The 55,965-nt window shown below is 38.9% G+C and overlaps 3 protein-coding genes across 3 annotated transcripts; 1 reads left to right on the forward strand and 2 right to left on the reverse strand.

The window, feature by feature from the left end:
- Positions 1-22,616: 22,616 nt before the first annotated feature.
- Positions 22,617-25,140, reverse strand: LOC117304506 (NADH dehydrogenase [ubiquinone] iron-sulfur protein 5-like). Its single transcript, XM_033789010.1, has 3 exons — positions 25,055-25,140; positions 23,846-24,057; positions 22,617-23,532 (listed from the first exon to the last, which is right to left on the reverse strand). The coding sequence occupies exons 2-3, from the start codon at positions 24,047-24,049 to the stop codon at positions 23,449-23,451; spliced, it is 288 nt and encodes a 95-aa protein (XP_033644901.1). The 5' UTR covers positions 24,050-24,057; positions 25,055-25,140; the 3' UTR covers positions 22,617-23,448.
- A 221-nt stretch (positions 25,141-25,361) lies between these two features.
- On the forward strand, positions 25,362-39,961 carry LOC117304505 (reticulocyte-binding protein 2 homolog a-like). Its single transcript, XM_033789009.1, has 11 exons — positions 25,362-25,521; positions 29,377-29,546; positions 30,402-30,571; positions 31,279-31,460; positions 31,889-32,077; positions 32,479-32,699; positions 33,061-33,193; positions 33,775-33,942; positions 34,508-34,788; positions 37,904-38,089; positions 39,229-39,961. Exons 2-11 carry the CDS (start codon positions 29,397-29,399, stop codon positions 39,361-39,363), a joined length of 1,815 nt encoding a protein of 604 aa, XP_033644900.1. The 5' UTR covers positions 25,362-25,521; positions 29,377-29,396; the 3' UTR covers positions 39,364-39,961.
- Positions 39,962-42,252: 2,291 nt separating this feature from the next.
- Positions 42,253-54,409, reverse strand: LOC117304862 (serine/threonine-protein kinase RIO1-like). The gene is made up of 20 exons (XM_033789488.1): positions 54,305-54,409; positions 53,391-53,588; positions 51,722-51,795; positions 51,440-51,526; positions 51,174-51,217; positions 50,703-50,759; positions 50,154-50,281; positions 49,979-50,021; positions 48,579-48,722; positions 48,034-48,095; positions 47,824-47,904; positions 47,623-47,709; positions 47,239-47,376; positions 47,005-47,108; positions 45,966-46,072; positions 45,454-45,519; positions 44,901-44,993; positions 44,402-44,452; positions 43,533-43,670; positions 42,253-43,071 (listed from the first exon to the last, which is right to left on the reverse strand). Exons 2-20 carry the CDS (start codon positions 53,510-53,512, stop codon positions 42,955-42,957), a joined length of 1,743 nt encoding a protein of 580 aa, XP_033645379.1. The 5' UTR covers positions 53,513-53,588; positions 54,305-54,409; the 3' UTR covers positions 42,253-42,954.
- Positions 54,410-55,965: the final 1,556 nt, after the last annotated feature.

Below are 55,965 nucleotides of genomic sequence, written 5' to 3' on the forward strand. Positions count from 1 at the left end.
ATCATGCTCAATCTTCAAAATTTTACCACCACAGGATTGCCATGTTCAAGGGCTTTCCTCTCGTACAAAACTTAATGCTCTGACGATTTTTAAGGCGGGGCCAGATGCGACGGCGCGAGCAGGCACCCATTAGAAATTGACGTACACTGTGCGTGTATACAACGTATACAAAGACACGGCGCAGTCAGGATTCCAACCAACAATAGGGGGGGTCATTCCAAAAATAGGCCCGGACAATTAAAAACTTTCAGCAATGCTCTGGAATAACTCTGGACCAAAAAATGCTAGGGAGATGCAGTTTGTACCTTAGTCATCCTGGCATGTTCCTGCGTCCATTTTTGTAAGGTTTAGGGCGACTTGCACACTTCTTGATAGAAAAAAGCTCAAGTAGGCGGGGTTGCTCAGAAACGATTTCAACAACCTCCACTATGGGAGTTTTGTGCACAGAGCTGTCGGAGAGAAAAACAAAATGTACAACGGGTAATTTCGATCCCAGTATCATGCTCAATCTTCAAAATTTTACCACCACAGGATTGCCATGTTCAAGGGCTTTCCTCTCGTACAAAACTTAATGCTCTGACGATTTTTAAGGCGGGGCCAGATGCGACGGCGCGAGCAGGCACCCATTAGAAATTGACGTACACTGTGCGTGTATACAACGTATACAAAGACACGGCACAGTCAGGATTCCAACCAACAATAGGGGGGGGTCATTCCAAAAATAGGCCCGGACAATTAAAAACTTTCAGCAATGCTCTGGAATAACTCTGGACCAAAAAATGCTAGGGAGATGCAGTTTGTACCTTAGTCATCCTGGCATGTTCCTGCGTCCATTTTTGTAAGGTTTAGGGCGACTTGCACACTTCTTGATAGAAAAAAGCTCAAGTAGGCGGGGTTGCTCAGAAACGATTTCAACAACCTCCACTATGGGAGTTTTGTGCACAGAGCTGTCGGAGAGAAAAACAAAATGTACAACGGGTAATTTCGATCCCAGTATCATGCTCAATCTTCAAAATTTTACCACCACAGGATTGCCATGTTCAAGGGCTTTCCTCTCGTACAAAACTTAATGCTCTGACGATTTTTAAGGCGGGGCCAGATGCGACGGCGCGAGCAGGCACCCATTAGAAATTGACGTACACTGTGCGTGTATACAACGTATACAAAGACACGGCGCAGTCAGGATTCCAACCAACAATAGGGGGGGTCATTCCAAAAATAGGCCCGGACAATTAAAAACTTTCAGCAATGCTCTGGAATAACTCTGGACCAAAAAATGCTAGGGAGATGCAGTTTGTACCATAGTCATCCTGGCATGTTCCTGCGTCCATTTTTGTAAGGTTTAGGGCGACTTGCACACTTCTTGATAGAAAAAAGCTCAAGTAGGCGGGGTTGCTCAGAAACGATTTCAACAACCTCCACTATGGGAGTTTTGTGCACAGAGCTGTCGGAGAGAAAAACAATATGTACAACGGGTAATTTCGATCCCAGTATCATGCTCAATCTTCAAAATTTTACCACCACAGGATTGCCATGTTCAAGGGCTTTCCTCTCGTACAAAACTTAATGCTCTGACGATTTTTAAGGCGGGGCCAGATGCGACGGCGCGAGCAGGCACCCATTAGAAATTGACGTACACTGTGCGTGTATACAACGTATACAAAGACACGGCACAGTCAGGATTCCAACCAACAATAGGGGGGGGTCATTCCAAAAATAGGCCCGGACAATTAAAAACTTTCAGCAATGCTCTGGAATAACTCTGGACCAAAAAATGCTAGGGAGATGCAGTTTGTACCTTAGTCATCCTGGCATGTTCCTGCGTCCATTTTTGTAAGGTTTAGGGCGACTTGCACACTTCTTGATAGAAAAAAGCTCAAGTAGGCGGGGTTGCTCAGAAACGATTTCAACAACCTCCACTATGGGAGTTTTGTGCACAGAGCTGTCGGAGAGAAAAACAAAATGTACAACGGGTAATTTCGATCCCAGTATCATGCTCAATCTTCAAAATTTTACCACCACAGGATTGCCATGTTCAAGGGCTTTCCTCTCGTACAAAACTTAATGCTCTGACGATTTTTAAGGCGGGGCCAGATGCGACGGCGCGAGCAGGCACCCATTAGAAATTGACGTACACTGTGCGTGTATACAACGTATACAAAGACACGGCGCAGTCAGGATTCCAACCAACAATAGGGGGGGTCATTCCAAAAATAGGCCCGGACAATTAAAAACTTTCAGCAATGCTCTGGAATAACTCTGGACCAAAAAGTGCTAGGGAGATGCAGTTTGTTCCTTAGTCATCCTGGCATGTTCCTGCGTCCATTTTTGTAAGGTTTATGGCGACTTGCACACTTCTTGATAGAAAAAAGCTCAAGTAGGCGGGGTTGCTCAGAAACGATTTCAACAACCTCCACTATGGGAGTTTTGTGCACAGAGCTGTCGGAGAGAAAAACAAAATGTACAATGGGTAATTTCGATCCCAGTATCATGCTCAATCTTCAAAATTTTACCACCACAGAATTGCCATGTTCAAGGGCTTTCCCTAAAAACTTAATGCTCTGACGACTTTTAAGGCGGGGCCAGATGCGACGGCGCGAGCAGGCACCCATTAGAAATTGACGTACACTGTGCGTGTATACAACGTATACAAAGACACGGCGCAGTCAGGATTCCAACCAACAATAGGGGGGGTCATTCCAAAAATAGGCCCGGACAATTAAAAACTTTCAGCAATGCTCTGGAATAACTCTGGACCAAAAAATGCTAGGGAGATGCAGTTTGTACCATAGTCATCCTGGCATGTTCCTGCGTCCATTTTTGTAAGGTTTAGGGCGACTTGCACACTTCTTGATAGAAAAAAGCTCAAGTAGGCGGGGTTGCTCAGAAACGATTTCAACAACCTCCACTATGGGAGTTTTGTGCACAGAGCTGTCGGAGAGAAAAACAAAATGTACAACGGGTAATTTCGATCCCAGTATCATGCTCAATCTTCAAAATTTTACCACCACAGGATTGCCATGTTCAAGGGCTTTCCTCTCGTACAAAACTTAATGCTCTGACGATTTTTAAGGCGGGGCCAGATGCGACGGCGCGAGCAGGCACCCATTAGAAATTGACGTACACTGTGCGTGTATACAACGTATACAAAGACACGGCGCAGTCAGGATTCCAACCAACAATAGGGGGGGTCATTCCAAAAATAGGCCCGGACAATTAAAAACTTTCAGCAATGCTCTGGAATAACTCTGGACCAAAAAATGCTAGGGAGATGCAGTTTGTACCTTAGTCATCCTGGCATGTTCCTGCGTCCATTTTTGTAAGGTTTAGGGCGACTTGCACACTTCTTGATAGAAAAAAGCTCAAGTAGGCGGGGTTGCTCAGAAACGATTTCAACAACCTCCACTATGGGAGTTTTGTGCACAGAGCTGTCGGAGAGAAAAACAAAATGTACAACGGGTAATTTCGATCCCAGTATCATGCTCAATCTTCAAAATTTTACCACCACAGGATTGCCATGTTCAAGGGCTTTCCTCTCGTACAAAACTTAATGCTCTGACGATTTTTAAGGCGGGGCCAGATGCGACGGCGCGAGCAGGCACCCATTAGAAATTGACGTACACTGTGCGTGTATACAACGTATACAAAGACACGGCGCAGTCAGGATTCCAACCAACAATAGGGGGGGTCATTCCAAAAATAGGCCCGGACAATTAAAAACTTTCAGCAATGCTCTGGAATAACTCTGGACCAAAAAATGCTAGGGAGATGCAGTTTGTACCTTAGTCATCCTGGCATGTTCCTGCGTCCATTTTTGTAAGGTTTAGGGCGACTTGCACACTTCTTGATAGAAAAAAGCTCAAGTAGGCGGGGTTGCTCAGAAACGATTTCAACAACCTCCACTATGGGAGTTTTGTGCACAGAGCTGTCGGAGAGAAAAACAAAATGTACAACGGGTAATTTCGATCCCAGTATCATGCTCAATCTTCAAAATTTTACCACCACAGGATTGCCATGTTCAAGGGCTTTCCTCTCGTACAAAACTTAATGCTCTGACGATTTTTAAGGCGGGGCCAGATGCGACGGCGCGAGCAGGCACCCATTAGAAATTGACGTACACTGTGCGTGTATACAACGTATACAAAGACACGGCGCAGTCAGGATTCCAACCAACAATAGGGGGGGTCATTCCAAAAATAGGCCCGGACAATTAAAAACTTTCAGCAATGCTCTGGAATAACTCTGGACCAAAAAATGCTAGGGAGATGCAGTTTGTACCTTAGTCATCCTGGCATGTTCCTGCGTCCATTTTTGTAAGGTTTAGGGCGACTTGCACACTTCTTGATAGAAAAAAGCTCAAGTAGGCGGGGTTGCTCAGAAACGATTTCAACAACCTCCACTATGGGAGTTTTGTGCACAGAGCTGTCGGAGAGAAAAACAAAATGTACAACGGGTAATTTCGATCCCAGTATCATGCTCAATCTTCAAAATTTTACCACCACAGGATTGCCATGTTCAAGGGCTTTCCTCTCGTACAAAACTTAATACTCTGACGATTTTTAAGGCGGGGCCAGATGCGACGGCGCGAGCAGGCACCCATTAGAAATTGACGTACACTGTGCGTGTATACAACGTATACAAAGACACGGCGCAGTCAGGATTCCAACCAACAATAGGGGGGGGTCATTCCAAAAATAGGCCCGGACAATTAAAAACTTTCAGCAATGCTCTGGAATAACTCTGGACCAAAAAATGCTAGGGAGATGCAGTTTGTACCTTAGTCATCCTGGCATGTTCCTGCGTCCATTTTTGTAAGGTTTAGGGCGACTTGCACACTTCTTGATAGAAAAAACCTCAAGTAGGCGGGGTTGCTCAGAAACGATTTCAACAACCTCCACTATGGGAGTTTTGTGCACAGAGCTGTCGGAGAGAAAAACAAAATGTACAACGGGTAATTTCGATCCCAGTATCATGCTCAATCTTCAAAATTTTACCACCACAGGATTGCCATGTTCAAGGGCTTTCCTCTCGTACAAAACTTAATGCTCTGACGATTTTTAAGGCGGGGCCAGATGCGACGGCGCGAGCAGGCACCCATTAGAAATTGACGTACACTGTGCGTGTATACAACGTATACAAAGACACGGCGCAGTCAGGATTCCAACCAACAATAGGGGGGGTCATTCCAAAAATAGGCCCGGACAATTAAAAACTTTCAGCAATGCTCTGGAATAACTCTGGACCAAAAAATGCTAGGGAGATGCAGTTTGTACCATAGTCATCCTGGCATGTTCCTGCGTCCATTTTGTAAGGTTTATGGCGACTTGCACACTTCTTGATAGAAAAAAGCTCAAGTAGGCGGGGTTGCTCAGAAACGATTTCAACAACCTCCACTATGGGAGTTTTGTGCACAGAGCTGTCGGAGAGAAAAACAAAATGTACAACGGGTAATTTCGATCCCAGTATCATGCTCAATCTTCAAAATTTTACCACCACAGGATTGCCATGTTCAAGGGCTTTCCTCTCGTACAAAACTTAATGCTCTGACGATTTTTAAGGCGGGGCCAGATGCGACGGCGCGAGCAGGCACCCATTAGAAATTGACGTACACTGTGCGTGTATACAACGTATACAAAGACACGGCGCAGTCAGGATTCCAACCAACAATAGGGGGGGTCATTCCAAAAATAGGCCCGGACAATTAAAAACTTTCAGCAATGCTCTGGAATAACTCTGGACCAAAAAATGCTAGGGAGATGCAGTTTGTACCTTAGTCATCCTGGCATGTTCCTGCGTCCATTTTTGTAAGGTTTAGGGCGACTTGCACACTTCTTGATAGAAAAAACCTCAAGTAGGCGGGGTTGCTCAGAAACGATTTCAACAACCTCCACTATGGGAGTTTTGTGCACAGAGCTGTCGGAGAGAAAAACAAAATGTACAACGGGTAATTTCGATCCCAGTATCATGCTCAATCTTCAAAATTTTACCACCACAGGATTGCCATGTTCAAGGGCTTTCCTCTCGTACAAAACTTAATGCTCTGACGATTTTTAAGGCGGGGCCAGATGCTACGGCGCGAGCAGGCACCCATTAGAAATTGACGTACACTGTGCGTGTATACAACGTATACAAAGACACGGCGCAGTCAGGATTCCAACCAACAATAGGGGGGTCATTCCAAAAATAGGCCCGGACAATTAAAAACTTTCAGCAATGCTCTGGAATAACTCTGGAACAAAAAATGCTAGGGAGACGCAGTTTGTACCATAGTCATCCTGGCATGTTCCTGCGTCCATTTGTTAAAGGTTTAGGGCGACTTGCACACTTCTTGATAGAAAAAACCTCAAGTAGGCGGGGTTGCTCAGAAACGATTACAACAACCTCCACTATGGGAATTTTGTGCACAGAGCTGTCGGAGAGAAAAACAAAGTGCACAACGGGTAGGGTAATTTCGATCCCAGTATCATGCTCAATCTTCAAAATTTTACCACCACATGATTGCCATGTTCCAGGGCTTTCCTCTCGTACAAAACTTTTTTTTTTAAACCGGACTGATAAAAACCTTCAGCTATACTCTTGATTCATTTTGGAACTAAAAATGAAAGAGAGACGGAATTTGTACCTAAATCATCCTGGCATGTCTCTGCATACGAAGTTTAAGGGCGGCTTCCAGAGTTCTTGATACCGAAAATGACAAATAGGCAGCTGTGCTCCGAAACGAACTCAACAAGCCTCCCTACGGGATTTTTGTGCACAGCGAAAATCAAAAGTTCGACAGGTAAATTTTACCCCAAATCATTGCCCAGCTCAACACGATTAGCAACATTGGACGGACATTTTCAAGGGCTTTCCTCTCGTACTAAAGTTAGTGCTATGATGATTTTCAAAGCGAGTCTAGACGCCAGGGAGTAGAACCGAGACACACCCCAATTTTTTTAGGGCACTTAATGCATGATACACACGGCACGTATAGTGAACATTGGAGGGAAAAAACATATTCATTCAAAAAAAGCCCGGACTTGTAAAAACCTTCAGTTATACTCTTGATTCATTCTGGAACTGAAAATGCTAGCGAGACGGAATTTGTATCTGAATCATCCTGTTACGTCCCTGCATACGAATATCAAAGTTTTAGGTCAGCTTCCAGAGTTCTTAATACCGAAAATGACAAGTAGGCAGCTGTGCTCCGAAACGAACTCAACAAGCCTCCCTACGGGATTATTGTGCACAGAAAAAATTAAAATATTATTATGGTAATGACAAAAAACGACAACCATCACGACGATGGCAGCACTGACACGGCAACAATGACACGACAACAATGACACGACAACGATGAAGAGAATGATGATGTCAGTCTGTTTTGATTCTATAATATGGACAAAAAGGCGCTTGGGCTTTTGCATATTACAATAAAGCTTTTAACATTCGGGCTTGAAGAAAAAGAACAATTAAATAGAGTGGGACTCGAACTAACGACCTGCGGATTTATGTGCTTTATACCGACTTTGCTATCTAGCCCTACGCTGGCGGCGGTCTCTCTATTTGATCAAAACCAACCATTCCGTCCCTTCCACATTAAAATACCAAAAGAAATACCCATCTGTACGGGGAGATCGTGTGCTCTTTCATTGTTTGTATCAAACTTGGAGCAAAACCAATTGGTTAGAAATTACTTTTCTGAGCTTTTTAATCTGTATGAAAATAATAAAATGTCGATACAAATACCATGGACCTTGTGTTTAAAGCCTCAGTGAAACTCTTTAGAATACACAATAATCTTTTACTAAATCCATGTTTAGAATACATATTCTTCATAAATGCAAGTTAAATTGAATTTGTTTGGTACAAGTCTTTAGAGATTGAAAATGAATTTAACCTCATATAAACAAATTGGCTAGTTGAAAATGAATTTAACCTCATATAAATCAATTGGCTGGTTTACAAGTTTTAGTTGTATGTTAAAATATATACGATGCATTGGACAAAAGTTCAGGGCCAACGATTATTAAATTCATGGCCTTTGATTGTGTTTTTTTTCACACATTATACCAGATTTATAAGAATATAAAATACTTCCGTAAACTATCAAATCTAGATGAAATTGTTAAAGCCATTATACACTTTCGATTCAGAAAAAGTTCACAGATTTACAAATAATTTACAGGGTTTACAGAAGGAAATGTATGGTGAAAGACTTCTCTTGAAATATTGTTCCATGAAATGCTTTACTTTTTGAGAAAACATTAAAAAAATGTTAATTCTCGTTAGCGAGAATTACGGATTTATTTTAAACACAAGTCATGACACGGCGAAACGCGCGGAAACAAGAGTGGGTTTTCCCGTTATTTTCTCCCGACTCCGATGACCGATTGAGCCTAAATTTTCACAGGTTTGTTATATTATATATAATATGTGATACACGAAGTGTGGGCCTTGGACAATACTGTTTACCGAAAGTGTATAATGGCTTTAAACGAAAACATAGCAAGAGCCGATTTAAAACCATTAAATACAACTTCCGTTGTTGCATTCTCTCATCGTAAGCGTTTTGTCAGTAAATCACTGACCAAAAAAAAAACCGAATCAAATCACGAACGAAAACCCTCTTTTGCTATCACAATCGCACAATACATCAATCAGTCCCTTTCTGAAGATACAGTTGGATATAAATTACTGCTCACTAAAGTGTTTACGGTTTTATTATATTACTATCGGAAAATACAACTGTATATATTGCTCACGCGAAAGTAAATCAGCGTTGTATTTCAACTTCCTCTTCACAATCTGTCCCCAATCCAACGGTTTGACCTATTCTTGACATTTTCATTTACAGGATTGTCATTTTCACACAAACAATCAGGAACGCGGGTAAAAATCCAATCAGCCGGGGAAAATGTCATCTAAAAACTGGCTTTAAAATTCATGGTTGATGACAACTTGAAGACGAGTTCCCAATGGAATTGGACTAGTGTACCGTGAACCTGCGTCACTATGCCCAGTCAGCCCTTTTCGAAACCACGGTTTCGGCATTGGATTCGGCTTCAGGCTCAGTCCTCTCGTCTGAAGCCCTCAGCGCGTATACGCAAAGCACGCCGAATATTGTCAAGCTAAGCCGAGCCGAATCTGGAGCGAAGCCGTGGTTTCGAAAAGGGCCTATATCGTACGTGACTTTTATGTTCTACTCGCGTTCTCAAGTACGGTGTTACAAGCATTAAACATTCCTCGCACATCTCTGACAGACAGACCTAGAAAAGTGGCCGTTTGGTGGATTATACAAACGGAGGGTTTTTGAGTGGCAATTTCTACGATTCGACCTACTACAAGTTTCTATCTCTTCAGTTCGCAACAGATTAATGTGACAAATTCTGGAACATCGTACACTATGCGGTCTTCGTTCATTTTGAGTTTTTCTTTTTTGAAAATAGACTAGCTTTGACGAGACAAGACGTCGGGCCGTTAACTTTATTCTTTTCCCTTGTTTTACCCCCCCCCCCCAAGAAAAATAAATAAATAAATACATTAAACAAACAAACATCACGAGGCAAAGGTAAAAACAAAGCTTTCATAAGTCACCCAACTTATAACAAAATTAACAATAGTTATAATAGACTTCCAATGTTTGCACATTCAGTAACTCATGCTATCATCACTGCGGTACAACTTACAATTTGACTATTCGGGTTTTGGAAACCAACGTTTGATTTTTAATGAGGATATGAGTGGCTTCGAGTTTTCGTGCTTCGTTATAGTTTAAAGCCAGTGGACACTATTGGTAATTGTCAAAGACTAGGCTTAACAGTTGGTGTATCTCAACATATGCATAAAATAACAAACCTGAGAAAATTTGAGCTCAATCGGTAATCGAACTTGCGAGATAATAATGAAAGAACAAAACACCCTTGTCACACGTAGTTCTGTGCGTTTTTAGATGGTTGATTTCGAGACCTCAAATTCTAAACGTGAGGTCTCGAAATCAAATTCGTGGAAAATTACTTCTTTCTCGAAAACTATGGCACTTCAGAGGGAGCCGTTTCTCACAATGTTTTATACCATCAACCTCTCCCCATTACTCTTTACCAAGTAAGATTTTATGCTAATAATTATTTTGAGTAATTACCAATAGTGTCCACTGCCTTTAATAAACACACGTCATATTTAATCACTATTTTGCTACATAAGACCTCAGGGCATCTTTAAAACGATATCCCCTCATAATACTGCACGAAAATCATGCTCTGATTGTCACTTAATAATTGGCTCCCAAAATAATTGCGACCCTCCTTCGAACCCAGGACATAATTCTTGGGAGTAAATTCTCGGGATTTCTGCCACAGTTTGGCTGGACTGGGACTTGAAGATGAAACGTCTATGGTCATCAATCAGGTATAGCCTCGTGAAGCGGCACGGGAGTTGACTAATCTTGGCCTTAACTCCCGCCCGGTGAGGAACGGCCCGACTGCCGGTCGTCTAAACGGTTTCGCTTCGCCTGGCACTAAACAACATCCAAATCATGACTACTGATTTTCTATGGTACAACATACAAGCGATGACTGTTTTTCACTGCAGCCTAATCCGTAAACTAAATTGAGGTACATGTTATTGCCTCTTTTGTCTTTAAGTATCCATGATAACGGTGTTTAAAGTGAATGTATACTAAATGATGGTAAAATTGTCGCAAAATCACCCACAACATGCTGTTGTTGTACTGCTCTGGCCCACTAAAGCTCAAGTAAAAAAAGATCAAACAGATATGTTTAACATCCTATTTGCCCAGAAAGATAGACAAGTACATGATGACATATTTGTTGTACTTTAGCTCAACTCCCTGGACTGCCTGCCCCCACATTATTATGTGTCTCAAGATTTAAAATAAGCATCAGACTTCCACTGAATAATATGAACTGACACTCCTCCCCAAACCAAGCCCCTCAGATACCTCCATTTGTATATTTCTTTATACATGTATAAACTTCGAACACAACTGCTCAGTGTGCACGGCTACAATTAAAGCCACTGGACACTATCATGTTAATTGTCAAAGACAAGTCTTCACAGTTGGTGTATCTCAACATATGCATAACATAACAAACCTGTGAAAATTTGACCTCAATTGGTCGTCCAAGTTGCGAGATTTCGAGATCTCAAATTCTAATTCTGAGGTCTCGAAATCAAATTCGAGGAAATTTACTCCTTTCTCGAAAACTACGTTACTTCAGAGGGAGCTGTTTCTCACAATGTTTAATACTATCAACAGCTCCCCATTACTCGTTACCAAGTAAGATTTTATTATCATCATTATTTTGAGTAATTATCAATAGTTTCCACTGCCTTTAAGGGAAAGGACATGAGCTTACCCACGGGAAATCATCATATGAACTCAGGTTGAAACAATCTAGATCAACGCACCAATTTACCTTTAATAACTATCTATACATTCATTCCTGCGGTGAGATTCCGGCACAAACTTGCCCGGATGAGCAAATCGTTTTCAGTTGACATGCACTCCAGCCTTATTAATTCAAAGTGATGTATTACTAGCGGGGTTATCAAAGCACCAAGGGGAAACGATGGCAGATTTATGTTTTGCTTTGTGAGCAAAGATTTATCACCTTTCATATTATGAGAAGGGATTTATGAAGCAATGGAACTAAAACCCTTGTTATTGAATGATTTACTCATGTTTCCCTCAGGTAAACAAAATCTTCGCCAAGGCGTCAAAAATAAAATTGTAAAACCTACTCATTGTTAACAGCTATTAATGGAAGAGGCCTGTTATGGATCGCGCCTTGCGTAAAGTGCTGTAATGTAATGTGGATGACAAAATATTATGACTCTTTTGTGCATACATTGAACTAGATTACCGAGGGGGATAAACTGTTGTTGTGCTGTGATGCATTCAACAGTTCAATAATGTTAATATGCAACACACTTACTCTTCATCATTAATCATTTTGAATATTATATTAATGACATTTTTTTTTATTTAATGACAAATTGTTGTAAAATGTGTACTGAAATTCCACAAAAGGTATCATGTACGTGAAACAAATAATTATGTTTACGATAAGTTTCACTATAAATTAAACTAAAACTAGTAAAATCAGCACGCCTGGGTAAATTGAAGAATACTGAGCATGTTTCTACAGAGAGGATTTGAAAACCACTGGCAATACTATTTACAAAGTCACTGTGATAATGTATATACATATTATGACACTAAAGGCAGTGGACACTATTGGTAATTATTCAAAATAATTATTAGCATAAAACATTTCTTGGTGACAAGTAATGGGGAGAGGTTGATGGTATAAAACATTGTGATAAACGGCTCCCTCTGAAGTGCCATAGTTTTCGAGAAAGAAGTAATTTTCCACGAATTTGATTTCGAGACCTCAGATTTAGAACTTGAGGTCTCCAAATCAACCATCTAAACGCACACAACTTCGTGTGACAAGGGCGTTTTTTTTTTAATTATTATTTCGCAACTTCGATGATCGATTGAGCTCAAATTTTAACAGGTTAGTTATTTTATGCATATGTTGAGATACACCAACTGTAAAGGCTAGTTTTTGACAATTGCCAATAGTGTCCATTGGCTTTAAGCCAAACAATAAGAAGCCGTAATATAAGCTTTCTTCTCCCATTAATTTTTTGAAGGATAATGCAAAAATTCGTCTCTCTGTGAGTAGATTTTATAAAACGAACTCAAGAGGCCTCCTCCTAATTGAAACACTGTTGACGTAGGACAAAAAAAGCTATGTGTAGAAGTTTGCCATAATTTCAATTCGTTATCCATACTGCAGTTTTTTAAAGATCCATTAAGGAGAAATTAATGAACCGCAAACTTTAGGACAAGGTCATTTAAGCCGTGCAGCCTGCGCTAATCAATTAAACTTTGACAATGCAATTATTTTGGGTATCATCTTCCTAATTACAAATTCAAGGTGATCTTTCGGGGTCGGGTTGACTCTTTTTTGTTCAATTCATCAAAAGTCAATTTCTGACCAAGGGCAAGGTATGCGTTTGTTCAGATTTCATGGAGATTTTGAGGATTTGGTGCCTTCTGGATATTCGTATTGGTAGACGATTTCGCAGTGCTCCAATTATTTCGGCGCACGTTGCTCGATCAGTAGCGAGAAGCCACGGCGGCGCAGCCCACTGTGACGAGATTGTACGACACTGTAATCCGGTGAAGCTTTTATAACTTAAAGAAATCTTAATTCTTGATAAAATCGATGCATGCCTGGAATAGCATGGAATTACACGGTTTTGGAAAATACCCTTTGCAAATGAAAATGGCCTGCACTCTCAAAGATGACTCCTACAATGTTACCAAAACGAGACTGTAGGAACAATGTCCGTCCCCTTTTGGTACCATGGGAATCATAAACTTATTTATGTAATTGCATACAGGGAATAACACTCACGCAGTGTCTATGTTCGAGGGGTCCACTAGAAGATTTGAAGTCCCCCACCCTTTTTTCAAGACACGAGTATTTTTCCCACTGCTGTCAGAGTGGCGTGTTTGGTCCAAGACTAAATGTGCAAATATCCAATCAGTCAACATTGACTGCACACACCTTTAATCTAATTAAAACGGTCAAGTTAGGAGGTGGATGACTAGACCAACGCCATTGACTTTGCTGAGAAACTATTTTATTAATTACACCAAGAGAGAGAAGAGAGAAATTTTATCGCTTAGTCCGAGTCCAGACTAATCGAAAAAGTAAACACATCGAAGGGGAATGTTGTCAGTTTGACATATCACCTCATTGACATTTTCTCGGGAAATTTAATTATTTGTAAGTAGTTTTCTTTCTCTCCCTTTCGTCCAGATTTCTGGACGGGTCCTATTGATACTTGAAGTTGATGTGTTCAGTTTGAAAGACTGGGAACTATGGACTGCTGAAGGAGTACATCTTAAGAAGGTATTACTCAGCGCTACAAACGAGTTCAAATATTCGCTAAAAAACATGTAATAGATTGAACAAGTATTTGGAATTTGGCACACAGTCAGAGCAAATCAGAAAGGTCATTGCAGTTTTGTCCTTTGAAAACAAAACATGTATATTGAACAAGCAATGACACTTTTGAAAATATTGCGTTTTTTTTTTTTTTTGGGGGGGGGGTGTGTTTTTTGTGAAATTTACGATCACCCAACAGCAGCTAAATGCATTCTCATATAAAGACACACTCTTACTTGTTCCCAAGTTCCATGCATAAAAATATCATCGAAGGCACACACAAGATATTTGTTTAATTTCCAGTGACACAAGCCCATAAGAAAAAGTATCAGTATTAACAGCAAACTATTTGTGTTCTTCGAATACATTTCGTTTTCATCACGCTCCACTTATACCCAGCGGTTCTCCTTTGGACTAATTGGACATAAATTCATCATCGCACCGATACACCGTGTGTATAAATAAACAGGCCGATGACTTGGTTCGGAATTACTCCAATAAACATGAACGTCTCGGTCTCGTCTTGAAGTGTCAGTTCTGTGTAATGTTTTTACAAGATTATAGGTAAAGTGTCGTCTTCACCGTAAGTGCCATTGAATCATTTTCGAGCTTGAAGGGCTCTTTTGCGGATGTAACTATATATTTGTTATCCAAAAACAACTTCGAAACTAAAGTTCAGGAACAAACTTCATGGAAAAAAATACAAAGATCATGGATTATGGAAAGATTGGTACAACGGATTAAATTTTATTTGAGAATGATGATGTTGATTTTCAATGGTTTGGGTAACAGTATAATTCAGTTCACATTATGTTGATTTTGCATTGGGGATAAAGCTTTAAGACTGCAATTTGGTTTTACCCTGACACAGATGTGTATCACTGTATCCCGAACAATTCAAATGTCGTGGGTTCGAATCGCGCCCAAGTGACTTGACTGTGAATTGTATTAAGTATACAGTACACAGCGGTGTAAGTGTATAAACAAAATCATAAACTCTTTTCGAAATCAGTGTACTTATTTTTAGGATTCATGTAGACATCTCCTCAGGCATGTGGGAATTTGGATTAAGCATGACAATGGCATCCAATTACACACTCAGATTCCTTTCCCCATTAAAATATTTGTTTGCACCAGGGAGGCTCGTTCATATCCTCCCAAAGGAGGTGCATTGAAGCAAGCACCCCGTAATAATATGAGGTTCCCAAAAACCGGAACTTATGAATAATTAATGGTGAAGTACTTTCCTTAATGACTAAGCTAGCTAATGAGACGTCTTATCAAGAAGCAATCGTACAAAACATTAAGCACGTTTATGAATCATTAAATGATATGTGTCAGTACTGTCATCACAGATAAACGTGTGTTAACTGATCCCTTTCAGTGTAATATTATGTTCACTTGCTGTAGTACAAGGAGCCCACCAAAGATACAAGTGTATTAATACGAGGATGGAAATACCCGTAGATCTTGTTATAATCACCTTCATCACCTCTTGAATAAAAAAAGTCTGAAAGTCAAATCTTCGCGAACAAAATAATGAAATACAGGTTTAAGAGTTCATAATTCACTTGTAGAATTTCGTTGCATGAAACAAACAGTGATAATTAACACCTCTCTGGATAGATGGTTTCATCTTTAACAGTTTCGGGAATGTTAACTATGTATTAAAAATAAACAGAATAGCATCCATCCCTCGGTTGTGTTTATTGATCAGTGACTTCATGAGGAGTTAAATCATCGGCAATATCCAGATATTTGGTTTAAAGATATAGGATGGTTTGAGAATACCATCTAACCGAATGCAAGTTCTATGGAAAGAAAACAAGAAGGTGGGATTGCTAGTATGGCCTGATATTTCCACCCTAGCCGGGTCGCGAATTTATTTTTTATTTTTCAAACGACATTGCAATGATTTGGTGAAAGAGCAGGGCAATTTCATGATGACGTAATCTGAAGGAAAGAGCCAATCACAGCGGCAGGGGAAAACAATATTGCAATGTCGTTTGGGGAAACAAAATTCGCAGCCGGTTCCTTCTCGGATACTTAATTACAGGTTGTGAGAATGGTCGAAACCAACAACCAATTATCCGATATTGGAAGCAGTTTCTAAACTGCGACCCTCATTCAACTCAGGGCGTATAGTCCAATTAAAACCCCACACACTTGACCCTGGCATCCCAAGTTTCGCAACTCTCCACATTCAATGACTTTAAAACACAAGTACTTCATACAGCGTGCTATTCGCTTCTGGTGAATGTTTCGACCATGGTTGGACAAAATATTTGTAATGATTGAATGTAACAATTCGATCATCACGAGACGATGTGGCACCTCTCTTTGAGTTCGGTCTATACACACTTTCATGTAATGCTCGTGTTGATCCAAAGTGTAGATTGATAACAATAAAGACGGCGTCTCAGCACAACGTTTACTCAATGGCATATTCAAATACCGTGTTGAGTCCACAGTAAATTTGAAAACCTCCAAACGATTGGTTTACTCAGTACTTATGATTTCATTATTTCACGATTACCCAAAGTCGACAATTTGCAATGATGGATTTCGATATCAGTTCTTGTTCCGGTTGTCCGAAGCAAACAATTTAAACCAAATTGCCCTGTGTCTGATCTGAAGCAGATGGTAGTGCCTTTGTAAATATGTCATCCACACGTATGCATTAGCAGTTCTCATCGGATGAGATTCTGTGTGTGTTTAAGTCTCAAGAAACAGAAATCTATCCGAAGGGGTTTTATTTTGAAGAGGTTGAGTATATATATTCTGACAATATAATTTAGTTTAGGAAATCGAGAGGCATTGGTTTTAAAACCTGAGAACGCATTACTGCATGTAGCTTAAATAACTTGAACAGTATAAAGACAAACATAGACACTGGAGGGAAAAAAGATAACCTGTCATCACTCACAATGGGAGAGAATGGGAGGGGATCTTTTTACTATTTCCACTCCCCTGTTTTGCTAAAGAGAGGCCGCAACAAAATGTTTGATGTATTTTGATGAGAGGATTTTTGTCTATTTCTACACACATCTGTAATCTTCAAAGGGACAAACCGGCTTCGTTTTGGCTATTTGGGCTACAAAACAGACTAAGATATGACCCTGCTTCAAAGGTCTTCCAGGAATAAAGAAGAACTTAGCCGTTTTGAGCATTTAAAAAAACAACGAAGAGTCGCGTGATAGTGAGGACCACAAAGTGGTTCTAATAATCACATGATCTTCCAAGTGAAGAGCCAGATTCTACAGGGTGACGATAGCTATACACTTTCATTCTTTGACAAGTCGGAATTGACCAGATCAAAGTCCCAGGAAATTCTGTATTCATTACCGGGTAAAAATTTATAATAAAAAGGGTGCTTTCGGACACAAAAAAAAGCTCTTCTGATTATTGCCATTAGAGTGGGCTACCACACCTTTAACCATTCAAGAGTGTATATACACACAAAACATTCAGTCACTATACATCCACAGGCGCCGGGTTTAATATCGTTTATATAATCCATCACGATGCGAAATCTTTACCTCCTTGTAATGATATAGCAACCTGACACAAGCGATACATCACAAGTTAGTGTTATCTAAAAATTAAAGTCACTGTACATGACCGGTTGAAAATGTTAATAGCAGCCAAAGAACGGCAGGCATTGCCGCATTTTCGCTTGGGTATCCCCATTGGCACTTTTGAGATGGATGGGGGTGCACTGTTTGGTTTGGGTGTTTACAGACAAGTACCCAAACCATGGGGTCCATGCGTCCACCATAACATTAAAATGACTCATGGACTTTGAGCACAAATTAAATGGAGAATGCTCTCGGTTTGTCGAACAAGCTCATCCATGTTGTTCGTGTAAACTCCGTTTTCAATAGTAGACACAAACACCCAGGGGGAATTACCCATGCATACACTGCCGAAACTGGGGTGTTAAATTGATTCTTCCTGTTATCTATTAGTCTTGGTGCAAGACGTTTCTCGTTTCCCTTTTCACGCACACCGCGGCCAAATCACCAACAGCGCCCGCACCGACTCAATCCGCACCGACTCACGTGACTTAGTTCACTCACCGCTCCCTCGGAGAGCGGTGAGTGAACTAAGGCCGTGTCCGAATTGGCGACTTTGGCTACAGCTACGGCTAGATCAGCGCGTCTGTCAGTGTTGAAGAATAGCAGACGCGCGCGCCCTAGCCGTAGCTGTAGCCGAAGTCGCCAATTCGGACACGGCCTGAGTCACGTGAGTCGGTGCGGATTGAGTCGGTGCGGGCGCTGTTGGTGAATTGGCCGCGGTGTGCGTGAAAAGGGAAACGAGAAACGTCTTGCACCAAGACTAGTTATCTATATGTGACAACACCAAAAATTGTCATGCTTTCTCTTGAAGTAAGCGTCCGAAAGTTGTACCGAAGTATTTGGTTAATATGTTACTTATAAACATAAACTATACGCATCATTTGACTGAAAAGACGCCCATACTTATTACGTATTGAAGGCGATGATGGAAAATGGAACATTCATTACAATACAAATTCAGTAAAAAGGTACGAATAAACTTGGCTTCAGCTTGAGTATAAAATTGTCTTCAGCAGTCATTTTATTTTGCATTTTGTTCAGACGTCATCAGATGTCTGCCGTTTCCAATATGTATGTGGCACTCTTAGTTTGGATGCGGTGAAGCGGCACGGCTTGCATTTATTTTTAGTAGTTATAAAAAGGATTTTTTTCAAGGATATTCGAATGAAATCCCCGGCAATATTTGCAATAACTGGTAATTATTGGGGAGGTTTACTGGGAACGGGGCTTACTTCGCAAATTGGGAGATTATCTAAAGATTTCGCGGAGACAACTCACGTCCTTCGAGATAGCCCACACCCACCCCGGGGAGAAGAAAAATTCAAGATATAGGTCATAAATGCCGCCCTATGGTAAAATTATCCTGTTCACTCTCTCATTATAAATGCAATATTCCCTTAAATTCCCCTTCTTCGAACAGAATATCAAATGAGCCACAATATGGACGTAATCATGTCATATTATGATATTAAGCATATTATTTTACATCTAAATCTCAATAACTTTACTTTTTTTTGTGATGCTTTTTTTGAGCATGTTAATTCGTATTTCTCATCATGTTTCGAGTGCTTTTAAGCTGTTATCGGTGTAAGGGTCCACACCAAATACAAACACCAACAAACAACAACAGCAACACTGATTCTACGAAAGTAATAGTTGCGTATTAACAGACAAAAACATCCTATTGGAATCTTAACATCAATCTTATTTTAAGACAAAGATTCAGAAATTATAATCGGTCACCGTAATTATTTAGTTACAATACAAAGTGATTAGCATGCAAGAGAGCGACTCTCATGTGATTTCAATGCATTTTAAACGAGACTGGACAGTCTTCCCCTTGATAAATTATCGTATGAAGTCAAATTTAATGTGTCCATTTACTACATCTCTTACAAAATACAAGGCCAAAGGCTTGACGGCAAAAAAATAAAATAACTTGACGGCAAAAAATAAAAGGTCGAAGATTGAATAAAACTGACGTTTTAATGGATGGGGTTTATGTTTGGTCTAAAAGCGTAGATTTAAATGAAAGTCTGCTTGCCGTATTGACCTGGGGCACATTTCACTAATTATTGTACAAATAATTATAATAGTCGGGTTAAAGATGAAACTAGTTAGATACAACGTTGTTATTTCCGGCTGTCAAAAGTCTGCATTTGTATTTTCTTAGGTGCAAACATATACATTACATTGGATTCACAAACAAACATGTTGTTTTAAATGGACAAACATGCAGGATATTGAAGTCCTTTCTCTTTAAGGCTACTATAAGCTAATTATCAACTTTTTCTGGTCGCCCCACCTCCACGAGTGTCATATGTTTTAAACGCTCAGATACGCTCAGACATAACCACCCCAAATATGACATTAGTTCAGTTATAATGAAGTTCTCGTTGAGATTATAAACGAGCGCCGTAGGAATTGCTGCCGGATACAAGATAGTCCAATAGGGAACCATTTAAAGTGGGTTGCCTTCTCAAGAAATCACAGGGGAACATGATGGAATTATACGGCGTTGTTTTAAAGGAACACGTTGCCTTGGATCGGACGAGTTGGTCTATAAAAAGCATTTGTAACCGTTTGTTATAAAATGCATATGGTTAGAAAGATGTTTTAAAAGTAGAATACAATGATCCACACAACATTACCTCGAAAATGCGTGGTTTTCCTTTCCTTTGCGAACTAACACGGTCGGCCATTTATGGGAGTCAAAAAGTTGACTCCCATAAATGGCTGACCGTGTTAGTCGACGAGGTAAAAGGAAAACCGCGCAATTTTGAGGAATGTTTGTGTGGATTATTGTATTCTACTTTTACAACATCTTTCCACCCATATGCATTTAGTAACAAACGGTTAAAGACCAACTCGACCGATCCAAGGCAACGTGTTCCTTTAAAAAGGTGGACCGCAGAGTTATCCGAAACTCTCAAGTTGTTCGATCCAGATTAAACAGATTCAAATAAGTCACACGATATGGACCAACCAAAGGCCTGATATTGTTCAAGCTTGCCGTTGTACTTACAAAACAATTAAAGTGAAACAAAAACATCCTAAACCTTTCTTTATATACGTCAATTCTGACACATGCGCAGCAGTAATTTATTGACTGATGTGTGGTAGTGAAAAGGCTGAAATGTTTGTGTTTTGAAAAGGGGACAAAGGTTGATAGTGGTGTATATTCAATTCAAATGAAAACTATTCTTAGAGCTCCTGAGCTAAACATTTTGCGGAAAAGGGATTATCATTACCCAAAGTCGTTATGATGATGCGAGTGGTGTTTGTAACTTATGTCAACAAAATGTCTACTGCAGGCAGCTCGTTCAAATCCATTCATTTTTATGAATATCAAATCAAGAAGAACGTTTCGTCAAGTAATAAAAGAAAGTAAGTTGTTTGCAACAGCTAATTTTATTTTCTCAAAAGAAAGAATAGTAAACAAACTCACTCCTGTTGAATGGCATAAAAACGATTTTATCATCTCCATGGTGACTGACTCCTTTTCCCCTGCTGGGTAAGTCACTTTCGTCACGAGAGGGCGAAATTGGTGGTTCTCTGTGGAGTGAAGTATTAAATCAAAATTATTAGCGCAAAAAAAGCCGATATTGAAACCCTTGAAGTACTTTGTATATACCTATACAAGCTAAAGAAAAATACACCCATAATATTTATACTAACACATCACTTGTAATGATAGTTGTGACTACTTTTTTTATTTTCAACACAACCAACAGGTGAACAGAATCATTTAAATTTGGCAAGGGAAATCTGTCCGCTGGAGATTTTGTCCCCAATGGAAAAAAGAGGGCGCTAGTATCAGAAGACGTTTGTGCATAGTCGCATAAGGGACAGAATCTCTGGGGGCCAGCCAGCAATTTGTTTTTCGTACCACACGCTGGCCACAGCATACACGCATAAGGTATGTGCGCTTTCCCGGATTTCTTCACTGTTGACCCCATAGCCAGCATGTGGTACCCCAAAAAATGCGACCAGCCAACCACAGTGGCTATTGTTAATTGAGTAGGCATGGCCTATTGTTTATATTTTTGCTGGTGCATCACGGAAGTAAATATTGCTCTTGGTCATCAATGTATTTTTTAAAAGCCAGGTCACACAAGGCAATGTACAGGCAACCAGCTCAAGGCAATCTTCATACACCTGTGACCGGTCAGAAGGGGGATCTCTTAAGACACATCAACATTAGTTGTCTCACTTGTAATATAGCGCCCGCTTGTGTTTAGACAAAATTCAGCATTTTGTGTTTTCTAATGACTGCATAAACTTTTCCTAACCCGGTTGTCATGGTATGACAAGACCAATGTTAAAAGAGAGAGAGCGCCATAACAGCCCAACAAAGTAGGCTAAAACTTACAATGCATTTTGACACAAAAATACCATAGTTTCAGACAACTGTTTAATCCAACTATAAAACTATTCAACCTATAACATGGACTCATTTGGGACAGGGACCTGCCAGCCCAGCGAGTTTTGACTGGTGTCAGATGCAATTGTGTCCACCATACAATACTGTCCGCTCCGGACACTTTTGCATATGCAATCGTGTCCAGGCTATGCAAGAACCGTCCAGTGGACATGTACATGTATGTGCGTGTGTAAGCGAGCGTGCAAGCACTGAACCTACGTATTATATGCAGCATGTTTTTATGATTGCAGCGAATACCCAACGGGCGATTCATGACATGCACAATTGCTTGTACAAAAATGGCAAACGTGTTCCGTCGACCAAGGGCGTTTAATTTACTGCAAGGACTGTTTTGCACGCGGGCGGACACAACTGCATATGCAAATGTGTCTGGGTGGACACAATTGCATTTATGCAGCAGCGTCCGGGCGGCCACGATTCCATATGCAAAACCGTCCGGCGGACATTATTGCATATGCAATAATTTCCTCCGGATAGCATTACATAGAGGACATAATTGCATGCGACACCGGGTACAGAAATAATCAATCAATGATGGAGAATGATGATCTTAACTGCTGTGCAAAGCCTTCAATTGAAGAAAACAACTGTATTCATTATCAACAGAAAAACACAGTACAAGAAAAATAAAGTTCAAATAAAATGATCGTTTAATGAAATACTCTTATAGATTACAGAATTATCATTAAGCTTGTTCATTCAAATTTTATAATAAAACACATTATATAAGAATCACACATTCGACATCGACCATCCACGCCGACAGGGAAAGGAGGGGCGACACCAAGTGTTTAATCCCATGCATTTAAAAATTACTTGGTAACTTTTGTAAACGTTACTTGTGGTGGAGATAATGTGATTGGTACACCAAGGACCAAACAGAGATATCATCTTTTCAATATCATTAAACTGGTAAACGAGGGACATTTAATTTGATCCCCACCCCCAACCCCTCCCTCGTCCCCTTCGATGTAAAGAATGGCCACATGGAATCACACATCTTTCCCAACTGCAAGTCTGTGTTACAACATCTGTCTTGAACTGCAACAATGTTCTTTCAATGAACATGAATTTGAGATTTCAAAACCTAGATATTGTCCTTAATTGAAAGAAGAAAACAAAACAGGCAATGAGATATAAATAAAAATGCTAATAAATCTAATTTGTAATAATTCAATTTTGGGAAACGAGGTGTTACTTTGATGTCTCTCAAACTCCACAAATTTATATTCAAACATTAGAACTCAAATGAGATGCTATAAAAAGGTCCACTCAGTCAGTCAAAATAATTAGTAGTGTTGAAAATGCTCCTTTTTTTAGTACAGGAATCAACACATGTAAACCTCTATGTCATAACAAAATCTCAACCATTGGAGTTTAAGATGCTTGAACTTTGACCTCCGAGGTTATTTTAGGGAAAACTATGACTGATATACAATTTTTTCCAAAGACGTCTTGGCTACCGATGCTCAGGAGGTGGTGTGTATTTCCCTTCAGACACCAGTTTGTCTCGTTGCGCCATAATTGTCTTCACTCTTGCCACCTGGTGGAAACAAAAAGAAAATACAAATGATTGTAAATATTTCATTAGCACTATAATACACATTTAATAGTTTGATTGTTTACCTCTGGTATTTAGCAGGCCTGATACTTCACGGAGACAATGAATGCCTCCATGCCCCGGGGTCATCACAATGGTGCCATTCCAGTAGAAATATACAATCCCCTGATAGGGTGCCCTTTATCAAGAATAAAAAAGCCTTGGTGCCCTTACCCTTTCAAAAACGAAGCATACAGGCCTGATTTTCTATGCTCTAATTTTGCGAGCTAAGTAAATTATAAATTTAAAAACACACCTTCTTTGTGCCTTGGCAGCACTCCAAAAAATCTCCCAATTCCAGTTTACATTCCTTCTTTGCACGATTCCATCCTAGGCCATTGGCGCATCGAAGCCAGTCCAGTTCAAGATTAGAACACCTAGGCTTCTCCAAGATGGGTACCTCAGGGTACTGAAGACCGATATACGGCTTGTCCAGGTCATGCAAGTGAAGGAACGGCATTGCTGCTCCTATGTTCAACAAAATGAAGAAGTAAATAATAAACCAAATTAATTAACATCGGAAATTAGAAGTTAGAAAATGAAAGTCATGATCGGTCTGGTCAGGTGTTGGATATTTTGCCCTTTCAAATTCTGGTCATGTGAAGAAAATAGGCTGAAAAACAAGATCTGTATGATATTATATTGATTATTGATATGATATTATATTGATTATTGATATGATATTATATTGATTATTGATATGATATTATATTGATTATTGATATGATATTATATTGATTATTGATATGATGAAGTACTTGTCATAAGAATGTTGTGATGTATGAAAAATACTTCCATCCATAACCGCCGTACATCGCAAATAGCAAAATATCAAGAGAGGGTGCTGTTGAACTTGAACCCACACAAAGACTACAGGCCAACCCACACAAAGATTAATATAATATAGGTGTGCGCCAGTCATGCATGACAACATCAACCATGGTAGCAAATGTCCAATCTACCTACCTATAACGCATTACGGTTCTAAATCGCGATAAACATTTGTCTTTGCATGTACTACATATGACAATCATATGATGAACATACCCACCCTCCTCACCTAAATGAAAAATCCTGTCCCTGTAGTGTAGTTAGTAAACGTAATTTTAAACAATTTAATTGTAAGTAACTAATGATACGACCAAAGATTGAAATCAAAACAACATGTTAATAATATTACAGGAAAGGCACCCTGTTAATAGTGTAATTGCATGCTCGCCGCTACTTAATTAACTTGTCATTTGCCATTACCCCCCTGGCCTTGCACTCCTTGCGTTACAAAAAGTAATACCGAAACTGGTCAATACGTTTTAACACTTCAGACTTTTCGCTACATTCACAAGTAAGTAACTCATACAAAAAACATATTTTCCAAAAAATTAGTAGTCCAAATAAAGTATGTATATCCTGGAGTCACTATAACACAATAAATTATGTTTGAAATGTAAAATAAAGCAAAGTTTACCTCAGTTTTCACCAGCCGTGATACACCTGAATAAAAAGGCAGATCAGTCCATGTAGGTATCCCTCCTGAAATGTACAGTGCATCTCTGCTGTGTAGTGGTTTTATTTTTAAGTCCATGTACCATACTCTGTATTGCTGAACCAGTCTATTTTCTGTAGTCTATCGTATCATCGACCGGAGCGATTTCTGTACTATATTCAGCCCCATGTAGTCTGGTGCCAGTTAAATGTGTTAACGTAACAGAACGTATTTTATAAAGATACCAGACTAAGCGTACCCGTGACGTAGCAACACTAAATTATGATGAGTGAGTGGCCGATGATCGGCAAAACTTTCGCCGTAATTTGCAACTTTTGCCCTCCTAGCTGAGTCTTTTAATTACCATTTTAACTGAGTGTGTAGTATGATCGAATATAATGAAATCCTCAAAATGAAATGAACAAGTCACATCCGTGAAAACAGCGAAGGTATTGTTGTTTTCTTGTTAGTTTTTCAGTGGATAGGAAAAAAAAAGTTGTTGTTCATGTTGATATGATTGTCTACACGGAAAAGTTTCCGTATGGCGCCACCACTTTTTCATTCGATATGAAATAATATAATTGGAAAAGTTTCCGTATGGCGCCACCACTTTTTCATTCGATATGAAATAATAAAGTATCTAATTTACCTCAATGAGATATCCTTTTTTGTAAAAATTAGTGAAAAAGTGGTGGCGCCATACGGAATGTTATCCATATAATTATTTACCTCAATGAGATACCCCTTTCTGTAAAAAAAGAGTGAACAAGTGGTGCCGCCATACGGAAAGTTATCGGTGGTACAATTGTGGTTTAACTGGTTCATTCTAAAGCCCATGCCAGTTTAAGATGGAGTAGTTTATTAATTATTACTATTATTATTAGCGCAATGAATAACAATAATCATTAATGCAGTGAAAAATAAATATATTTATTTTATATTTTTTATAGGCTTTCAGTATTAATATAATTTAAAAGGAATGCCAGTCATCTCGCCCCCTGGAAAAGTCGCCCCCTGCAAAGTCGCCCCCCTACTAAAATCGCCCCCTAGCAAGCTCGCCCCCTCCGTGTACAAACTCGCCCCCTCACAATGTCGCCCCCTACAAAGTCGCCCCCCGACACTGTCGCCCCGGTCACTGTCGCCCCCGACACAGTCGCCCCTATGCATTTTTTGCTATTGTTTCAATGATTTTCTAAGGGGATTTTTTATTGTTTTTATATTTGGAGTGGGTGTGAAACCGCGGTGAAGCACAACACCCGTTAGTATTGTCAATCAATTTCTGCGAGATAAACAAAATCGATAACATATTCTAATGCCCTTAACAATAGTTATTGGATAAATAATAATTAAACCTCCCTACAAACATTTTTTTTTCGCTTTTGTGGGGGGGGGGGTAATTAAAAGAAATGTAGCCCTTCTTATTATCCCATCATATGAAATCGGCCCTTGAATAAGTAACTTTGTATCTAAGGGTTGTTTACATCGTGCGCAATGATGCAAATGACCACCCAACAATAACAGGTCAGAACGGATACAGGAACACATATACAGTTGAAGCATTTCTTCAAATAAATATTCAGGACTTAATTAATGCCATGTACGAAACGACGACACCGCGCGCATCTGCCTATATTTCAACACACAGTCTGACAGACGCACATCTAGCTTGTAGCTTGCTGCTAGCTGTTGCCGAAACGCACATCTAGCTTGTAGCTAGCCATTGCCGAAGCCGCCGTTTTGGACACAGCATAATTATGTTCATAAACCAAGCGACTTCGTTAAGAGGCGACTGTGTCAGGGGGGCGACTGTGTCAGGGGGCGACACTGTAGGGGGCGACATTGTGAGGGGGCGAGTTTGTACACGGAGGGGGCGAGTTTGCTAGGGGGCGACTTTGTAGGGGGTGAATTTGCAGGGGGGGACTTTGCCGAGGGGCGAGATGACTGGTTTTCATATTTAAAATAGGGTCCTACTACTTGCCGTTAACTCGCCGTTAACTCGTCGTCAACTCACTTGCGCCGTCAACTCGCCGTCAACTCCTCCAATATACATTCAAAGTCCCCAAAGAAGCATAGAACAGTAAAGTATCAGCGCAAAGAGAATTCGAGTAAGTTTTAGGTCATTTTTCTGAACAAAAATTTAGTTTTTTTCTCATGAAAAAATTATTTCGAAGCAGCAAAACCGTTTGCCGCCATCTTGCTTTTCACATAGATTAGTCTTTGCCCAAGATGTCAATGATTGGTACTTTTTTTTTTTAACACAAAGTCAGCCATTTGATAATATAACACCATCATTCATAAATAACTTAAATTTGAGTTTATACACTGGTATATATGCACATTCAAGATCGTCGATCTTAATACTTGATGGGTTATTTTCCCTGTGTCCCTAGATACCTCAGCTCAAATTAGCTCAGCGTCACTTCAAACGTATCAATACCTTACTTAGGTTTTCACTTAAGTCAAACACAACTATAGTGGTTCTTCCATGAAAATAATAATGATTTAACTTACGGTTAATGATGGGGTTGTCTAACCTGTCTTTCTTGTTGCCAAAGTAAAAAAAATTGGTGAACAAATCTAACCCTCCACACTCAGCTAGCATAATATTAATCTGGCTGCAAAAATAGAATCTAGCATGCAGAAAATGTTCCCTTAATTTTATTGGTTTTAATAAACAGCTTGTAACTTTATCTGTACAAATATTTTAGAGGCAGAGCAGCAGAACAATTGGCATGCACTCTCCACCACTGGAGACTCTACTGAATCCTTCCCACTATCCTTTCTCATATACTTCACACACAATTCTGTGTACTCTCTATCATTTGAAACCCTGATCCTTTCATACAACTTACCCCCAGATTATGCAAATAAGCTGTAAGGTTAAACTTGAGGTTCACTGCTCCTCATGTTGGGGTATCCCCTCTGGGTCAAAAGTGTGCATAATGAATAATTAATATTGACCCCAAACAACCATGGCCAATTTGGGTCCTGGCAGCAAGCCCTTCATGAATATTTACACAAAGTTAAATAGAACTTGAATAAATTTAGGCAGGATCTCTGAAGGAAAGGATGAATATTCATACAACATCCAAGCATTTGCGTTTTTTTCTGTGACAATCATAAACATTTCTAAAAACCATAATATAGGGCCTACATAATAAATATATTTAATTAAATAATATTTTATTTTTCATTAAATGGAACTACAATACAGCCTTTTCTTTTTCTAATTTATGGCTTCTGACCTAAGGAGTTTTTTTACAGGGAAATAACAACTTCAGGGTTTAGTCAGCAAAATAGCGTTTGGTTAGTTCTTTTTCCTTTCTAAATTCTAGTGCAGCCTTTGTTTACGATTGAAGATATTCACACTGCCAAACAAACCGTGGCGAACCCCTTCTCATTGCGAAAAAGTTTGACTGGGGTCTTTTACATGCGTTGATAGTTTTTATAACGACACGGGACCTACAGCTTTACGTCCCATTCGAAGGACAACGCAATGGTCTTGCTTTACCTTCACAGTGTCACGACTGGGAATCAAACCAACAATCTGCTGATTAGATACACCAGAGGGCAGAGCTTGAGTTCGGTGCTCTTAACGGCTCGGTCACGATACCCCTATTTTATGTTTATTGCCGCCAATAAGCACAATTTCCTTTTTAAATATAATTAACAAATGAACCATAATGGTGAATTAGAGAGAGCAACTTACTTTTGTTGCCTGATGCTTCAGCAAATTGCGTCCCAAATACTTGTTATACTGATGAAGAACGACAAATGTTGTCCCAAGAAGCATGCCGTCATATCCTGTGAAATGTTCAGAAAACAAAATTTTAGGATTGTACTACTTCTATTTTATAGGTTTCAATCACCCAAACAAAATAATAATAACAATAATAATTTTTGTAAAGCCCATTTTCTCTGTTGGTAAAGACCCCATTGCATTGTAGAATTTCCCTGCAATACACCAATCCATTAGGCTCCGCCCACGCCGCACATGTGAGCAAGAACATGTGAGCTAGTTAACGTGAGCCTCTCCAATGCCATGTGCACAACTCTGCCATGCGCATAAAAGCATACGCGCACGCATGTCAGACTTTATTGTGTCGGACTTTTGGTTGTGCAAGGTTGTGATTGGTCAATACTCAATGGGGCGGAGCTTAATGGATCGGTCGATTGTAAACTTCTCAAAATAAGCCTAGTCAAAGTACAACTGTAATTATCCTACCTCAGGCAGTAAAAAAGAACAGTAAGAGAATTTTAAAACGAGTTTAAATAAGTTGAATTTGAACTTAATTGTTCCACAGGTGAAACTTAATCAAGAAGCATGACAGATCAACAAGTACTTGAGAGGAGAAAGATAGTGACTAATGCGCTGTTCAAACAGTATGATACAGAAGGAGTTGGGGAGCTTACTCCAATTCAGCTGCAGAGTGTGCATGCAAACTTACGCCATGGGGGAATAAGTCTAGCGCAGGTAATTGACTCATAACTGTCGGTATGACAGGCCTGGAATTACACACAGGCCTTGGAGGCCATGACCTCCGTTCCCCCTGGTCTTGGCCTTAGTGCCCCCTCAAACAAAAGTTTACTATTGACTTTAAGATATCCAATGGTAGTGTCCTTCGCAATATGAAAATGGCCTTGCCCTCTCAAAGATGAAATTCTAGGCCTGATATGAGCCTATTTAGTCAATAGTAGCAGGGTGTACAAAAACAGGGAAGAGTGAAATACTATGGGCTTGTTTAATTTTCCTTTAAGGAAAACCACCAAGCTAATCAAAAATAAGTTTTTCCTGCCTGTTGAAAGCCAAGCCAAGTGTTTGGTTTTTGTTCATGAAATTACCCACCAAATACCACTGTTGAAGTTGTTCAAATGTACAGCTGATTAATCAGGAAGAATAAACACTTGGCATATTGCGGAGTTAAATGAGAACAAGTAATTGGACAAAAGGGGAAGAAAACAAAATTAACACCTGTTTTAGGAACAATCTGTAATTTGTTTGGGAGGAAGATGGAAAATATAATGTTAGAAGTTAGAACAGGTGGACTTAGTGTCTTTAAATAAATTTTAAGTTTCCCAAAGCATGTTGTTAATGTGCAACAAGATGTTTTCAAGCTTGAAGCGATGACACATAAAAGGTGAAAATAATCTGCACTTTAAAAAATGAAAGATTTGTGTACTAACTTTAACAATTTTCTTAGGCCAAAAAGATGCAGCCATCAAATCATCTGTGACAAAATGTTGGTTATTAAAAAAACACTAAATGTTATTGTATTGAAAAAAGGAAAACGCTAAGGTCAAGACAGTCTTCATTTTTTTTGTTCCCCAGATAAGAGCAGCTATGGACTATTGCTGCATTACTGATGTGTGTGAACCCAGTGAATTGTTTAGCATGCTGCAAGAGATGGATAGACGCTACTTCCTACTCAAGGATTTCCGCTGGGAGTTTTCAATCTTAGATCGGAATCAGCAAGACTTCATCACAGAAGATCAGGCCAGGTAAAACAAAACGTAATTAGAGGCTTCTAAAAGTTTTCACATTACTAAACTCGTAAGAGCTGTCCTCACTCTTAGAAAGACCCATGGTACCTCAAAACCCAAACAGTGGACTGCGGTTATTTTGGTACACACCTTAGCATTATGTTATCATTGAATTAGGGCCCCCTTCAGGGTGTCATGGCCATGTGGTTAAAAGCATTGAATTCAAGCTCTGGTGGCTAAGTCATCAGGATGTGAGTTCAAGTCCGGGTCTTGACACTTGTGTCCTTGAGCAAGACACTTACTGTAAATGCTTCTATTCACCCAGGGCTAAATTGGTACATGTGAGGGCAGAGATGGTTCTTGTGATTGGCAGCACAGGCTTTATACTCCCAAGGAAGCTGAGATGGTTTAAGGAATAAAATAAATGGCCCAGTGATCAGGGGTAATAATGTACAAGTGCCATAAGCATTACTGACTGACAGATTTGAGTGCTATAAGAAGCACTTTCGTTGGTCTATCTTGTGCGAGTACAACTGTGCTTTTAAATTGTTTTAAAGATGGCAGTTGGTTGATGACATCAATGTATGACATCAATGCTTGACACTAAGCATGATGGGTGTTTTTCAGTGCAGTACACTCAGTAAATCCAAATGAAACAAGACTAACTGTTTGATTTACAAGAGTTTTTGGTCGGTTAAAATTAATGACAAAGTGTTTTCATGCAGGTTTATGCTGGAAGCAGTCCACGGAAAACTATTCTCAAAGTACCGCTGGGAAAAATTTGTCAAAAGTCGCCTGGTACCCGGCAGTGGTGTGAGCTTCACAGAGATCGAGGTTGATCTTTGTAACATTCCTAGCCAAGAAGATTTAGCAAATACAGAGAACGAAGAAAGGAGGCAGAAAGAAGGTGAGCAAACACTTAAGTGTTTTGATTAAACAGCACCTTAATAATAATAAAAATAATAATAACAATAATAATGGCCATTTATAATGCGCCCATATTCACCTTAATATGCTTATGGCGAAGTGACACATTAAAAGAAGGGAAAGCTTTAGTCCTCATAATGAGTCTTGAGGGAAGTTTTGAACAAAGCTAGTGATAATGGTGATGGAGAAAGTTTAACATGATTCGGCAAGTCGTTCCATAATGAAGGGGCAGCAGAAGCAAACAATCTTTCCCCCTATGATGTTTTAACCAGCAACTTATGTTGTACTTAACACTGCTTATACCCATGGCAAATGAAAGTGCAGACCAATCAGAAAATGACAATGACCTTGGGTTTTTAAAAAATAATTCCAGGCCTGATGTTACTGTTTTTGTTGTGTACGGTTTAGAAAGGGCCAAACAAAATGAGAAGAAGAAACAGGCAGAGGACAAGGCTCGACGGGAAAGGCTTGCCAAGATGGAGGCAGAGCGGCTTGCAAAAGAGGAAGAAGACAGAAAGAAGAAAGCCAAAAAGAAGGAAGACGAGGATCAATTGATGAAGGAGAGGGAGGAAGACCAACGGAGGAAACAAGAAGAAGGTAAAAATCTCTGCAATTTATTTTTTGTAAAAATCAACGAAGAAGGCCTCGGTAGAGAAAATAAGATCATCTTCTACCTGGAACACTGATGGAGAGTGAAAATTTGTTGAGTCAATGTGCTGCGGGATATGGTGCAGAATTAATTGATTGATTGATTGATTAGTTAGTTCAATATTATAGGTGCATATTGTGTTTTTAAATTTTATCTCTTTTCATGAGGGACAGGCTCCGAGTCTTTGGGATTTAACTTGTGCTGTAGTGCAACATTACTTCAAAGGAAATGGTCAAAACCTGTAAAATTTGACTAATAGATTATGTTCACAATGTATAACAAATTATTACACACTTTGTCCTTTTTTATTTTAAACCCTTTGTATTCCTTTTTTGTAAAAAAAATCCAGCACTGGGCAAGAAAGAAGCAGATGATCGGGAGAAAGAGGAGGAGAAACGACGGCGCCTCAAGCTTGAAGAGTTGGAGCGAGAGAGGCAGCGAGAACTGGAGATCATTGAGGTTCAGCAAGCCCTTGAGGCTCAGAAGGAGCTTGAGAGGAAGGCTAGAGAGCTTGAAGAACAGGAAAAGAAGGAACAGGAGATGGCTAAGAATGTGGAGGAAGAAGCTGAGGTAAGGTTTCTTCACTTAAGTTCTTCTCCAAGTCACTCCCTTCTTTGTCATTTGTTTCAATAACTCAAGATAGGTTTAATCCTAGCGTTTCGTGAAATCGGCTGCAGGGCCCGGTTTCTTGGCTCTGCTTACTGCCCAACTCCGCGCTTACATTCACCATTCTCCGCTTACTGTGCAAGCACCGAATTTCTGTGCTAGTTGTGTAAGCGAAGAATGCCTAGTAGTGTGGAGTACGCGCGCACAAGTAACAATTCCCTGCTAGCGCATGATGGAATTTCCTGCTTCAGTAAGGAATTATTCTTTGCTAACGGTAAGCAGAGCCTGTTTAGCAGTCCCAACAAATCTTATACTTGTTTTATAGCTTGCAGCTGCCAGGGAGATAGAGGCTGAGGAGGAGGCTAAGCGAGCCAAGGAGGCCATCAAGAATGCTACGGATGCAGCTTCTAAGAAGGCTGCAGAAGAGGCAGAGAAAACAGCCAAAGAGAAAGCAAAACGTAAGAAATGTATTTCCTTTATAATAGTTTTAATACAATACTACATGTAAGTTCTTTATCCCACTCTTTGGGGAATATTACATTGCTCAGTATTTTGTCCTGCAAGGTATGTGGAGCTTTGTTTTAAAGTATGAGACCTATTCCTTCAAAGCACCAGCAAGGTGCTGTGTGGGCGCAATATGCTGCCGATCAGACCAGGAAGACCGGGTGAACCTCTTCTTTTTGCAATAAGTGCACTCCTGGGTTCTTTTAGGTACATTACACAACACACTGGACCTACCGCTTTACACCATATCCGTATCTCCTAGAAAACCTTGAAAGTCTTTAAAGTTAAACGCATAACCTAAACAAAGCATGCATAGATGTTTTCAAGATTCACAAAAAATTTGGAGGAAATTTTCATCAAAATTGATACTTGACATCTGAAATGAATTGACTCGCCTTACATTTGTTATGAAATGATTGCAGACAATTTTCAATCAAAAACATGACTGTATTTTTTAAGGGATTTATACTTGGATGTTCAGTTACTAATTTTTGATTTTTCTATTACAATATGTATTTATATTTTTATGTTTTAGGTGAACGAAATGATCGTATCCGCAAGGATCTCAAAGTGGCAATAAAGAAGAAAGATCGAACCCTGCTCAACAAGTCTGTGTCAGAGTTCAAGAAGGCCAAGCTTGCTGACACAGAAGGTGACCTACACAAAGCAGAGAGAATACTGACACAGATGAAAGCAAAAGAAAGTAAGTTTAAAAATAATAATAACAACTACTTTGTATATAACAGATTTTACAATAACCGTATCTATACGCTCAAGTTTTGTGCCCTGGTCATTGGGCCAATGACATTCATTTAATCTTTCTCAACTCCCTGGGGAGTATCCAGCCCGAGCTGCCGTGCCCTCAGAAGGCTTTTTCAAACACAATATCAACCTCTACCCTCGCAAGTGCTCATTTATACCCCTGGTTGGGAGAGAAGCAATTATTGTAAAGCATCTTGCTCAAGTTTGTTTACTTTTAGCATGTGTATGTTGCTTGAAAAACTGTGTCATGATTGCAGTATGATGGTTGAAAGAATTGTTCACTATCCCAGGCCTTCAATTTCATTTTTGGGAGGGCAAGGCCATTTCCATATACAAAGGGCACTTCCGCTGTACAATTTGCGAGTTGATGGGACACTTTTGAAGGCCAAGACCAATGGGCAATGGAGGCAATTCCATGTAATTTCAGAACTGCTATCCAATGTCCATCTTTAACTTATCTGGTTGAACCATTTTCTAACAATTTTTTGTTCCAAATCCCAATGCAGATCTCATCAAAGCCATGGAACTTCGCAACCTGGAAGAGCTTGAGAAAGCCATCAACTTTGTCAAGAAGAACTCCATGGAGGCCCACATGCCCCAGGAGATGATACGAGCCAACAAGCTTCTCCTGAATCTCAAACGTCTCAAACGTCTTAAAGATGAGATTCTCAACCTGAAGCAGAGCACTGTGGCTGAGATTCGCAGCTACAACAAACCCCCAAGGGCTGTCCACATGGTCATGATTGGCACTTATTTGTTGCTAGGCAACAAGGAAAACACTCTGAAGGTAGCAAGAAGGCCATAGTTACACTAGAAGGAACTGTGGTGTAGGGTCAGAGGTCAAGGAACAAAGAATTGTCAAAGAGGGTTGTCAAATGTAGTTACGACTAAAACCATTTTGGCGTCAATCATGAACTTAGGATTTTTTAGTCCTTGTATCAGATTCTGAACATTCACTTCCCTTTGCACCCATTTTTCTTTGTTTTCTGCACATAGTTTTTCAATTCTAGACAAGAGTTCTTACTGTCATTCTGTGAAAGAGTATGAATATGTCTCGGATTATCAAAAACCATCTCCTGTCTTTGCACTTAGTTTTCCATTATTTGGCACTGTCATGTACGGTACTTCAAAATTATTTAATCTGTCTTGTTATTCCCTCTTTAGAAAAAAATATTTGTCAACCATTTCTTCTTTTCCTACATCTATATTTTTACTACGAGCAGATCTGCATTTCAAGAGAAATTTTTCTCATATTTACTATTCTCCCTAACCAAACTTTTCTATTTTCTTCTCTGAATATTTTGAAGCATATTTCTTACTTTGGATATATATTATTTTGGTGGTTCATGGTTTTATAAGGATACAGTAGTTTTCCATAGCAAATGTTTTTTTCTTGCTGCAAGATACATTTAGCTGGTCAAATTTTCATTATCATATCCCCTGTGACAATTCTTTATTCCTTGGCCCAACAGTGGAATTGCATGTCGTACATTAACATTGTATCACAGTAGTGTTGAGTTGAGCATTAAGTTCAAAAACATTTTCCAAATACATGTACCCCCAACCATTAACCATTAAGTTCATGTCAGACAATGTTTGACATTTTAGAGTCCACAAATTGTTCAGTGTCTTAAGCCCAGTTCATACTTCCTGTGAATGCGAATGCGATACAAATTTTGACGTCACAGCTCCATTTTCACTCCAAATATTTTGCAGCAGTTGCCCTGTGGGCAAGACTTTCGAATTATTCATTGCGAACTTGTGATGTCAAAATTCGCAATCGCAGGAAGTATGAACCGGGCTTCAGTCATTTATTTACATGAGCAGAACTAATATGTAGCATGTGTCAATCAATATGTAGCTGGTGCAAGGTGAGTTTAACTATCCATGATCAGTGACAGATTTGGTCGATCTTTCTATCCCTTGCCCAACCAATTACTTTTGCTGGTGTATGTTCTCTTTGTGCAAAACACATTAAAAAGGAAAAAATTTGTCTTGTTTATGTCTAGATGTTGAAACTTCAATTAAGAAACATGGCCCTTGTTATATGCTGTGCTTTAAATCTGTTACTGATCGTAAGACCATGTGTGGGTGTCATTGTCATTAGGTCAATATGCATTAAATTAAAGGAAAGATTATCAAAATGTTAAGAAAAGTCCTAAAAAACTTGATAAATTTCACCTTGATAACTCAAAATGTTAATAGTTTATTAGCTCATGAGGAATGATGAATTTCAGAAATTGATTTAGAAATCAGAGTTATCTGCAAACAAAACAAAAGAAAGTACACATTCTTTAAGACTGTCGACAGTGTTTTGAAGACGTTTTCTCCATAAATACTGAAAATCCTCTTTAACTTAAATGCATAGCTTCTTTGTGAACTTGTTTGTGGGGCATTTTTACATTGGTCATTCCCATCTTCAAGTAGCTATACCAAGAGGACGCATCCCATATTCATATGACATGCAGTCAAGTAAGTTAACAACAACTGAGGGCATAACACAAGATCCTTATATCCCAAGATGTTCTCCTGCTAAGATTCTTTGTTTGTTTTATAGTACTTTGAATTTGTTGGCGTGTCATGGCCTAGTGATTTAGAGCACCGGACTCGAGCTCTGGTGTTTCTAATCAGCAGAGTGTGGGTTCGAGTCCCATTCGTGACACCTGTGTCCTAAAGCAAGACACTAAACCATGATGCTTCGTCCTTCGGATGGGACATGAAGCTGTTGGTCTCATGTTTTGTGTAACGCAAGAAAAAGAACCCAGTGCACTTTTTAGAAAGAGAAGGGGTTCCCCCTGATGTCACTGGTTTTATTGGCTGCATATTGCACCACAGCACCTTGTACAACTTTAGTTGTTGTTATGTAAAAGCAGTAAAGGAGTAGGTCTCATAATTCCAAGGCATTCCCACGTATCTGCAGAAAAATACTGAATGTTGAAGCACCTTAAGCATCACTGAGTGACGGATATATAAGAAGCAACTATTATTATCATTATTATTTATAAACAAACAAAGACATTAGTATGAGACAGATCTTTTGAGTACAATTGTATGCATCCTGTGTTATGTCATCTCTTGGATGCCTAGTTCTTGAATAAGTTCCAATTTTACTTGCCAAACTAATTCTCCACTTCAGGGTAAAATAAAACAGAACTATGGTTTGTATGAATGACTTTATGTGAAAGGTAAGTATTTTTTTTCTTCACTTTTTAAGTTTTAAATCGAACGTAATTTAAATTTTCTCTAACAATTAATCCAATATTAACAACTTTAACAGTATGATAACAAATGTTTCCTGATTATGCAAATTATGTGTTTATGAAAAAGACAGCCTGATTCAGTGAGGCATGTCAACTATAATTGTGGTGTCATTGAAAGCGGACCTACAAATGCACCATCTTTTCTTTGTTTGCCAAAAAAAAAAACTAAAAAGCTAACCCAAATAATTTGCCTTGTAATGTTTTTGTTCAGCATCAAAAACTCTAAAGTTTTTATAAGAAAAAGCAAGAAGTAGCTACCATGGAATTGTGGGTTTGTTCAGAGGAAGTATATATGTATATTATTTAATTCAAAATTTTACAAACCTCCGTTCAGTGTTGGTTTTCGTGAAAGTAGCTGAAATAACAATTTTTATTTGTTTTCCAGTGAGCGATCAGAACAGAGATTTTAAAAGCAGAATCCAATTTAGTCCACCAAGGGCGAGCGGATCAACAAAATTATTCATGTTTATTAGATATGGGGTGATCATTGCTTGCTCAGAGTGCTGGGCAACATTTGTTAGTTCTGGGCAGGCCCACCCGGCACTGCCCGGCGTGGCTTCATGACATCTTTTTTTTTACAAAAATGTTTGTAAAAGTCTGCAACCATTTTTATAACTTAATCAATTTGTCCCTTCTTGTCAGGACTGGAAAGGAATGCAGGCTCTTGTTGGCAAAACAGGCAAGGAAGGACTGAAACGGCACGTCTTACAGTGTGATCCCAGCAAGATTCCTTTATCAACAGCCAGACGAGCAAATGAACTCCTTAAAGAGTTTGATCTTGAGCAAGTCAGGGGTGTCAGTGCTGGTGCTGCAGTGTTTTTTGCTTGGGTAAGATAAACCCTTTAGTTTGCACAAGGGTAGTTCACTTGGGCTGTTATGTCTCTCTTTTAACATCAGTCTTGTCGTGGGTCTTGTTATCAATGGCGACTATGACAAGACCGATGTTAAAAGCCATAACAGCCCATTAAGGTGAGCTTGTACAAGGGGTGCTGTTTCATGGGATGGGGGTGGGACGGTTATGTTTTCCCTGCAGGACTTAAGAACGAAGCTAGCTTGATCAAGGCCAAATGTTTCATAATTTTATATCCTACAAAATCAACCAGTCTCAGCAAAATATATTATAAAGGCATAGAATTTGTCCTGGTGTTGATGGACGATCCCTGGAACATTCTATTTTCCCGAGCGGAGCCAGGGGAAAATGGAATGGTCCGGGGATCACCAAGGGAGTCGGAGTCTTAACCAATCTAGCACGAGGGTAAAAGCAGTCACTATTTGTTTTATAACACCCCCCAACAGACTATTTATCATCCTCGTACATGTAACATTCGTAAGTGCATTTCAGATACACAGATGCACAACTGATTGGGTTCGAGGCGGGTAAAAAAAAATGTCTGGGTACTGCGCGCGCCATGTAATAGTCTTTTGCAATGGCAAAAGAGTATCCCACGGCCGGCAGGGTTCTAGTAAAACTAAGACATATCATGTGACGTGCTCTAAACCGAATTTGTGTAAGGAGTGTTATAATAAAGACTATTACATTGCGGCACCCAGATCCTTTTTACCCACTGCGAACCCAATCAGTTGTGTATTAGTGTATCTGAAATGCGCGTACAGTCGTTACGTGTAAGAGGATGATACAAAATCTGTTGGGCTGTTAAAAAACAAATATTGACTGCTTCGAGTGCTATGGTAATACAGAAATGCCCTCTATCATTTGAATAGTGTGACGTGTGTGGCATTGAGTTTATGTGCATGCATATTTTGTAGGACCTATGGTATTGCCATAATGTTTTACCGACTCGACTAGATCGTCTTGCACTTCAGTCTTTTGCTACCACTGAGGAGGTTGCAGGCGCATATTATTCATAACCACATTGGTTGATATTAAATGGTCATTGGGAAGGAGGATTATTTATGTGTGAAATACAAGGTATATTGACATGTCTTTCTTTGTCTTGTTCATACAGTCTTTTGCTACCATTGAAGAAGTTGAAGACATAGAGAGACAGAAGCAGGAGGGCATTGAGCCAACTACCCATAAAGGAGGTCCAAAGACACTCAAGCATGAACTGCAGTCTGGGAAGCTTACAATCACAATATAGTAGGTTCCACTTTGAAATTAAGTAATCTTTTTTCCAAAAGCTCATCCAAATCCAATACCAGCTGCGCTTTTATGTGTTGCAAGTGCTTTCATGTTCTCTTTGTGTAGAATTATTGTATTTTAGATAATAAAGAAAATACAGTTCACGTTTATTTTTTGACATAGCTCAAATGGTAATCAACCAAAACAATTTTATAATTTATTTTTTATAAATAACATGTTATTTTTTTGTAAATTTTGGAGCAAGAGATATCTGTGTAATTATAAATGACTTTTGTAATTTTTTAAAGATTTTCCGTCCATAGATTTTGTACAGAGGCATTTTTAAATAGTACAGTCCAATAAATCCCACCAACAGTAGAAACTATCTTGTCATACTCTACCCTACAATCCTAAAACCCTGCACTCTGCAAAATTTAAATAGTTTACACTTCCCAAGTGGTATAATTCTTGACAATATTTACACTAGTATTGATTCACACTTCCAATTTTGGTCAGCCAATGAGAACAATGTACTTAGTTGTGGGCCTGATTTCATAGACCTGGGCAAACAGAAAATATTGCCCAACAACTCTCTGCTAAGCAGAAATTAGCAGGATACTGGTCACTCATGGTACATGTGACATGGTAGTCTGGCTGGTAACTTTATACTGGTAAGCATACTTTTGTTGTGCTTGGCATGTATTCGTGCTTAAGCAGCCCTATGAAATTAGGCCCTACGTTGCAAATCTGTTTTGTGCATTTAAAATTTCCTGTTTATTCAGAAATTTAGAGCCAAAGAAAATGTAGCGATTAGAGGTTCTAATGTAGATAATAAATATAAAATATCTTGTATGATAGCTACATTTTTATTGGTTGGCTTTATTTGCATTAGAGATAACTATTTGGACCGTTTTTTTTAAGGGAACTTGATGCGAAAATGTATCAATGTATCATGGCAAATTAATGTAAAACCTGTTGTTGAAATTTTGTTTTACTTCCTCTGTTTTTATCATGATCTGTGGTTTTATAATCACTCAACTTCAGTTTAAAACATTTCCTATACTGTTTTTGTAAAGAAACATTTTTGTATCATTTGATTTTATTTAAGCAAACGTTGGGGAGTGTTTGGGTCTAAAAAATAAATATCGAAAGAAATAACACTTGATAAATGATATTCTTAGTGGCCCCATTGCTTTTCTGCTAGAAAGAAATTTATAATAAAACAGCCCACTCGGACAGCAAAAACTTTTGCAGTGTACGGTGTAACAATTTATTTTCGGTTGTTCCTTTTCAGAATCAGAGACTCCATTTATTTGTTATAAAGCTGTAGAAGTATAAGTAGACTTTATTTGTTTTGCCGGGTAGTTTTTGGCTTGTGAAAGGGGTAATAAACAGTGAAAGCCAATGCCCATTGAAGAAATGTAGGGGGAAACAATGTTCAATTTAGTTTCAAGGCCTGCGACGTTACCTGGAATTGTTGGTCTTTTTAGCATGCTCAGCACCAGCAGTACTACGCCGCCTTCAAAACATCAATTATGGCAAAAATGTACTCCTCCCTTTGCGTAAAACGGAAACTGTTGTCTTCTCCTGTAATTGCAACATTTCCCAGTCCAAATAAGTCCTTAAAAGTCTTCAATTTCATCCTCAAAGTTTTCACAGTTGAGCTCGCCGGACACAAACATGTTGGTTCAGTGGTGAGCAGACGACAATTGCCGAAACCATGCAAAAGTGTCAAAAACCGAGTGCGAAAAATAGTCGGAGCTGTTTGTCACTTCATTGTTCACTAAGCTAGGGTGTCGCTTGGAACCCAGACCTGTACAAAACTTTTAGCGCTGCACCGCCCATTTGTGAAACGCACGTGCGTGCACTTGAGGGCGGTATAATACTTTTACGGTCGATTTTTTCCGAATTCTTCCGACTGATTAAAATTGATATTGTAAACTTTTGCCATGAAAACGAGAAAAAGTTTTATTGGAAATAAGTGCACCGTTTTTCCGGAAAGTTATTGGCTTTTTAGGGGTATACGTAAACAGTAATATGTAAGCTCGTGCCTATGGAGGGAAGGGGAAAACAAAAAGATTAATTTATTAATGTCACTGACTGTCGTTTTTTACCTTGGTCTTCAGAGTTCAGCATGTTCAACCAGCAGTATATGACGCCACTTCCAAAACACCAACGTGTATGGCAACAAATTTGCTCCTCCTTTTGCGCATTTTCCTGTCCAAGTCCTTAAAAGTCTTCAACATTCATCCTCAAGTTGTCACAGTTGAGCTCGGACACAATTAACATGTTGGTTCAGTGGTGAGCAGACGATAATATTTGCCAAACATGCAAAAGTGTCAAAAACTCGAATGCGAAAAATAGTCGGAACTCTTTGACACTTTACGGGCACCACGCATGGGGTGTCGTCTGGGAATCAGACTCATGCAAAACTTTTAGCGCCACACTACACCGTTTTGTAAAACGCACGTGCGTCCACTTGAGGGCGCTATTCTACTTTAACGGTCGATATTTTCCGAACTCTTCACACTTGCTACGTTTTTTAATTCGTGGGCCGGGTAGCATAAATTCGGCATCAACTTATCAAGACTGTTTTACGATAGTGATGGGGGTAAATTGAATGGGTTTTTTTGGGTGGGGGAAGGGGTTCAAAACATGCAATTTTTTGGGTACAGTCGAACTTACTGTTCCGAAGGGAACACCCCTACACATAAACACCCCACTACTGCAATGGGGGCGGGGTGCTACAGTCATAGAGATATGTCAGTGAAGAAAGAAGCCGCCCTCTGCACTTTAGCTATTACACCTCCCGCATAAAAGTACAATAATTATATGTGACAATTTGAGATAAAATTATTTCAAGTTTCAAAAGTACACCTAAACAAATGAAAAGGATCAACAAGAATACTGTGGGTGATAACTTCAAATTTTTCAAATTTGCTATTATTTATTCCCAGTAGTACATTTCTTCCAAAAATGTGAAAATATATCAGAGACATTTCCAGACAAAATTGTGATACACGCTGGCAATATAACACAACAAATTCATTTATATCTGCATAGTTGACTAAAGAAATTCAATTTGATAGTTTCTAATCAATATGACAATGTAGAATTTATTTTGATGGTGAAATTTTATTTTTTTGAGCGAACACTATTATATTTCATTGAGCTGCTCGAGCACAAAAATGTACTCAGCACAGATACCAACCAAAAACCATGCCCTTTGCACAGTTTTTGGTCACTGGTTCACTGGTTGTTTTTCCCGATCATTATAGTTTTGTAATCGCTATTTTCTGCTTAAAGCCAGTTGAGATACATCTCCTCACGACAATATTATTTTTTTTGACAGTTAACCCTCATTATAAAGAGGTTCTGCTTACAAACAACTTATTTCCCAAATCTCATTTAATACTTTGTGTTTCTTTATTTTATTTTTGCCGTAAAGAGGTATAAAAAGTGGGCCAGAACCAGCAACCTTGTTATATCGACAGTCGACTGTACACTGTCTTTCAAGTTCATTTCCCCTCATTTATAAGTAAAATACTTGATCTTTAAAAAGGAAATGTTTGTACACTATATAAATTAATAGTACATCTAAGATCATTGACTATTTATGGACTCCTTTCCGCATCATTGCCATTTTCTCTTTACGTTTCTTGATGTGTTTTGGCGTCTTGGTTTGTCTGTTTTCTCTCTTCTCTTCCTTAACAGCTTTCTTCCTTTCCTGTAATGATATATGAAGACAAAATAATTATCAAGAACTCCAGTAAAGGGACACTGTCATCATGATCAAACTAAATTACCGTAGACCTTTTCGCAGCTCAAGTGCTAACTGTTGAATGAGGTGTATGCTGGTCTAGCATGACTAGCATGGACCTCATTCCATGCATATTGCGCGCGTACCAAGTATTTGTGATAAGGTCCACGTACTTCTTACCAAGTAAGTTTTTTTGGGTAATTAAGTTTTAGAGTATTTACCAATCTATGACCCTTCTTGTAACTGCTAAGGCACTAAAATAAGCTAAGCAAAACAGAGATGACCAGCCAAAATACCATGTCACATATACAGTTTGTGACTAGTATCCAGCTCATTGTTGCTCAGCAGGGATTTTGTAAGGATCTTCTGCCAAGCAGCTCTATTTTATAGGGCCCTGGATTGAGATGACATTGTGTAATATATTCTACCTTTTTAGAGTTGGGCGACTCATCTCGTGGTCGATGGTGAACTTTGGTGCCGCTCTGATCCTCCGCGGATTCTTCATCTTTCTCCATCATGTTGTCTTCTTCTTCACCTTCCGAGTCGATACGATCATCTAAAGGACTCTATCAAATAAAAATTTTCCAATTTCGTTAAAACAGAATATTGCATGTGTTTAAGGAAATGCTTTTCAAGGAGAATACTACTTGACACTTTGATGCACAAAAGAAACAATCATTTTTTACAAGTTCTCTCTCAAAAAGCAATTCTTATTTGGTGCGTTAAAGGCAGTGGCCATATGGTAATTACTAAAAAATAATTTTAATCATAAAACCTTTCTTGATTATGAGTAATGGGGAGAGGTTGATAGTATAAAACATTGTGAGAAACGGCTCCCTCTGAAGTTACGCAGTTTTTGAGAAAGAAGTAATTTTCCACAAATTTAAATTCGAATTTGAGGTTTTGAAATCAAGCATCTAAAAGCACACAGCTTTGTGTGACAAGGGTGTTTTTTCTTTCATTGTTATCTCGCAACTTCGACAACCAATGGAGCTCAAGTTTTCAAGGGTCTGTTATTTTATGCATATGTTTAGATACACCAGTTGAGAAGACTGGTCTTTGACAACTACCAATAGTGTCCACTGTCTTTAATGGCTCAGTTGTATTAAGAAGCATAAACATTTGATAAGCACAACAAAATCAAGCTTAGCAGAAACGGGGTTACCAGACAATATGCCATGAAGTTACGACTGTCAGTTCAATCTTTTAAAAGCTTTAACTCGATGACTAATATTAATGGATGTTCAACGTTCGAGGCAAAGTATTTTGGGAAATGAACAGAAAAAAATTAACTTACTTTTGTTGCATCACCTTGGTTCTCCAATCCAGTCAGTTTCTGGTAATAGATCTGGCAAAACAAAAATAAACAAAGGAAGATGATGTTGACATACATTTAGATCTTCTTGTGTACATAAATAATTTACACATCAAACATTTGCTATGTTTCTTAATGGCAGTCTGTGCACTTGACAGAAACTCTAGTGTTGTGGGCACTTACCAACTTGGGCATGTGACGCCTAATCCTACATTGGAATCAAATCATTGCAAGCAATGGGTCAAGCACCCTAAATTTATGCACATAAAAGAACCAAGAAAATCTATCCTTGGAGATTAAGGGTCGCAGGCAATAAATCTATCCCAACCTCTATTCCAGACAACCTTGGCTTTTGAACACTACCCCATGTCAATCTTTTTGAGAGGGAAGATAAAACAACATTGTTTGGGCCTCTAGGAGGAAGAGCTTTGCTTGAGGAAATAAACCGAGGCTCTCTTTAATTTTCTTATTTGTTTCTCACCTCATCTGTCTGTCCTTCTTGAACCTTCAAGATGTCTTTCTCATAGTCATCTACATCATCAAGGTTACGAGGGATAAAGACTGCCTTGAATACCTGTCAATGAAAAGAGGCAACAGACATTAAGTGACAACAGCATCCTCAGGAGAAACTTCTAGGGAAAATGGAAAAGGGATGTTGCTAGACCAACTTTAATGGTGGGCTGTTAATCTAATTTTATCAAAGTCCGCCAAGGGCGAGCGGATCATAAAAATTGTTAATGTTTAATTAGACGCCATTAAGTGCAAGCTTCAGGCATGATGCCAGGTTTCCAAACTGTTCATGTTCTGAAGCCATGCATAAGTGCATTGGCCTTTTTACTCTGTTCTTTCTCTGTGACATTTAATGCTCCTTATCATTAGCTGTGTCTTAGATCAATACACAATGGACAATTTTTTTATTTTTCAAGGGGAAATTTGTGCTGAGCGGTAAAGTGTATTTTGCTCAGAGTGTATTTTGGTAGGTCCGCACACCATGGCTACAAGTACAACACTGCTGAGAATGTTAGTTTTCTTACCTCCTCATCAATCTTCTCTTGCTCTGTTTGTTGCTGTTCAGATCTCTCCGATGCTATATTCATTGCCTATAATTACCAAAAATAATTACACAAGATTACACAACTGAAGAAGAAACAAATTTTACACTGGAAAAGTTATGGAGGTAGGTCAAATCTTGCAGCCGCTATGGGCCTTTGGGACAATCCACTTGTGGCTGCTATAGACCCAATGCATATGACGCCACATTCTCAAAAAGGAGGCACATCATTGGACACTAGCTGTTCTCCGTGCATAAAAACGTGCGCGTGACCTCAGCATACCTGTAGCGTTTCGCGTTATGCAAGGGAGAGCTATTGAATTCTTAGACAATATAGAACGCGCATCTGAACAATGCGCGTAATTTTGGGTGTCAACTCTATTTTGTGCATATTTGTATACGATTTTGACACCCAAAATGACACCCAGGATAGGCACATGTGAGTCACAGGAGTCTATTGTCTCTCAAGGGTAAAATTGATGTTGTAGACCTTACCCTCTCAAGATAATCGTCGATATTTTCATTGGTGATGTTGGGGTCTGTTACAAAATCAAACATCTCTCGTACAGTCATCGTACACACTTCATTCTTCCGGAAATAGTCTGCAAAGTTTAAACAAACAATTATACTTTAATCTTGCCTTGAATTTTTATTTAATCATTAATTTGCAAAAGAAATCATCTTTGTTTTAATAGCAAATTTCCCACTAACTGAGAAACACACACATGGTCTGTGGTAGGGAAACAATAACAATTGATATTGATGTGAATTAAAAGAACCTGCAAAGCCATAAAACTTTTGCACTAGATGCAACTGAAAAATAAGACTCTGCCCCGAGAGAATTTAATTATTTTAAGTTTGCATATTAAAGCCATTGGACCCTTTCGGTTCAGAAAAAAAAAAAGTTCACAGATTTACAAATAACTTACAGGGTTTACAGAAGGCAATGGTGAAAGACTTCTCTTGAAATATTATTCCATGAAATGCTTTACTTTTTGAGAAAACAGCAAAACAATATAAATTCTCGTTAACGAGAATTACGGATTTATTTTAAACACATGTCATGACACGGCGAAACGCGCGGAAACAAGGGTGGGTTTTTCCGTTGTTTTCTCCCGACTCTGCTGACCGATTGAGCCTAAATTTTCACAGGTTTGTTATTTGATATAGAAGTTGTGGACAACACTGCTTACCGAAAGGGTCCAATGGCTTTAAAATGTATTGTTGTAAAAGACAATGAAGGTACTAACTTATCTTCCTGAGTTAAAATGAAATATTAAAACCATTGCAATTGAAATTTTTTCAGATGACATTTTCAGATCCACAGACCCTGTGCAATATACACCCTTGCCAACATAACAGCACTTGACTCGGTGGGCAGTATTATTAAGAATGTATCTGTGCACCATGCTACACAGGGAAGAGCTGTGATACAAGTAAGGCCCCTGTAGTATTTCAAAATCTCTTTCGAAATCTCCAAAAATCTCTTTCTCCAAAATCTCTTTTGAGTGATGTTAGTTCTGAGAACTGTTACCTGTAATATTCGTGCAGTCTTTTCTCAGAAACTCCAGGGCATGGGGATGGTCATGTTCAACGGACTGAGACACATCAATCACATATAATTGACCATCACAGAAACTGCAGGCAGAAATGTTTCAGAACTGTTAAAGACATGGTATTGTATTTGTGAAACAAAACGAGTTCACTATTATAACTGAAATGTTTGTTTGGTTTGAAGTCCATCTCAAGAAATACTGTATTTACTCACAGCATGTTGAACTCGCTGAGATCAGCGTGGACGAGGCGTGCATCTTGATACATCTGTCGTACCATCTGAATGCAATCCAAGTAAAGCTCCCTGGCTTTGCTCTCTGATATCGAGACATCCTTTAGCAATGGTGCCGGCCTAAATATAGAAAAACCAATGAAGAAATCATGATGAATCAAACACGCTTTACATGTTAGTTGTGGTTTTCTTTTTACCAATTCAAGATTAATTTTCCTAATCTTTTATTTAAATCAGTGGCCAAACCGCAGAGAGCACAACCTCCAGGACAGTAAAGTCTAGCACCAGCATAGAGCCACACGGGAAAGTAAGTAAGTAAACAACGAATTATTCAAGAAGTGCCTAAGGCACTTTTTGGATACTTACCATCCATCTGTTCCTATGAAGTCCATAACAAGAACATGTCCACGCAGCAAGTGTGGCTCAGGACACTGAATCCCAGCAGAATGGATTCTGGTAATTGAACAAAAAAAATCTGGTGTTACCGCAAACCGAAAATACATAATACCAAGTCGAGCTTAAATATTAAGTTAATGAATGGGTAAATATATGACAGAAGTTCTTTACCTTATAAGATTTCTCATTTCTTTCTCTGCCCATGTTCTCACCATCTTACGAGGGTTTCGCTTGCAGTAACCATGACGAAATCTATAATACACACACAAAATATTAATGAATACATTTGCACACAGACACAAATCTGGAGACTGCAACAAAACTAGTTTTTGCGCCGTAACAGTACACAAAATCCGTGAATGACATTTCTTTTTAACTTACCGAAATTCTCCGGCAACATATTTGTCTCTGTCTTTGAATGTCAAAATTGATGTCTTGTAAATCTATAATTGAAATAGAAAGTTTCATCAATTTTAAATTGTGAGCAAGATTTCAACACAGATTTCATTAACTTTGTATATTAACTATTACAATTTGGTACAACAAAAGCCAGGCCTCTCTATGACGTTGTGCAGGCTTTCTGTGCAGATCAAGCAAGGAACAAGGATCAAGCAAGGTTTACAGTTTGAACAAGTGTATTAATGACCCTTTAAACTTGGCCACGGAGCTAGAATTCTTGATAGAGTGTGGAATGGAGTTCAACATCCTAGAGCCTTTAATTGAAAATGCTCCGTCTCCTGATTTTCAGATGGTTTGGGAAATGTAAAGGTTACCTTGGCAACGCAAGTTGCCCTTTTGTTGCCCTGGTTTCGAATGAGTTGGAAATGTACATGGGAGACATACCAGAAACACATTTGTACATGTTTAAGCTGTTTTCTATACTATTCATTTCTCTACGGGGAACATAAAAATCATGACTTCAGTACCTTAATAGCTCGATGGAGACCCGTTTTGGTTGTGGCATGGTAGACATTGGCTTCCTTCCCTGTGCTAATACAGCCATTTATTTCACTTATGAAGTTACGACTCAAGAGCTTGAAAATAATCATCCTCGTCCGCGGATCTAGTACCTAGAAAAATAATAAATTCAATAGAGTTCTTTATTTGGGTCTTTCTGGTAAAGAAACAATAGAAGTACTGTAACCACTAAAGGCAGTGGACACTATTGGTAGTTACTCAAAATAATTATTAGCATAAAACCTTTCTTGGTGACGAGTAATGAGGAGAGGTTGATAGTATAAAACATTGTGAGAAACGGCTCCCTCTGAAGTGCTGTAGTTCTCGAGAAAGAAGTCATTTTCAAGGAATTTGATTTCGAGACCTCAGATTTAGAACTTGAGGTCTCAAAATCAACCATCTTAACGCACACAACTTCGTGTGACTAGGGTGTTTTCTTTTTTCATTATTATCTCGCAACTTTGATGACCGATTGAGCTCAAATTTTCACAGGTTAGTTATTTTATGCATATGTTGAGATACACCAACTGTGAAGGCTAGTCTTTGACAATTACCAACAGTGTCAAATGCATATATGAGGAAGAACCAATCCACATTCTTGGCATGGGTAGAGGTTGCATTCGAACTTTGGACCATAGAAGTAAAAAGTAGCGAAGCTGGTTTCAAGGACAGTTCTTTGATGATTTGGTGACGAGCACAATGTACAAACCGTCATGATTTCATTAAATCATGGAGAATACACCAGGCATGCAACTGCAGTTTGTCCACACAAGAGGAAAGTGCCCTGCATTTTCAATAGCTTAGAGGCAATCAGCTGACCCAGTAAAAACATGCATTAATTTAAAAAATATTAGTTATAAGACGCGCTTTTAAAGGAACACGTTGCCTTTGATCGGACGAGTTGGTCTATAAAAAGTGTTTGAAGTCGTTTATTATGAAATGCATATGGTTAGAAAGATGTTTTAAAAGTAGAATATAATGATCCACACAAGTATCACTCAAAATTGCACGGTTTTCATTTTACGTCACGAACTAGCACGGTCGGCCATTTAAGCGAGTCAAAAATTTGACTCCCATAAATGGCCGACCGTGTTAGTCGACGAGGTAAAAAGAAAACCGTGCAATTTTGAGTGATACTTGTGTTGATCATTATATTCTACTTTTACAACATCGTTCTAACCATATCGATTTGATAACAAACGGTTACCAGAACGCTTTTCAAAGACCAACTCGACCGATCCAAGGCAATGTGTTCCTTTAAACAGTTCATAAAGGATCCAACAATTCCAAAAAGAACAGTTTTTTTTTGTTCAACACAAATCAGTGAAAGGTTAGACAGAGTTATAATCATTTATATATCAGAACTTACTTGTTCCATCGTAGCTCTGTCTGCCTTATCCTTTACACGAACTCTGTAGGTCAAACATATCAAAAATCAGATTAAAATAGGAAATCTGTAAATCTCACTTATCAAACCTCCATCTATGGTTTTCCTGTCCAAATCACTGCAGTGATAGGTCAGTTCCCTTATGAATATTCATTACCTGTCAGACTCTGATTTCTTATTGGTGCGGTTCATCTGATTTGTAGCACTGTCCGGTAGCCCTCGAGGACCCTCGTATTTCTCTATCGTTATCTTGTTGGCAAATTTCGTCAAAGACTTCTCTTGGGGCTGTTTAAAAATTGTAGAGAGATAAATGTGATTGAAAGAGGAGCATTGTCATTTGTGTTTTTGGTTTTATTGACATAATATAGAAGTTACAAATTACGAATCAATGTGTGATGAAGAGGTTTTCAACTAGTGGTTTAGTCCCAACGAGGCCTGGTTCTTGATAATTTTACCGAGACGAAGTCGAGGCAAATTATCAAAAACCAGGCCTCGTGGCACAATTGTCTCGGCTGTTGCTCTCGACCAATAGGAATGAAGAAACTGTCTTATGAGCACAGGTGCAAACTCGCGCGTCACGCTCATGTTTCAACACTTTTTACTGGTCATAAACAAAGGTTTATACACACCCACGTGATGCGAAACTGTCTGAGGTATTTATGAATGTTTGTTAAAAAAAGTTGAGAATGTTAAAAAGTTTACATACCTGGTAGTTCGATTGTTTTTTTCCCTTCTGACTTTTTGCTTGGGATGCATTTGGTTGCTAAACAATATAAGTCAACAGAAACAAAACAAATAAGTTTTGAAGGAAGGGTTTTGCTAGAACTTAATAAAAATGAATGGCGGGGCAAAGCAAAAGGTGAAGATGGCGAGAGAATTCAGGTGGTAAACATGGCAACAAAGTGGAATCTGATAATAACTAGTTCATATAGTGCTCCTATATGGATAACAGCATCAATGCGCTTAACATATTATTATGGTTCTGGACATTGGGGCTTAGCTACTGGGGAGTAAACAGCCCGGCTGCAGTGGCACTTCAGAGGCTTTTTCAAACACAGTATCAACCTCTACCCTTGCAGGTACCCATTTATAACCCTGGTAAATAGATGATGAAGAGGCCTTGCTGCGGGAGAAAATAACATTGTTTCTGGTTTTATGTTAATGAACAAAATCTCACCTGTGAGGAGTTTGAACGAGATGCGTTGAATCTTTTTGTGAAATCTGTAAAAGTAAATAAAAATTAATGTTTATGATATTTTTATCTTCCAGTTCAAACAAGGTTAGGAAGGAGAAAAGCAATACTATTAAATCTAACAAATTAATACAACTTCAAATTAAAACAGCAGTGTTTTGTAATAACACACAGAATCTTACTATATTATGTTATTTTCTACTAAAACTGCAAGATTTTTGACAGCATTTTGTTCCTATTTTGATCCCAACCTGTTGTTTGCTCCTCCCAGGCCCATAGCTCATCGTCACTTTCTTCATCGAATTCCTCTTCATCTTTCTCTGTCATCATCTGTGCAACTGAAAATACAAGACCAAGTAGGGTTTTAAATACAAGCAAATCTCCAGTAAACCACAGAATTAAGATAAAATATGCTTCAATCATAACAAAATATGTTTCTTTGTCTTCTCAAGGTTGCTATGACAAGTATAAGACTTTGTGATTATTCTTATTTAATTCTAGAATTTCACCGTCCAGATTTCCTTTACACTTACTTTTATCTTCAATGGTCCTGCCCTTCTCGATTTCTTGTGGACTTAGAACACTAGTTTTATTCTTTGAAGACTCCCTTTAGGCAGGAAAATACGAAACAAAATTACTAAAAAACATACATAGTAATAGCCTTGGGTTTTACTTTTTGTCAGCTCCAACAAAGCTACACTAACATTGACAAAACAGGTTTCTTGTTGTTGGTACCACAATACAAAAGCATTGTGACTTACCAAGTTGCATTGTATAACTTGTTCAGTGTTCATCTACACATGTAGATAAATAAGTTCCTAATACTTATGAAACGTTTCTCAATCTGAAAGAGAAAGCGCTTTTCACAAGGATGCACAACTCTTACATGTATATTCGTGACCCAAACACAAACGCGATAGCAGCTTATTCTGAACATTCATTGGATATGAAATTATTGTTATATTGTTTTGATAATCTTGAGCATGGAGGTAAAGTGTACTTTTCTACTAAACTAACATTCTGCATTCAGATATCCTGGTTTTGAAACCTTCATACTCAGTTGCAGTTTGTTCAGAACAGCTCTGGCTCCATGGTTGAGCCAAACTAGTAATAACACTTGCAACCAATGACTGAAACTCAAATATGTCTGTGGTCAAAGTCAGGTTGCCAGGATCCCAAACTTCATTACGTAATACTAATATTACCATCAAAAGACTACCTAGTACAAGCCTTGAACTTTGAACTTTGCAAAAGACTACCTAGTACAAGCCTTGAACTTTGAACTTTGCAAAAGACTACCTAGTACAAGCCTTGTACTTTGAACTTTGAACTTTGCTCTTGAAGGGGTGCAGCAATTTTGATCTGGTAAGGGGCACCTCAATTAACAAAATGTCAATCTGTTACGGCAATTGCCTTGCGTACAACTATACAGTCTACAACACAAAACAAAACTATGATTCCAAGACACTTTGAACACCTAAAAGCTGTGTAGCCACAAACAAATGTAGTCATGAAAACCTAACTGCTATCTAAACCTTGATCACCCCAAGAACCACTTACTGCCAGACAGCGCTATCACTCCTGAACATGGGGTGATAGCACTGTTTATAACACAAATATTCTGCCAGCTCATTGGCTTAGAGCGGGTCACATGACATGTCTTAGTTTTGCTAGACGACGGTCGTGTGATAGTGCATCGCTTTGCCGTGCGCTAGTCCGAAGACTATCACATGGCGTGCAGTACCAAGACGTCCGTTGCGCGTACAAGGATGATAAAATTAATAGTCTGTAACCATTTCAGATTGCACGACACTACATGCAGCACAGTAAAAAGTTTTGCAATCTGTATTCGCGTCGTACGTGGATTGTAGCATTCAGGTCTGTAACTTAATAATACAGTAGTTTAGAAATGTTTGGGGTGTTATAAAACAAATATTGACTGCTTTTACTCGTGCAACGGTTAAAACTATGACTCCCTCGGTGATTCCCGGTGATCGCCTCGGGAAAATAGAACGCTCCGGGGATCACCTCGGGAGTTATAGTTTTAACCATATCACTCGAAGCAGTCAATATTTGTATACTAGCAGTGACAATGTTTTTCATGATTAAGTGTATATTCGTGACTACACAACTGGAGAGCTTGAAACCAACACAGCATACTGAATTCTCAAAAAGTAAACAGCAACATCAATATTTTCTTACATCTTGAGAATGCTTGAGACTTCATCCACCACATCTGCATCATCAAACTGCCCTGATGGAACAGCCTGATCTACAGATGATACTCCTCCCCCATCTTTATCATGTTCTACTCGTTGAGCCATTCCTTGAAACCGCTGTATGAGATGTCTTCCGTCTGCTGAGTAATGAATAGCTTTGTAACCGAGTCAATCAATCAACCTGGAGTGGACGAATCATGGGAAGTAGGTGTGAAAGTTGTGGGCCTTGAATCGTGGACTTGAAACTATAAATGAACAAATCAAAACAATATCTAATTCCTTCATCCAAACCGATACCAAACCTAAGAAAAAATACATGCACTTTCTCAATTAATCTTAGTAATTCAAGAAGCATGGTTGAAGTAAACATGTCTTTTAAATTAAACATGTTACAAAGGGGGAGTGGTGAACAACTTGCACTCGCCCCCTGGCCCTCACACAAACAAACAGCACAAACATGGCGGAGTTCCATGTCACTGCGAGTCAAAACCGGCCCAGTTTGGTTTTGACATTGTTTACAAACTGTTTTTTTTTTATTTATTAATTTTAGAATCAATATAAAGTAAACCAATCAATAATTATGTAAACAACATCCAGTCCACAGCTATTCATCCCAACACTAACAGTCAACACACTACTGACTGATGCACTCAGCAGTTCCATTAATTTTTTGACAAAAATTACCAATGACAGTCACACCATGATCTGGATCACCATGTCACTGGTGGAGCCATGGTCACCCCACCATGGTCATGGAGGTAGAATTCTACCTCAATCCATGGTCACACACACACACACACACCGTCAACCACAAAAACAAATGTAGAATAAGGAAAAGTTTCCGTATGGCGCCACCACTTTTTCATTCGATATAAAATAATATAGGAACTTATTTACCTGATTGATATATCCCTTTTTGTAAAAATGAGCGAAAAAGTGGTGGCGCCAGACGGAAAGTTATCCTAGAATAACGACACAAGAATCCACTATGAATGTATTAACAAACCATCATAATTGATATTTCACCACAGGTTGAAACTCGAGTTTTATTTATCAACCAAAAAGGCCATACGCCAAAATCAAAACACATGCACATGCTCCGATGGGCGATTGATAGCTCTATGGCGATTGCCGATGGTTGTGAAATCTCACTCCCAACTCGACCCAGAAAAGTTGGTGTTCCACTATAAATGCATCAGGGGTTCGATGTATAATACGAGGTTGGATTTATAGGCTGATACTCTGGAATAGTGTTGCTTTCATAGAACGCATTGACGCCAGAAGACCAGATTAAAATGCGCAGTTTCGCGATGACGTCACATCTCCCAAGCGTTAAAGCGGTACGCTCGGGAATGATTATGGCCATCAATGATAATAGATGTTTCTCCCCCACCCCCCACCCACAACCTGACATTGATCCGTTTTGCGCCCACACCTCAAACTTTACTTATTTCCATCAATCTTTAAACAGTCAATTTCGTCTTGCCTAAGAGGTTTCCTTTTATTTTTCGTGTCATCGAGTATTTTTTTTTTACCAGACCCAATTTCATACACTAGACAATATTATTGGGTGGAGGGGGGGGGGGGCTAGCGAACGACACAACCTGGTAAAAATATAGCCTATCGATATCGAATCATAATTTGTGTTCTGGATCTCATGTGAGCATACTGTCGCCTCAGCCCTCCACCCCGCCTCATAATAATAATAATAATAATAATAATTTCGTCGGCAAGTGATCAGTAAGACCATGGCGGTAGAATTCATGGCATAATGGACTGCCTATCACCCAACACACAATAGACAAACATAACCATTAATTTAATATTCATGATCATGCGATGAAATGGAAAGAACAATGAATGAAGGTTGTTTCATCTGTATTACACTTTTTGATGAAGGCCACTATTCAAAAAGCACATGATTGATTCATTGTTTTTTGTTTGACCTACCTGTCTGTGTATACAAACACGCACAAAGTGACTCCAGTGTATCTTGCGCTATTAACAATTAAGCCGTTTTTGGTGTGAGACCCTAAACGAACGTACAAAATATAGTATATTCAAACAAAGATTATTTTGAAGTCTTAAAAAGGTTTCTTTCGTCATCTCTACATATTATTGTATACAAAAGATATCATTGTAAATTAAGTTACATTTTCCATTTATTGAATGCATTATTTTAACTCAGTATTAGTCCCATCCCAAATGGGCGTTTTGGATATTCTTACACTCGGGCATTTATAGGGTAATTCAACGCTTTTTTGTAAAGTGTTTTAATTTTCTCTAAAAGCCAAACCATGGTACATGGTTAAAGGCCGCCGATCAGCTTGTTTCATTTTCGCAGTTATTAGTTTTGTATTATTGCTTTTACCAGGCCAACTCATTTTGCAAAAAGAAAACCAGAAGGGTTCCTCTTCCGGCGTGAATGATTCCTTCCTTTTAGATAATTTTTCGAATAAGACTTGTATGAAATGTAGGCGTGCACAGTTCCAAATAAATTGAAGATAACTGGTATAAAAGGACCGTGTATATTTGGGGCACTTACAGAAGCAGTAATT

This window comes from Asterias rubens, chromosome 21 (assembly GCF_902459465.1).
Source record: "Asterias rubens chromosome 21, eAstRub1.3, whole genome shotgun sequence".
Taxonomy (NCBI): domain Eukaryota; kingdom Metazoa; phylum Echinodermata; class Asteroidea; order Forcipulatida; family Asteriidae; genus Asterias; species Asterias rubens.

Bases quoted from the DNA above. Each gene is read 5' to 3' on its own strand.
- LOC117304506 (XM_033789010.1), bottom strand. From the start codon at position 24,049: ATGCCGTTCCTTCACTTGCATGACCTGGACAAGCCGTATATCGGTCTT. The intron at 23,533-23,845 runs GTGTGTTTTTAA...TGTTTCCACCAG, and splicing joins GCTGCCAAGGCACAAAGAAG to GTGGCAAGAGTGAAGACAAT.
- LOC117304505 (XM_033789009.1), top strand. From the start codon at position 29,397: ATGACAGATCAACAAGTACTTGAGAGGAGAAAGATAGTGACTAATGCG. The intron at 31,461-31,888 runs GTGAGCAAACAC...TGTACGGTTTAG, and splicing joins AGAAAGGAGGCAGAAAGAAG to AAAGGGCCAAACAAAATGAG. The intron at 34,789-37,903 runs GTAGCAAGAAGG...CCTTCTTGTCAG, and splicing joins ACAAGGAAAACACTCTGAAG to GACTGGAAAGGAATGCAGGC.
- LOC117304862 (XM_033789488.1), bottom strand. From the start codon at position 53,512: ATGGCTCAACGAGTAGAACATGATAAAGATGGGGGAGGAGTATCATCT. The intron at 51,527-51,721 runs GTAAGTGTAAAG...TTGTATTTTCAG, and splicing joins CAGGACCATTGAAGATAAAA to TTGCACAGATGATGACAGAG. The intron at 48,096-48,578 runs GTACTGAAGTCA...TTTCAATTATAG, and splicing joins GTCTCCATCGAGCTATTAAG to ATTTACAAGACATCAATTTT.